Source organism: Bactrocera tryoni, unplaced genomic scaffold (assembly GCF_016617805.1).
Source record: "Bactrocera tryoni isolate S06 unplaced genomic scaffold, CSIRO_BtryS06_freeze2 scaffold_7, whole genome shotgun sequence".
In the NCBI taxonomy this organism is placed as follows: Eukaryota; Metazoa; Arthropoda; class Insecta; order Diptera; family Tephritidae; genus Bactrocera; species Bactrocera tryoni.
This window is the reverse complement of record NW_024396366.1, coordinates 994,447-1,066,535: the sequence shown is the minus strand read 5'-3', so window position 1 is coordinate 1,066,535 and position 72,089 is coordinate 994,447. Positions and strand designations below refer to the sequence as shown.

The 72,089-nt window shown below is 35.7% G+C and overlaps 2 protein-coding genes and 2 long non-coding RNA genes across 8 annotated transcripts; 2 read left to right on the top strand and 2 right to left on the bottom strand.

The window, feature by feature from the left end:
* Positions 1 to 16,703: 16,703 nt before the first annotated feature.
* Positions 16,704 to 27,775, bottom strand: LOC120781467. 3 transcript variants are annotated; one of them, XM_040113693.1, is made up of 3 exons: positions 27,413 to 27,775; positions 24,911 to 24,922; positions 16,704 to 17,465 (listed from the first exon to the last, which is right to left on the bottom strand). In XM_040113693.1, the coding sequence occupies exon 3, from the start codon at positions 17,455 to 17,457 to the stop codon at positions 16,846 to 16,848; it is 612 nt and encodes a 203-aa protein (XP_039969627.1). In that variant the 5' UTR covers positions 17,458 to 17,465; positions 24,911 to 24,922; positions 27,413 to 27,775; the 3' UTR covers positions 16,704 to 16,845. The 3 variants fall into 3 exon arrangements, 2 of the variants coding, with proteins under 2 accessions (XP_039969627.1, XP_039969626.1); XM_040113692.1 differs by lacking the exon at positions 24,911 to 24,922; XR_005706071.1 differs by lacking the exons at positions 16,704 to 17,465; positions 24,911 to 24,922 and adding an exon at positions 26,021 to 26,058.
* A 116-nt stretch (positions 27,776 to 27,891) lies between these two features.
* Positions 27,892 to 30,098, top strand: LOC120781469. 2 transcript variants are annotated; one of them, XR_005706073.1, is made up of 5 exons: positions 27,892 to 28,025; positions 28,098 to 28,316; positions 28,428 to 28,526; positions 28,604 to 29,235; positions 29,300 to 30,098. It is a non-coding gene; the product is annotated as an uncharacterized LOC120781469 (long non-coding RNA). The 2 variants fall into 2 exon arrangements; XR_005706072.1 differs by having other exon boundaries at positions 28,373 to 28,526.
* Positions 30,099 to 42,151: 12,053 nt separating this feature from the next.
* LOC120781494 lies at positions 42,152 to 43,416 on the bottom strand. The gene is made up of 3 exons (XM_040113718.1): positions 43,236 to 43,416; positions 42,663 to 43,177; positions 42,152 to 42,412 (listed from the first exon to the last, which is right to left on the bottom strand). Exons 1-3 carry the CDS (start codon positions 43,237 to 43,239, stop codon positions 42,152 to 42,154), a joined length of 780 nt encoding a protein of 259 aa, XP_039969652.1. The 5' UTR covers positions 43,240 to 43,416.
* Positions 43,417 to 60,671: 17,255 nt separating this feature from the next.
* On the top strand, positions 60,672 to 64,001 carry LOC120781470. Of its 2 annotated transcripts, none has more exons than XR_005706075.1 (4): positions 60,672 to 60,874; positions 60,928 to 61,015; positions 63,177 to 63,321; positions 63,398 to 64,001. It is a non-coding gene; the product is annotated as an uncharacterized LOC120781470 (long non-coding RNA). The 2 variants fall into 2 exon arrangements; XR_005706074.1 differs by having other exon boundaries at positions 60,928 to 61,025.
* The last annotated feature ends 8,088 nt before the right edge of the window (positions 64,002 to 72,089 follow it).

The following is a 72,089-nucleotide window of genomic DNA, read 5'->3' as shown; positions in this document are numbered from 1 at the left end:
CGCCTTGTCTGAAACCTTGTTTGGTATCGAACGGCTCGGAGAGGTCTTTCCCGATCTTGTCAAAGCTTTTGGTGTTGCTCAATGTTAGTTTACACAGCCGTATTGGTTTGGCGGGGATACCAAAGCTTTAATCTTTCACACAATGCGCTCGATAGAACCATATATGCGATGTTGAGGAGGCTTATCCCACGGTTAAATTCCAATCGTTTGACATGCTTTCGTCCAACCATATTTTACAAAGAAGCTTATGCATGATCCTTATCAGTTCTTCGTTGACGTGTTTGAATAGCTCGGCCGGCAATCCATCAGCCCCCGTCGTTTTGTTGTTCTTTGGACGGTTAATTGTTATTAGAACTTTTTCACGTTCCATCGTCATCGATTGCGGAATTGGGTTCGTCTTCTTCTGGCGTTATAATTTCACTGCAGAAATGTTCCCTTCATAGTTTTAGTATGCTCTGCGCATCGATCACTAGATTACCTCTGGCCCCTGTTGGCCAGCTTGCTACGCTCTTTATACTCACGCATTTCGGCCTCTCTCTTTTTCTGTCTGCAAATGAGTCTCGTTTCCCTCTTCAACTCTCGGTATCTATCCCATCCCGCACGTATTGTGGGCGATCGTAACGTCGCGAGGTAGGCAGTATGTTTTTTCTCCGCTGCGACACTGCACTCCTCATCGTACCAGCTGTTCTTTTTCATTTTCCGAAAACCAATGGTTTCGGTTCCTTGTGTTAGTTGGCGTGCGTTTTTTGCTGTACAGAAACGGGTGTGAATCTTGGCTGCAACAAGATAGTGGTCCGAGTCGATGTTAGGACCTCGGAGCGCACGCACATCTAATACACTGGAGACGTGTTTGCCGTCTATCACAACATGATCGATCTGGTTGATGGTTGGGGATTTGGGGGTTGTTTTATCAAGGAGGCTGCATTTACTGCCCGATAAACTAAACCCCAAAGATACCTTCTTGGCGCACTCTGACGTTGAAGTCGCCAAGCACGATTTTGATATCGTGGAGGGATCAGTTGTCATTGGTGCGCTCCAAGCGCTTTTAAAAGGAATCTTTGTTCACATCGTCCTTCTCTTCCGTCGGGGCGTGGGCACAAATCGGAGATATGTTGAAAAACTCTTTCACCACGAATCCCTCACCAAATTTGCGCTCCTTTATATGGTCACTGTAGTAAATGCCACAAGGCTCATTCCTCGTTCCGTCGTATTTCGTGTACAGCGGTGAAGTCGGCCTTCACTACAACGAGGACATCAATCAGCCTTCCCAATTAAGAGACCGGACCTTCTATGTGCATGCCCTCAAATCGTAATTCTAACACATTTGCAATGGTCGTCATCAAAGGGGGAGTTTCTCAACCGGTGCTATTTTCGTCTTTTTCTTGGTATTGTTTTTTACGTGATTTTATGTAAACCCAGCGCACAACTCTGCGGAGAATATGTTTCGCGTTCTTGGTCAAAGACCGGAGATCGTGAGCTGCTTGAGCCATATGTAAAAGAAGCGTTTCTAGCCACTATGAACTGAATGGCAATCAGAGAACTTTGTTCACTTGCGTGACCTGGCTTCGCTTTGAATCTCCAATTGGTGCCACATTGCGAAAAGAAGAAACGACTAGCTCTCTGCTGTTAACTCGGCTATAACCGTGAGAGCACCGGCCTTTTGGAAAGCATGCGTGTACCTGTCTTATAAGAGTCGTTGCCGCAGCTGCAGCAAAAGGGAATATGGAAACGGTTTTCCATTTCCTTTGCGAATGTCCAGCGTTATCACAAATCCGACACAAAATACTTGGAAGCCATCAGGCGTCAAACTTTCAATGGTTGTCCACAGAAAGCGTAGCAGATAAAAGTAGTTTAATTTCGAGCGCCAAATGGTTCAAGCGCAACGATGAAACGGAATAGCAAAAATATAAGGTCCTACGACAGTTCATGAAAATGGCGCATCACCCCTTGGTGGCAGCACTCCTATCTAACTTCCTACCTACATTTTTAAATACGTTATATATTTCGAAACGAATGTCTGAACCGAACAGATTAAAAAAGTTATAAAAAACATTTAATCTGTCTTGAATATGAAGAAATTAATTTTGATAAGGAATTATAAGCATTTATTGTTTTGTAAATACAACAGTTACACATATCCTCTCCCGACATTTATTAAAGATAATTAAATGTAATTGTATGTTCACCGGAGATAGTGCAGCTTTCCAATGGTGAGAGCATTTTTCAAATCCGTCAAGTAGTTTGGAGCCTACTCAATTCATACAATAAAATGTTTAGCATAGACAAATCGGGTATTTAGGATGATGAATGGCTATCTAAACAATCGTAACTACGATCAGAGAACGTTAAAGAACACATTTTATACTCTCGCAATTAGCAATGATTAAATACAAGAAAAGACTTTTAGCTATTCCTAAATTTTATAAATTGTTGCCTAAAAATGCAACATTTATTATTCGACGGAACTATGTATGAATGGATTAAAACCTATTCGCTATCTTCGTAACTTATTCTAAAAGGCAGTTTCATTACTTCATTCCGCTTGGTGCCTGAAATGCTTATATTCAAAGCCACCTACTTAACTTATATAAGATATAATGTGATATAAACTCATCTAAAGAGGCTAAATGTAATATATTTGGTATGGTATGGAAAACATTAACCCGAGAATCAGATATCATTACATTAGTGCTATGAGGTTTAGTCCAAAGCTCATTCATTACATTCATATTTAGTACCCACATAATTTTTTAGAACCTCTTAATTAATATATCACATATGTATATATATTGACCAGTGGCGTAGCTACCTGGGGCTAAGCGGGGCAGTGGTCCCTCAAGCTCAGGGGGCCCTCGAATCCTTACCAGAAATCTCAATCGCACTGAACTTTTGGAAATTTCTCCCATTTTCAAAATAAATATAACATCTTACAACCTCCCTTAATCATGACAACTGAGTTCAGAGAAATTTAAAAGTTATGCCTAGGGAATTCCCCTAGTTGGCAGTGTTATCAATTTGGCGGATAACGATATGTGTGTTTAATTATGTATTCGTCAATGTGTGTTTTATTGTGAATTCGAGTTAAGATTTTTTTCCAGAATTTCGGTTAAAAAAATAATGCTGTATCAGGAGTAAGTAACCTAATGTCAATAAACTTTTTTGTACTGGCCAATATAGTGGTTAAATTTTATTTGATTTTACCACTCCTATTGATGTCCTTCAAGTCAATAAATCGTGTCACCTGCCAAAGGTACATTAATTCAGGTCTGCAATAAAACTTCGTTTTTTTTTGATATTATCAAAGCGTTATCAGAAATAGTTCTAAAGAGTCCTAGTAAAGATGGGTGTAGGGAAGCACAGAGTATTAAAACCAAAATGCTAAATTTCGAGTTCATGTTGTTAATTTATGCACAAAGTATTGAACAACATCAATAATGTAGCCAAAACTTTACAAAAATGCGATCTTCAATTTAGGCAAGGCAAGTAAAGTCTTAGCAGAGACCAAAGCAAAGTTGCAAATTTATGGAAATGATTTTGAATTATTCAAGTGCAAGGCCAGTGAAACCGCAAGAAAATAATTATAATTATACATAATGGGTGTTGTAAGGAAAAAATGAACAAAATATATAACGGAAGCAATGTTTTTATTCTTTACAATTTTGTCGTTTCTGCAGCAACTGAAAGGTCATTTAACAAATAAAAAAATCAAGCCTGGATTTAAGAAGTCATTCATACATTTACGAAAACTAAAACTAGGAAGGAATTGGTAGGCCCGAACTATATATAATAAAATCTTGAATCTTCTCTATTTCGTGTTATTAGCCAAACCTACACCAAGTATTAATTGTAATGTTGTTACTGTTTAATACCTGCCCTACAGTGCACAAAGAAAAGCTTAAGTAGCTTAGAATTTTTAAAATATTTGTATATTTCATACTTTTATTTGATAAAACCTAATCAGTTTACATAGCAGTGGGCCCCTTTTTTTAATTTGCCCCAGGGCCCTTGGCTACGAAGCTACGCCACTGGTGGTCAATACGACATTTAAGGCCAAGTGGAAAGTCGTTGTCTAAAGAAAAGTCTAGATTGATTTTACTTTTGAGACAAGGAGAAACTGTTATCATTAAAAGATTCTTTTTGAATTTCAAAACTAAATAACAACATATTCGGTATCTAGGGCCTTAAAAAGTTGATCCGATTTCGATCATTTTTTAGATGGGAGACAGCAGTTTCAAAGGCACTGTTTATGTAAAATTTATCTTAGTCATATACATATATGAAATATATATAAATGAAAAACCAGACAAGTTAGCCCTCCGGAAGAATACAGTTCCCTTCAGCTACCCAAGACCATTCAGCTCCTTCAAGGGCTGTTTTAAAAATGAACTCTAGATGAACCCCTCAGGTCTTGGGGGTAGTGGCAACTAAGCAACATTTTAGGGTTCATCGCATAACAAAGCTGAGTAAAGTAGAATCGACAGAATGCACATCAATATTAGCTTTTGATAAACGAAAAATTCAGAAGAACGTTTTTAAAAATATTAAATATTTTCTGAAACCCTAAGTTAGAGTCTCCAAAATATTTGCTAGGATAAAGTTACAGAATCTGACGTTAGGGATGAAACATAGGGTTAGAAATTTTTAATAAAAACCATAACGAAGTAAAAAAAATTATATCAAACCTTTAAAAGCAAATCTTTACTTATAAAAATAAAGGTTCCTTATATTTTTAGTTTAAAATTTATTTCTAATATAATTCATTATACAAGTCAAGAAAATTTAAAGATCCAAAGTTAGGAAAAAATTACAAGCACTAGCAAAAATTTATTATTTATTCTGAAAAAATTTTAATTTAAACTGCGGTCCAAGATATGCACTATCCTGAAGATAAATCTTAATACGTATTCTTCATATTTTGGAAAAATTTTATTGTAAATGAGAACACAACTTCTGGTTTCTTTTGGAGCAAGCTATGTATGTAGTCGTAAAATAAATCCACGATTTCGGGGTGGTTGTGTAAATAGCACTGGACATTTTCTAATGTGAGTTTCTTCTTTTTTTGATAATGCATTAAAAGCAAATTATCAGCTTTCCACATCAATTCCAGTTTCGGTAAAATTCGTTCAACCGGCTTCGGAGGAGAGCGTATCGCATGTAATAAATAGTTATATCTGGGCCAAAAATGCAAAACAATTTTTCCATTGGATGTAAAGTACGTTTCCGATTTCTCCTCACCCACTTCATTAAAATATTTATAATTTTTAACAACTATAACGTTATTGAAGTTGCGATAGAATATGCGCACTTTCTTGCGTTCTTTTTCTACAATGATTATACCATGCAACACTTTTCCTGAAATTGAATTTTGAATAAATGAAATTAATTTGCTAAGTTTTATTCTGATACATTGATTTAAATATGGCATGTGTATACATATTTACACTCTCGCAGCACGTTGCTACAGTTTATTATAATTTGTTCATCTAATGGGTGGTTTTAACACCTAAAACTAATTGAATTACATATACACATGTATATGCATATGGTATATAAATGACCCCTTCGTCCGTCTATCCGAGCAAGCTTTAACTTTAAGAAAAATTGAGCTATTTTTATATAACTTTCTAGACACATATGGTATTCCATGGTAAATGTGCGTAATCAGACCTACACAAAATGCCATTAAAATACTATAACTAATTCGAAAATTAATAAACAAAACTGCAATTTGGATCATTGAGTCGCTGTTGTTTGCAACTAAAAAGTGGGTATGGCACCGCCGAAAACATGTTTTCGTGGGAAAAACTGATTTTCGCACGAAAACTTGTGTTTTCGTCCATGTAAAATCTGTCAAACGTTTTCGCTGAAAACTACTAGAAAACTTACATTCCACTCATTATAATCGGTGCCTGCACTAGTTTAATCGATTAGGGGGATTCTCTTGCTCTTGCAAAACCCTTGCACGTGCACGAATTGCAGAATTTTATTCTTAGTGCAACGGCACAACATCAAAGACACGCAGAAAATTATTTGCAATGGCTGTAAAATATGTCAGACCAAAACCCATGTTTATTTTCGTGCCGTCATATATCACGGTGCTCTCTTGGCCTTGCATATTTCGGTATAGGAGTTTTGCATTTTGTGTCATCGTGCAATCTTGCAAGAGCAAGAGAGTCCCCCTATTGATAGTTGTCAGTGAAAACTCATCAAAAACACACATTGTCGGTCCGAACGACTTAGATTCCACAACTCACAAATGTGTTTTCAAAATGGTTTCAATGTCGGTCCGAACATAGTATTAATAACTTTGATGTACATACATATCTCACTATAGCTAATATTAACCAAACTTCTTCCACACATTTAGGCTGTTCACGATAAGGTGGTTATCCGGTTATGTGGTTATGTGATTAAGTAAACAACAACAAAGTGCGGTATGACAAAATAACCAACTTTGACCAACCTAGGCCCTTGTTTACAGATTATGTGGTCGTTTGCTTATTTCCAATGTTAGAATCGGAATAAAATTTTGCATTACACGAGTACGAGTTACCCGGTACGGAATATGTGGATCCCACGACCTATGGCTGACTTACCGAAAATATTGATTAATCTGTGATTTTTGTATATTATAGAAATATGCAGAAATTCTTTTTATGATAACGGAAGGCCCTTGTGTTAAAAATCTGTAAAATCAGGTTAGCTTCTATCTAATATAAATATTTTGGAACTTCCAGATGGCTTTACACCTTAATATTTCGAAGCCAATCCATTTCTGGTAATAATGTATTCTTGTACCTATAATAAGTTATATGAAGACAATACCTTATATAGTGGTTAATCTTAATAAAACTCAGAGAGCATCTATTGCTGCTAATAATAATAAATGCCAAAACTGCATAAAATCGGTTTAAAATATTCTCAATGTACATATCTATAAGAATATATAATGAAATTTATAAGTTTCAAACTTCCGGTTGGCTTTATACAGCATATATCGATCAATATGTAAGGTATGTATCTTAACAAAAATATGTGAACGTATAACACTAGACATACCAAAGTTTAATGCCGAAATTAGGTGAAATCGAGCCACGAATTACACAGCACCCATATAACACCTAGTCTAGCAGAAATTAAGCCAAATATGTCGGTAAGGGGGAAAATTATCATCATTAAATTGCGTGAAAACATGTTCTCAGTCCTGAAATTTTCTTAACTCCAAAATCCACGATATATTGATTTCCATTAGTCCAGACCTTGGCTTAAACTTCTTACCGCTAATTATATCATATATATTTTACTTGGGTTAATTTGCTTATTAATGAAACTAAGTTAGTCTAGGACTTTCAATATATGTACATTAATTAATAAAAATTTGCTTGTTATCCACTCTGTTTCTTCGAATAATGCATGCTGAAGGCTTGTGCATCATTTTACTCGTATACTATCAACAGAGAGAGTAAACCAATCGATATACAAGGTCTGTCGCAAAAGAAACAGAACTTTTTAAATATAACTGTTTCTGATGGCGGCACCTATTGGTGGGTATATAAAATAAAAAGTTTGATCTCTTGTTGACATTTCGTAAAAATTTTAAGACAATTGGATAACTACAATCGATGTTATCGATCAAAAAGTGACAGCAAATATTAAATTTTTTTTTAAACTGGAGAAAACGTTTACTGAAACATTTTAAATGATGAAAAAAGTTTATGGTGATCAGTGCCTATCCCGTAGTAATGTGCATGAGTGGTTTAAGCGATTCCAAGAAGGTCGTGAGGACCTCTGTGACGATCAGAAGTCGGTCGTCTTCAGAAGTCAAAAATAAAGGCAATGCTGATTTGTTTTTACGTTCCGAGGGTATTGTACGCCGAGAGTCCCACCTGGCCATACGATTGATGCTGTGTTTTACCTTGGTGTTATGAAGCGTCTTTTGTTACGCATTCGTCGTGCTCGACCACAATACCGTGAGACAGGGTCCTGGCGCCTGTTGCACGATAATGCGCCGTATCATCGGTCGACGCTTGTCACTGATTTTTTGCCAAAAAACTCCATATTAACCATTAATCACTCACCCTACTCACCTGATATGGCACCCTGTGATTTTTACCTATTTGGAAAACTTCATTTGCCCATGAAAGGACATTGGTTTCAGGACATTTCTGCTATCCAAAAGGCGACGACCGATATTCTCAAGAGCATTCCGAAAAATGACCTTAAACACTCATTTGAAAAGCTAATTGACCGGGCTAAACGCTGTTTCGAAGCACAAGAAAACTACTTTGAATAAAAAAATATAACTTTTGAAAAATATTAATTTTTTGTTGTTTTTTTAACAGTTATCTTTCTTTTGCGACAGACCTTGTATATAGATATGGTGTTATGTTCATATAACTGTTTATGATGACGAGACGAGCTGAATTCGGAGTGACTCTGATTGTCCGTCGGCTCGTTCGTTCGTCCATGAAAGCGATAACTGGAGTAAAAATGAAGATAAATTAAGATTAAGATAGCAGAAACGGTCTATTGTCACGTACAAAAAGTGTAGTTAAACGAAAATGTATGAAGTGTTATAACTAAATACTAAATAATGATAGAATACTATAATTTAATACAATTTAAAAGGGACACCTGTGAGCTAAAACTTTTTTAAAACCGCTCATACACTCGGCAAAATTAGATAATATTGGGTAGTCGAAAAAGTCTTTTCGTATTTCTGATCAAACTTCAACTTAATTTTTTTTTTATATTTAAACTAAACAATAAATAAACAAACGGAAGTGAGCGAACCATTGTTGTGCTTCACGAACTGATACAGCTTAGTTACGCCACTTTATAGATTTTCAGTTAATGGTGGTCCGATTACGTCGTCCGATTACGCCCATCTACGAGCTCGTAGTTTGTTTTGTACTAAGGAACCCATAGTACCATACAAGTTTTATCAAGATATCTCAATTTTTACTAAAGTTACAGCTTGCACGGACGGACAGACAGACAGTAACCCAAATTTCAACTTTTCTCGTCATCATGATCATTTATATACACATTACCCCATTTTCATTTCGCTTACCAAAAAATAAATATAATATTTTGATTTAGTAATTAGTTTGCAAGATTTTCATCGTCAAAAATCACCGAATGAAAAAATAAAAAATTGTTTCTACAAAACTAGTAGTTTTCCAATTTATACATTTTTTTTTTGTTTTAAAATTCGTAAGAAAAGTCTTTAAATTTAATATCCGTTAGTATGTTTTAAATGGTTAGATTTACGAAAAATTGTGGATATTTTTTGAAGAGCATTAAATGTTAAATAATATCCACAAATATACATCATACAGTATGTCTCACAAATCTTATCATATGACAACATTTGACAAAGATAAAGGTTCACACTGAATTTTAAAACATATTTATTTAGGATGTTTTTATAACAATAATTTGCATTCTATTGTTTATTATTTCTGAAACGAAAACAATTACATTTTTAAAGTATATTAGCCTAAATCAAAAAACAGAAAACATCTTATACGGTACTGTCTCAAAATTTTAAGTTTTCACTTTTCATGCCTCCGTGGCATCGTTGAAATTAGTTTTTTATGTCATATTTGTATGGAATCTTCTCCCACTACAGTGCATCGAGTATTAGGGTGCTTTTGTTTGTAGAGCACCATTCTGCCACTTTTTTCAAATAAGCTCATAAGTATTCTGTAGGATTGATGTCTGGGCTTTACGCAGGAGTATCCAGCACTTTTGAGAAATTATATAGCAATCAAGTCCTACATATGTAAGACTAGTGCTTGGGATCATTGTCTTGATATAATTTGTAATCAAATTTATTGGGGCCTTTTGGATCCACTAGCCCAAATTTTTGCAAATAAATATATTTCCTTGTCACATTATCTTTAATAATTCTGATTTCACCCATTCCTTTGCTATAAATACAACCCCATACCATTACACTCAACTTTCCAAATTTTGCTGTCGGAATAATGTTCTTGTTTTGTAGGGCTATTAGCTACTTTCTCCAAACTTTTTGAGGTCCACCGTGCGTAGTTTGACTCATCACAAAACATCCCAGCATTCCATTGGATGTGAAATGGGATCTAGTGCAAAAGAAAGTCGTTTTTCAACGTTAATTTGCGATAGTAATGATTTTTTTCTTGCACTTCTTGAATAATATTTTTGTTTTAAAATAATTCTTTGCACGGTTTCATGGCCCAGTTGCACAATATTGCATTCTTTCAAATCTGCCGCTAACATTCTAAGGTTGCGCTATGGTTTATTGTCAATTTGTTTCATTATTAACTTTTCCATCCTTGATGTAAGCTTTTTTGGCCTGCCACTAGATTTTTCTTTTCTTCGTGATTTATGATATTATACACTGTCCTAATATTTAAAGAAAACATTTCAACCAATTCTTTTGATGATTTCCCTTTATGAAAATTATAATAAACAAATTGTAATATATTTTCACTTGTACGATAACTCGGTATTCTAGCTAAACCGTTTTCTAACGGATGCAGTGTCCCCAACTATCAAACAATGTACAAAAACATGGTGTACCGTGAAATGTCTGGTATTTTTTTGTGAATCTCCGAACTGTGATAACAGTTTTGAGGCAACGCAAAACCTGACCCATTATGCTTTACGTAGTTGGTTTTGCATATGTCATATTCAAATAACTGTTTGTTTTCACATAAACCAGAAGCAAGCACCAGGAACGTGTTCTGCTGCTAAAAGAAATAATTTAATTTAATGTACTCATAAAAGAACACAATACTTAAATATTGCATTGTGAGAAGAATATATATGTATGTATGTACATGCATATTTTATTCATAATTATGACCCTAGTTTGTTATAGTAATGTATATATGTACATATAATAACTTTAGAATAAAAGCCACAGATGTTTATATGTTTTGTTTGAGTCCCATATCGTTGTATAAACCTATAAGTAATCAATCCTAAATCTTTCACTAACAGATACATACGCAAAAATTTACGTTTCGTACAGGTTGCACCAAAATATTGTATTAAGAATGTCGCACTTGGTACTAAGTTTGGATTCAACCGAACATTTCATACTCTATTTGCAGGAATCAAAGCCAAGGAAATATCTTAAGGTGTAAAATGTCAACCAGAGAACTGGTTGATCTGATCTAAGCAATCTTATATATCCACACACTCTATATAACTCATACACTGACAGACATATTCGGCATAAGGTTTGTTAAACAACGAATATCATTATAAGTAGTATATGGGAGTTGGGAAAGTATAGACTCGATTTTATATATTAATTATTATCATGCCACATACTAAAAAATGTTTCCTGGATTTCATTAAGGTACCTTACATACAAACACTAATCTCATGGAGTAAAGCCAACCCGATTCAACCCATTTTTGAAACACAGAGATGCTATTGCCAGAAAAGTATTTTCTCTGAATTTTAAATGTATGTATATATGTATACATAATACAATACAATAGAGAAGGTACCATATTCTATAAGAGTGTACAGCTGCTGGGGTCTCAACTCCCGCGCCGTTAGTTCTGCTTTCTCCAGACTGGACAAGGAAGCAAAGCAAATGGGTCTGGCAGTGAACGAGGGCAAGACGAAATATCTCCTGTTATCAAACAAACAGTCGTCGCACTCGCGACTTGGCTCTCACGTCACTGTTGACAGTCATAACTTTGAAGTCGTAGATAATTTCGTCTATCTTGGAACCAGCGTAAACACCACCAACAATGTCAGCCTGGAAATCCAACGCAGGATAACTCTTGCCAACAGGTGCTACTTCGGACTGAGTAGACAATTGAGAAGCAAAGTCCTCTCTCAACGAACAAAAACCAAACTCTATGTATAAGTCACTCATACGTTGCGAGTTTCCGAGAGAAAAGTTCTGCGAAAGATTTATGGTCCTTTACGCGTTGGCCGCGGCGAATATCAGATTCGATGGAAAGAAGAGCTGTACGAGATATAAGACGACATTGACATAGTTCAGCGAATTAAAAGACAGCGGCTACGCTGGCTAGGTCATGTTGTCCGAATGGATGAAAACACTCCAGCTCTGAAAGTATTCGACGTAGTACCCGCTGGAGGAAGCAGAGGAAGAGGAAGACCTCCACTCCGTTGGAAGGACCAGGTGGAGAAAGACCTGGCTTGGCTTGTAATCTCCAATTGGCGCCACCTTGCGAAAAGAAGAAACGGCTGGCGCGCTGTTGTTAACTCGGCTATAATCGCGTAAGCAATGTCTACGCCAATTAAGAAGAAGATATGTACACATTGACTGATCAAAAGGTCAAAAGTCAACAATATATACTGGAGTCCACATTTCCGATATTTGAAGGCTTGAACATTCCTGATTGGATTTAAGAAATTTTTAGTTATAAGGTGTCATACTTTAAAAGAATTATTAGTGCAAATTTGTATCCTTTGATACTAATTACGTCTTGATTTGTACACTGGAAAGTGAAAGAATCAAATGGAATTTAAAATTGTGATATATGGGAAGTATGCGTGATTCTAATCCGATTTCGCCCATTTTCACAATGTGACATAGGAATATGAGAAGCATGCAACGTATTGTATAGCCTTTTCATACTATTTCGGAGGCAAAATTTAAAGTCTCTGGCATAATTAGTTGTTGCTTTATTTCGCGTTCAGTAGCTTTGAACAGTACCGTTGTATGGGGAGTGACTGGGTTTATCTTCCGATTTCATCTATTTTCACACTGTCGGTAGGAGGTCTTGTAATATTTGTGCTGAGCAAATTCGGTTGTTGTAGCTTTAGTAATTTATGAGATATGTACATTAAACTTATTAATTACTTGTAGTGTGTTGCCGTGTTGTGTTTTAAAATTTAAAACTTTAGGAATGTTTTTATTACATATTCAAATATTTCTCTATTAATAAAATTCCTTAAAATTAATATTATATACCAATTTTACCTCATTTTAAAATATACAAATCGAGATAAATGGGGACGTAATTGAAAGCAGCAGTGAAACAAAGTGATTTCAAATTTGTAAAGTTCTTGAAGTTTACACAAATTTTAATCACATCCGGTTGGCTGCCCATATAAGTCTGAACTTATGTATGCATCTGTCAGTCTGAATTGCCTTATAATTAGGGCTACCATATTCCCTGATTTTGACCTTCGGCACTGATTCCCTGGTTTCCTCCTGAATCGGTGATTTTTTTTAATTGTAATTTTTTTTTAGCGAGTGCGTGAAAAAAGTGGGCATCACAGCGTGTTAGTCTACTTGAGCGTTTTGTATTTGCGCGCCACGCGTAGAATGCATTTACATGAATCATATCATTCAAATCATTCAAAACATTTCGTTAGTTGCAAATTTCATCTGAGCCTGAATCAAAAATTAAATATGAACAAGTTGATGAGCCGATTCAGTTATTAGACGCGAAAAATGTTCATATTGACGACAACAAATTGATCGATCAGTTGGCAAATTTGAATGCGTTCTTGAAATCGAAAAAAGAGGACCGAGAAATATCAGACGAGTTTTTTGCGCAGTTTTTAACCAGCTGTGTCAATTCTTCCAAGCTAATAAGAACGCTGAGTCGTTTTCCGAAATCTTGATATTAGTTCAGTATTTATTTATTTGTTGTCTATCCCCACAACGCAAATTGCGAGCGTATTTTTTCCTTAATCAATACACAGTGGAGTAACGAGCGTAACCGCCTCTTAGTTGAGACCGTTAAGAATATTGTACTTGTTCAATATAACTGCAAAGAAATGAATTGTAGGGATCTCACAAGTATTTGTCCAGCGATAAAAATTTATTTTTATTAAAAAAAAGTTGGAGCATTCGAAAGATATGTGAGAAAAGATGTTAATGAATGGCAATTGTAGCAGCTTGGTGATAGTTCTCAAGTAGAGTCGGTATTACAATTACTGTTATTCAGATAGTTTGTGTTGAATATATAATATAAACTCCGGCAACACTCGTATGTTCGAATATTCTAAGTCAGTACACTCAGTCCTTTTTTTACGCGATTCTCGGTTCTGCCACTAATCGCGTAAAAAAAAAATCGCGTAAAAATGATTAGTTTTCCAATATTAACTGACGAATCGGATCCGAATATAAAAAATATCGCATATAACAAAATATACGCGCAAAAAAATATTCAAAAACAATACAATAAGTTTCAAATTTCAGACTTATGATTTATTCATTCATAACAAAATAAAAAATACAAAACCAAAACCATATATAAAAGAGAAGAAAATATAAAATAGGTAGATTTATTGAAAAAACCGTTGAATGCTGTTTAATCACTGTCATTATCCGTAGTTTAAATTATTTTTAGGCGCTTATTTTGATAGCCGGCACTAATATCACTAGAATTTGTATCAGAATCAATAGTAAGAACTATGGAAGTATGTTCTGATTGACTTAGCGTCTCCGACTGAGTTTGCACCATAAATTCAGTTAATTTTGTTTGAACGCTTCTTTTTGGACCCAATAAATTCCGATGTAGTTCTTTATATCTTAACATGCAGACACTCAATTCTTTTTGAAAAATTCGTGCACGTTCGGCATCAGCATCATTTGCTACAAAATAATTTTCCAATTCTGCTGCAAGTTTAAGACCAAGCAAAAAACGAAAAAAAGCAATCGCGTTAAAGTGAGAAATTCGCGTAAAAAAAGGAATTTGCGCTGCAAAAATAACCGCGTTAAAGTGAAATAGCGTAAAAAGAGGTCGCGTAAAAAAAGGACTGATTGTACTTTTCTATTTTAATGAATACCGAGACTCTGTCTATACAAAGAGTAGTTGCTAATAAACTGTCGTTGAATAAACATCGTCGGCTTTCAATTTTATTTCGTCAACAGTTTGGATAATGTTTGCAATAAAAAATTATTCGAAAAATGGTATTAATTTTATATACCCCTAACCAAATCGAAAGAATGATCTAAGAAAAAAGACAAAAAAAAACGATGGAGGTGGGCGGTTGGGTAAAAGTTGGTGACTAATTTCGATTAATTTGTTGAAGGTTACATATACAGCGGGAATGATTTTGATTGAGAACGATATGGTAACCCTACTTATAATTGTCAAAATGTTTATGTGTCGAAGGCAGCATTTTCGGAGATACCTTGATCTGTGTGTGTGGTTGTTAGTTGACTGAGTTAGTTCTTCCGTACTTACTGCACGTGTCAAACAAAGTTTGTCAAAAGTTGTGCCCGTAGTGACAACCTAGAAATCCGTTGCCCCCTTTTGTTCACATTTGAGCAATGGCTTTATTGCTCCATTTGAATACATATTTTACAACATCTAGCATTTATGTTTTAATTTTCACAAGAAACCGGGTTTATTTTATTTTATGTAATTTATTAATTTAACAAAATGCCGATTATCTCCGGCTGGTACTGTGTTTTTGCCGCCGGCTGAAATGCGTGTCTCTCTGTCGGCTGATTGACTTGAAGTCAGTCTCCTGTCACTGTTCAATGTCCTGGTCTCGTACGTTCATTCAGTGTTTTCGTTCAAGGTTGCTATTTATCGTATCATTCCTCTTAATTGCTCGTTGGTCTTGAACGAAGGCTCCCACTGCTTCATATATTAAGAAACGGTGGTTGTGCGTTGAGGCTTAGCCTCACGAACCTTTTCCACCTCGTATCGAACATGTGCCAAAATCCTCAAACATAGATCTTAGTCTAAGTCCTCTACCGAATATAGACGCTTAACGGCGACCAGTTCGTTTCTCTCTGAATCGCTGCAATGTTATCTTTGGTTTTTCTGCGAATCTCCTTACGTTCCGCGTCTAATTCATTGAAAGCAGTCTCTATTATTTAATTTTGTAGTAGTTTATTTAAATCCAAAAACACCTTAACCCTCACATCTACATCAGTAAATATTCTGAAAGAACTATGCGATGGGGTGTTGTTGATGACTTGCTGTACGTTGCCTACGTGTTTATAATAACTTGACGGTTCCTCGGAACATGATAAAAATGTTATGACCATTTGATACTTTCGCACAACCTGGCCATTACCGCAAGGAACATCGGTTGCTATTAATAAGTTCTCAATGCTTTCCCTTTCACAGTAGTCTTTGAAAAGGTTTGCTGTAAACGCTGCTCCCTGTCAGTTACAAACCGCCTCGGATTCTCAAAAACTGCTGTCTGTTTCGACGCACATATTGACAATGAATCCGTTAAAAAAATGCGGCATTTGAAGCACCTTTCGAAGAAAAATGTAAAGCATCGTAAAGGATTTGAAAAGCGTCATGTAAGTTGCAAATATATTATATTTTATAATTAGAATCTTTTCACAACAAAACAAGAAAAAAAATTAACTTCGGATGCACCGAAGCTAAATACCCTTTGTTTAATTAGCTACGCACTTCAGCTTTATCTTTGAGCACACTTAACACTTTCACTTTCTTATGTAAAAACACTCGGTTAGGCTATAAGGGTAATTTTGTATGGATTTAATTTATCCTTTTAATCCCTGTACAAAATCTCAACAAATTTGAGTAAGGTTATTTATTACAAATAATATGGATCGATTTTCAAATTAAAAAGAGTGTGCGGAACTATACTGATCGAGGCGCGAGGTCAAGCGGCGATACGTATGCTTCGTTCGTAGATCAAAACGAGACTGAAGAAAGACTTGTAAGTTGATCCCCTTTTCACCAGTGTGGTATGTGTTTGCGTGTGTGGATGTCCTCGCGTGTGGGTGGTGTTGATGTGTGGGTCGTGTGGAATGTAGCTTCGGTGTGTGTGGTGTATTGATGGTGGTGGTGTAGTCGTGTAGTGGCATTAGAGGGGGGCGGCTTATCTCATTTAGCCATCCCGGCCCCCCTAGGCGAATATTCAGCCTAGCAATCTTTGCAGTTGCTGGAGTGTGGCCACTACGTTGCTGAGTCCAGTAGCGGGGCGATGCTGTGGCGCTTTTGGACGACGCCTGGTTGGTGCAACGTGGTGCGAACGCCATTGATGGGGCGCAGGCCGGGCTGCAGTAGTTCGGCGTCGCACCGTCCGGTTTCCTTGCGTTGATCTACCCGTGCTTGGGGCAGCTGGCCGACCTACATCGCGTCGTGGGGTCCTGTGCAGCAGCGTATGATGTGGTCTGCCACACGTGTGGCATAGATCGGCAGAAGCACACTCCTGCGTCCCATGCGTGTGCGACAGGCAGTTGAGGCAGTGCTCATGTGCCTGTGCCACACGCTGTCGTTGTGTCGGCGTTAGCTCCTTAAAGAGCCCACAATGTTGTAGTCGATGTTTCCGGCGACATAGCGGGCATCGGATGCGACGCGGCTCGACTTGAGCGGATGGCGTTGATGGGGCTGCTCGTGAGCCACTACCAGAAGCGGCAGGCGATACAGTCGCATTGGTTGGGCGAAGTGGAGGAGTAGGCCCAGTACGTGCCCCGTTGGTTGCCGACCGAACAGCTGGTGTTGGGATTGTAGGCATGTCCACGTCCATCCTGATCTCTGTAAGAAACTGTATTTGAATATACATGGTAGTATATAAATAGAATGTGTGATTGTGCCACGTTATGTGGCATGACTGGGTCGTCGTATTGACAGACCATTTTTTTGTAATTTTTATTGTTATTGTTAACGGTTGGTTGCGGGTTGCGATTTTATTGATTTATTTTCATTTGTGTTACGGCATTATGTTCGGATTGTTTAGTATCGGATTTTCGTTATTATCCGCGGTTGGTAGAAAGCATAATTTAACCAGCGGTCTGGTGAGTATTCCGCTTTGAGTACGGAGGTCAACGACCCGGATGTGGCCGTCTGAGCCATAATGGAGCTTTTCTATACGGCCAAGTCGCCACTCGGTAGGTGGGAGACAATCGTCGTTAATAAGTACACAATATCCAAGCTTTGGTGCATTTTCCGATGTTTTCCATCGATACCTCTTGTGGAGGTCTTCTTTCCATCTGCGACTGAAATTATGATAGAGAATTTTAATTCTTTCCCATCGATTTAATAAGGATAGCGACTCTACGCCTGGCTCAGGTGTGGCCAGAATGGGTGCTCCTTTGAGAAAGTGCCCTGGTGTTAGGGCTGTGAGATCTGAGGGATCTTGCGAGAGTGTTGTTAGTGGCCGTGAATTGAGAACGGCTTCAATGCGAATTAATAGAGTTGTAAATTCTTCGTAATTAAATTTATAGTTTCCAGCTACCTTTTTAAGTGGGATTTGAAGCTTTTACAGCTGATTCCCATAAACCACCCATATGAGGAGCTCTTGGGGATGAATTGCCAATTAATGCCTTGGGGGCGTACTTTTGTACAATATCAGGGAGACTTGTTTAATAAAGTCCACAAACTGTTTTTCTGTGGCTCTTTGAGCTCCGATAAAGGTTTTTCCATTGTCGCTCATAAGTTTGGACGGAAAACCGCGTCGTCCGACGAAGCGAGCAAATGCCGCGAGAAAAGCCTCTTTTGTCAGATTAGTACATAGCTCGAGGTGCACTGCTTTTGTCGTAAAACAGACAAAGACAGCCAGGTAGCCTTTCATTAGGGTAGGAGATCTTAGCATGGACGCCTTTATCTGAAAAGGCCCAGCAAAATCAACACCTGTGATAGTGAAAGGCAGAGCGAAGTTGCAGCGCTCCGGTGGAAGTGCTGCCATAATCTGCGTCCTCATCTTCTGTTTATGCATAGTGCAGATCTTGCACATGAAAATGCACTTTTTTATTTGAGGCTTAAGCCGGGGAATATAGAACTCCTGGCGGATTATATATTGCATTAGGCGGTGTTCCGCGTGCAACATTAGTGTATGTACATACTTGAGTAGCAATGTTGCAAGTCGAGACTTCTCTGGTATTATTAGCGGATGGCGTTCGTTATATGTCAGGCTTGAGTTAGCAAGCCGACCATTAGCACGAAGCAGACCTTTCTTATCCAGAAATGGATTTAGTACTAAGAGTGAGCTCTTTTTGTTAATCGGCTTCGATTCTCTTAGTAGTGAAATCTCGCAGCTGAAGTGGCGCGACTGAGTATAAGTGATAAGAGCGACCTTTGCCTTTTCTAGGTCTAGGTGCGTCAGTGTATCGCCTTGGGGATATACTGTGCGTATTCCCTTAATTCTAAGTTTGAGTCGCTCTATGAAGTTGAGCACGTAAGCGATTACCCTGAGGGCTCGGGAGTATGATGAAAATCGCTCAAGGATGTCAGTATCATCCAATGTCGTGTGAAAGGAGTCGATTTTTCGACTTTCGGGGGCAATTATATTGCGTATGGGCGATCGTGGCCAAGAATCGGGGGATTCTATTAACCATCGAGGGCCATTCCACCAAAGAGTGGTGGTTGCAAGGTGCAGAGGCTTACACCCCCTTGTACCTAGGTCGGCAGGATTGTCAGCACTGGCCACGTGTCGCCAAGTGGCTGATCCCACTAGGTCAAGGATTTGAGACGTTCGATTGGAAATGTACGTCTTCCATGCATGTGGAGGTTTTTCTAACCAGGCTAATACAATTTCGGAATCAGACCAGAGATACAATTTATATTTGGTCATATTTAGATGCGTTTGCACCATGGATACTAGTTTGGCTAGTAGTAGCGCACCACATAGTTCCAGTCGTGGCAGACTTATTGTTTTAGCGGAGCCACCTTTGCTTTGGCTACCAGTAGGTGACTGGTGGTCGCTGTGTCAGATTGTGTGCGCACATAGATGGCGGCACAATATGCCTTTTCAGAGGCATCACAGAAGCCATGTAGTTCGACTTTGTGCTCTGGGGCATAATTTATCCATCGTGGGATTTGTATCTGTGAGATATCATTCAGATTACCCGCGAACTGGGACCACTTTTCTAAACGAAGTGGTTTCACTTGTTCATCCCAGTCAGTTCCGTCTAGCCACAACTCTTGTATTAGAATTTTTGCTTGTATCATTATTGGCGAAAGCCATCCTGCGGGGTCGAAAAGTTTTGCCACCGAGGATAAAATTTGCCTCTTTGTTATAGCTGATAGTGCGGATATTGACTCATTAGTGTATGAAAACTGGTCAGATATCGCATTCCATTGTATCCCCAAAGTTTTTGTTGTGCTTTCCTTTTCGAATTTAAGGAAATTAGTGTCTAAAAGGTTTTCTTCAGGTATGTCTTTTAAAATATTAGGGTGGTTCGCCGTTATCTTTTTCAACGGAAACCCTGCTGTATTGAGTGCTTGCGTCACTTGTGCTAGTGACTCGTATGCCTGTGGAAGATTGTGGCTTCCGGACAGAATGTCGTCTACATACGTTTGTGTCTTCAACACTTGTGCTGCCAGAGGAAACTCTGACTTTGTGTCTTCTGCCAGTTCGTGGAGTGTACGAATGGCGAGGTATGGGGCACAGTTTACGCCAAAGGTAACTGTTTTTAATTTAAAGTCGCGTAGTGGACTATTGGGAGATTTTCGGAAAATAATTCGCTGAAAATCTTGATCATCATCATGTACGACTATTTGTCGATACATTTTCTCAACATCCCCATTGAAAACGTATTTGTATATACGCCAATTTAGTATGAGGAGCATTAAATCTGGCTGAAGAGTGGGTCCCGTAAATAAAATGTCATTTAGGGAATTCCCCGAACTTGATGATTTTGATGCATTAAAGACAACTCTTACCTTTGTGGTTTTTTTGTCTGGCTTTATTACTGCATGATGTGGCAGGTAAAAGGAATTATATTTACTTTTTATAATTTTTTCGCCAGGGCTGACTTCCTCCATGTGATTTAAATGGAGGTATTCTTCTAAAACCCTATCGTATTCTGGTTTTAGCTCGCCTTTTTTAAGTAGGTTTTTTTCCATACTTAAAAACTGTTGGATAGCAGAGGTACGAGAATGACCTAAGGCGAGTGTGTGGGGAAATTCTGGCTTTAGTGGTAGTCGTACAACGTACCGGCCATTATCTAATCGAGTAGTTGTGGATTTGTAAAAATCCTCACAATATCGATCTTCTGGGGTTGTGATTGATACGGGGGGGAGTTCTTCTAACTCCCAAAATTTCTTTAGTTGTGTATTGAGGTACTCGTTTGAGATTTCCTCAATTTGAGTTGTCATTGTTGCGACTGGTTCCGCAACTAGTCCGCTTAGGACCCATCCGAAAATGGTATTTTGCGCCAGAAGTGTTTTTGTAATTTTCTCAACACCTTCGAGAATAATTTGAGGTATGAGATCGCTGCCTAATAGAATATCTATTTGAGCGGGAGTGTTGCAGTTGGGGTCTGCTAACTTGAGGTGTGAAACCTTTTGCCAATGCTTGCTATTTATATGATAGCTTGGAAGCATGTTTGTTAGTTGCGGTAAGACAATAGCTTCTGCTTGAATGCGCTTATCCGCTTGGGGGGAAATAAGGGTAATGGGACAGATTTTGTTTGAGTTTTGTACTACTCTTCCGCCCATTCCCGTAATTTCAAAATGAGCTAGTTTTGTTGGCAGTTGTAGCCTACTTTGTGCCCTTGACGCTATAAAAGATCGTTGAGATCCTTGGTCTATTAAGGCTCTAAGTTTAAACAGTTCTCCTCGGTGCTCGATGGAGACCACTGCTGTGGGTAATAATACACTGCTTTGGTTTTCGCTGTGTAGCGTCTGAGTTTTTAAAGCCTTTGAGCAGCATGGTGCTTCTTGGCAATTTTCTGAATTTTGTAAGTCGGGATTTTCTGTTGCAACAAATCCCGCAGCTCTTTTAATATTAGCGTTATTTTGAGCGAAGCTGGAAAAATTTGTAATTTGAAGCATTGAGTTATGTCGTTTATGGCAATAAACGCAGTTAAATTTGCTTTCACAATCTTTGAGCGCATGCGCATGAGACAAACAATTGGTACAAAGTTTTTTTGTTCTTACGAAATTGTTTCTTTCGTTAATGTTTAGTTTTTTAAATTTCTCGCAAGATTTCAGCCTGTGCCCTCCTTTACACAGTTCGCATGACGTATGTTTATTTTGTTCGGATGTGAACGCTTGTGTTTTGAAAAAACTACGATTTAAGTTGTTGTTGTTACTCGCTTGGGGTCTAATAAAACTTCGATTTAGGTCGTGTTGAACGTTTTTGGTTCTGACCGTTTTTTTATCTACCCTTTCCGCAATTTCATACTGGATAGTTAAGAAATCGTTCATTTGTTGCCACGTTGGGCACTTTCTTCGAGATGAGAGCGATTGCTCCCACAGAAGTAACGATTTATCTGGTAATGCGGATGTGCATATATTCACCAGAATGGGGTCCCAATTGTCTTGAACAGTGGATTGAAGTTTTATAAATTCTTCACTTGTTTCTTTCTGAATTTTTGGTAAATTCATTAATATTGTGACTTGTTTGTCTACTAATATTCTTTCGATTTCTTAACGAGCTTTTAGAGCTTCCCAAGCATAATTGAAATTTTCGTCATTCAGAGCGAACTGTTTGACTATTACGCCTGCTTGACCTTTTGTTTTGTATAGGAGGTGATACAATTTTTGTGCATTAGATAATTTAGGATGGTTTATGTAAACGGCTGTGAACATGTCCCGGAAGGACGGCCATTGTTCATAACCACCATGAAAAATTTCAGTGTCACAGGCGGGCACCTTGAGGTGGATGCCTGAACTCGCCTCTTGGCTTTGCACTTGTGGCAGCTCTACTCTCGGTTGTGGAGTAGGTGCAATTGCTTTTATTAATCTCAATTGATCGGAGATCATAGCTCTCGTTTCCTCGTACTGGTCTAAGCAGTGTTCATATTTGGAGTATGCTGAAGATTTGAAGTTTTCAGGTAAATCTGATTCGTCAGATTCTACAATTGCGTCGTACGCAGCTTGGAGACGTGTCCAGAAATTGCTTAGATTTTCTTTTTTGATTTCTAATACCGATTCAGAGTTATCTTGAATCGGTGAAGATGAAAATCGAGTGCAGTATCGAATTAGACTGTCACTCTCAGCAATAAACTTAGTATAGGAAATATCTTTCATCTTTTTTTGCTTTGTAGCACCTTGCTTCGAGCGTGTAGCATCAGCAGGTGTACATGGGCTCTTTTCTTCTGAAATCATTTTCTGTACTTTTAAATATTGTGTTGATTTAGATTCCTTAGAATCTCCGTTCATTTAGATAATATGAGAAAATTGAAAATATGAAAAAAATTTTCTCAGTGTACTTCTGATAATAATAAGTACGCGTGAAATCTTTAAGATAAAGTTTTCTTTTTTTTGTATACACAATCTATCAAATAACGAACGCGTATTTCGTTTACTTATTCCCGGTGCTTATGTATTTAGCTACTAGTTGTTCTTGTTTTGTTTTTATTTTATTTAATGTTTCGTACTCGTTAGCAAATACTTGCGTATACGAGTGATAATACAAAAAGGAGAAAAAGGTTGATGACGCTGCAGTATATAAGTTTGCACAATATGTGCGTGTTTATGTGCATACGTAAGATGCAAAAAATTTATTTTTTTTTGTTTGCAATCACTGCTTGCTTGTGCTTTAACAAGAACAAGGGGTATTGCTGGACAGGTGCCGATTTGGTCTTTGAATATAAGTATGTGTGTGTGAATACTTGAAAATGGCAATACTTATGTATTTGCTTTTTCTTTCTACCAACGCTTAAAGTTTTTGTGTTATTTTGACCGTAAATTTTTTTTTTTTTTTTTTTTAAATAGTAAAATTTAAAATTGTTAATAAATTAAAATTTCGCATTTAGCGTTTTATTTTTTCCCAATTTTGTAAAATTTGTGAAATTTTAATTTAATTTGGTACCCTATGTACGTTGTATATACCGGCATAGGCAAATTGTATGCCGTATGTATGTGCGTATATTATTTGCCGTACGGATAACGCGGGAATGGAGAATCGGTGAAGTGCAGGTATGCACTTTTGGTTAATACGTTAAATTTAATTTTTTTTTATGCTGTTTATACATACATGTGGGTGTATGTCGCATTAATTTTGTCTTTCACTTTGTTTCGGTATGTAAGGTATGTACATATAAAAGTGGTGACTATTGGCATATATGTATGTACAAAAGTTTTAAAATAATAAATGGAGTAGATACACTCACTTTGAGCCGCTTCAAGGGAGTTTGAGGGCTTTATATATGGTTTTGAATGGGGAAGTGGGGGTAGTTTGCCACTGCGTCCAATCTGCTTCCTTGTCCGTTTCCTTTCCTGTATGGTGTTCCTTGTTCCGTTGTTGGTAATTTCCCTTTGTTGGTTGGCTTTCCTTTGATGGGTTTAAGTTTTTATTATTTTTAATGTAATTTAATTATTATTATTATTTTATTTATTTTTTTTTTTTCGTGCTTTTAATGTTTTTTTTTTCACGTTTATGAATGTTTAATTTTCACCAAGACTATATTTTAGTCATTTATGTTAAGCTTCGCGCCCGTGTGGATTTTTTTGTTAAATAATATTTCGCGCCCGCGTTTTGATATTATTATTATTATTATAACATTTTTTTTTTCTTTTTGGTTTTAAACACTGTATTGTATGTACATGTATTTATATGTTGCTGTTTTTTTTTTTTTTATAACTGCACACACGGAGTTAAGTTTTGTTATTATTGTATTAATTTTTTGATTTTGTTACCCCAGCACGGAACCGCTTGGTGTCCGTTTTTCAAACTGTTTTTTTTTTTTTATATATATATGTATGTATGCATATGTATACCGCAACTTTTTTGTTTTTTGTTACATATTTTTTTTTTCGAAATTTTTTTTTTTTTTTCTTTATATGTATATATGTATCTGCCACCGCACCTTTTTGTTAGATTTATTTTTATATATATATTTTTTTTTTGTATATGTAAACGTATGTGTATATGTCACCGCACCTTTTATTATTTGTATTTTTGAATATTTCACTTTATATTTTTGCCGCTTCAATCAGTTTTTTTTTTTCTTCCAATAGTGCCTTTCTTAGCGGCTCGAAGGACCAATGTTTAATTAGCTGCGCACTTCAGCTTTATCTTTGAGCACACTTACCACTTTCACTTTCTTATGTAAAAACACTCGGTTAGGCTATAAGGGTAATTTTGTATGGATTTAATTTATCCTTTTAATCCCTGTACAAAATCTCAACAAATTTGAGTAAGGTTATTTATTACAAATAATATGGATCGATTTTCAAATTAAAAAGAGTGTGCGGAACTATACTGATCGAGGCGCGAGGTCAAGCGGCGATACGTATGCTTCGTTCGTAGATCAAAACGAGACTGAAGAAAGACTTGTAAGTTGATCCCCTTTTCACCAGTGTGGTATGTGTTTGCGTGTGTGGATGTCCTCTCGCGTGTGGGTGGTGTTGATGTGTGGGTCGTGTGGAATGTAGCTTCGGTGTGTGTGGTGTATTGATGGTGGTGGTGTAGTCGTGTAGTGGCATTAGAGGGGGGCGGCTTATCTCATTTAGCCACCCTTCACAGGTGTATTTCTTTTAGTAACTATGTGTTCAGTTTATATGGAAGCTATATGCTATAGTAATCCGATCTGAACAATTTTTTCGGAGATTATGTTATTACCTTGAGCAGTAATCCGTGTCAAACTTCGTGAAGATACCACGTCAAATGCGAAAATACAAGCCCTTGATCTTGATCGTTCGTTTTGTATGGCAGCTATATGCTATAGTGAACCGATCTGAACAATTTCTTTCGATATTATATTATTTCTATGAACAATAACTCATACCAAATTTCGTGAAGATATATCGTCAAATGATGAAGTTTCCCATGCAAGCATTTGAATCCGATCATTCAGTTTGTATGACCGCTATATGCTATAGATAACCGATCTGAACAATTTCTTCGCAGATTACATTGTTACCTAAGAAAATAATCTTTACCAAATTTCGTGAATATACATATCTTGTCAAATTCAAAAGTTTACCATACGAGAACTTGATTCCGATTGTTCAGTTTGTATGGCAGTTATATACACTCAGTCCTTTTTTTACGCGATCTCTTTTTACGCTATTTCACTTTAACGCGGTTATTTTTGCAGCGCAAATTCCTCTTTTTACGCGAATTTCTCACTTTAACGCGATTGCTTTTTTTCGTTTTTTGCTTGGTCTTAAACTTGCAGCAGGGTTGGAAAATTATTTTGTAGCAAATGATACTGATGACGAACGTGCACGAATTTTTCTAAATCGGAATTTATTGGGTCCAAAGAGAAGCAGTCAAACAAAATTAACTGAATTTATAGTGCAAACTCAGTCGGAGATGCTAAGTCAATCAGAACATCAATCCATAGTTCTTACTATTGATTCTGATACAAATTCTAGTGATATCAGTGCCGGCCATCAAAATAAGCGGCTAAGAATAATTTCCACTACGGATAATGACAGTGATTAAACAGCATTCAACGGTTTTTTTCAATAAATCTACCTATTTTCTATTTTCTTCTCTTTTATATATGGTTTTTGTTTTGTATTTTTTATGTTGTTATAAATGAATAAATCATAAGTCTGAAATTTGAAACTTATTGTTATACGCGATATTTTTTATATTCGGAACCAATTAATTAGTTAATATTGGAAAACTAACCATTTTTACGCGATTTTTTTTTTACGCGATTAGTGGCAGAACCGAAAATCGCGTAAAAAAAGGATTGAGGAAGAGTATGTTATAGTGGTCCGAATATATGTAGTTCCGACAAACAAGCAGCTTCTTGAAGAGAAAATGACTTTTGCACAGTTTCAAAAGGATATTTTAAAAACTGATGCACTAGTTCGTATATATACAGTCGGACAGACAGACAGACGGACATGGCTAAATCGACTCATCTCAACATACTGATCATTTATATATGTATGTATATACTTTATAGGGTCTCCGACGTTTCCTTCCGGGTGTCACAAACTTCGTTGCAAACTTAATATACCCCGTTCAGGGTATAAAAAAAACCATATTATTGGAAGAAGAAGTGTTAAATATATCTGATATATAGTACTATTTAAACTTTATGCATCTAAACATATACGCAATGTAAAGGTCAATGTACGAGTACCACATTGCGATCAACTCAAATCTGCCACCAATAGTAACAGATTCACAGGCTACTTCAATAAGAAAAACTTAAAGATGCAGTTAATGACGTTATTTATTAAAAAATCGTGGATCCTACGAATACCATGCAACAATTCGACATATGCTGTTAGATTTGTATGAGCCTTAGTGTGAAATACAGCTCTTGCGAATGGTTGATACGCAATTACAGCAGGCATTAGGAACCTTGGCGAAAAGGCACCGCAGAGTTTGGGTGAACCTGCTACAAAGGTATGCATAGCTGCTTAATGCCTAAAATAACTATTTATTTATTTACTTAGTGTTTTTTATATGGTTTTAGATGACACTCCTTTCCAATTTGCTGGTGTGTCGTCAAATAACGTAACTTCGTGTGTACAATATGTATACATATGTAAGAACTTGATTATTGTTTTGATCTTGTTTTTAAATATTTATTGAATTGTTCATAATTGCAGATAGAAATACTGACTTGTGTAGTTGTTTAAAATGTACGTCGCTTGGCCAATTACACTGCATTGGTAGTGCCTTTGCCAGAATACGATTCAACAACACCAAGTATAAATAAAGAACAGTTTTTACAGTCACTTCAATCCAAAAAATATATATATCACAAAAAGTTGGGTAAACATCTTGAACAACACGACGAACGGACGAGCAATTAACTACTGCAAGCGTAATGTTCCCGAAAATTGCTGAACATATTTTCAAGTGTTTGCCTTTAGTTCACCAACGCGGAGGCTTTGAGAAATTAATGGGTATGATTGGCACAAATAGTCAAGGCATTGCGACGAGTCCGTCCGCGAAAGTGGTAAAACAAAACTTGACGAATACATTGATGACATTTATAATAAAGTGGGAGAATGCAAGTTAACAACAATTACTTAATAGATAAATATCCTATTATTATTCCAGACGTATACATGTGTATTTACTAAAGTCGCAGGTGAATTTCTCAACACTGAGGGTGCTGGACTTTATCTACTTCAAAGTAAGATTAATCACAGTTGTGTACCAAACGCTCATTCGACATTTTCTTATACTACAAACGACATAGTGAGCGCCGCAGACATTCGAGACAAAAAGTAAATAAATTTGTAGAGTTAACTGTGTAATTTCCTATGCTGTAATCACAACTTTTTGGTATATCTTTGTAGAAATATTTCTTTCAGACATGTGCTGCAATTCGTTTTCGCATGAAATTTTTATAGAAAACGTGACACCATGTGCTGAATTTCACTGTTCCGTTTTCAAACCTCAATCGTATCATATTTAACATGTGACAGAAATCGAATTCGTCATATTTTTTCCGTTTTGAAATCGGTCGGCCGTGAGCACACGCAAAATATATTTGATTGTAAAAAAGTTGAAAAAATGTATGTATACTGATTATATTTTGTTGAAATGTACAAAAAAAATCGCTTAAATTTAGGGACTAACATAAAACACAAGCACATAATGAAATATTTATAAATTTCATGGAACAGCACCCGGATATAGCGAAAAATTTTGTTAAGGGCGACCGCGCGGCAATGGAGGCTTTTTGCTGGCGAAAAAGCTTAATTGCTATAAATGGCTGGAAGAAAGTAAGTATAAATATTGTAGTAATTACATCTTAATTATTTGCTTACATATAGAATTACAAAATTGTTTCTTTGAGCAGGTCTGGTCGGACTGTAAAGAAAAAATTGCACACAATAAATGCGAGACAATAGCCTCCGGTGGAGTTCAGTTTAACCAGTTCGTTTTAACATCAACGAAAGAAAAAATTGCTGAACTAGCCGGTATATTTACGAGTGCTGAAGGGATTCCCAAAATGTTTTTTTTTTTCAGTATAAATGAAAATTCTGATCCCTCGGATGAAGAAAATATTGTGCCGAGTGCGTCAGAAAGTACGTCAATACCCCAAAAACGTCTTCGGCAAGACTCGATTCAAGATTGCATAAGGTAAAATATCGTAAAGGAGGCAGGTGCGGTTGAAAAGTTGTCTGGGACATTGGGGCATCTTCTCAAAAGTTTCAGAGAAACTTCAACAATTTTAAAAGAAGCGAATCATTTCGGTATTTCGGTACAATAAAAACACTCATATTCACAAAAATATTTCACACAAAATTGTTATTGAATGTCAGTTGTTTGACTATCAGCTCTTTCGAATTTAAGTTCGAATCAGAAAAAAATCGTGTGAATTTTATCATACCTCAAATCAATTCCTACGATTTGCAATTTCGGTGTCAAAATGAAATCGCGCGATTTCCAGCACATGCCGGTTTATATTATTTATATCACCATAAAAGAGTAAATATCTCATCTAACTATTTAAGGCTACTATATGTTCAACAAACTCATTTTCTCATTTCAGCTTTTCAACGTTATTTCGTATGTTTCAAAACTAGGATGCATGCACCACCTGAGCTTGCGTGCTAAAAGTGGTGTGCACGATTTAAAAGTGGTGATTTTGACTTAATAGACTAAGAACGTCCTGGGCTGGGCGGCATTACTCGATAAATATTGCTACAAACATAAGAAACCCTCACAGAGTCTTTGGGAGTCACTCATACCCGAGCCAGACATGTGGTAACAATACCATAGTAAAGGTACCACGGTATTCTGTTTACTACGTTGATGACACACATGGCAATGTAGTAAACTCAAATACCAGCTTTCAGAAGCATTAAATATTTAATCTATTTTCATCGCAAAAAAAGTGATTTGGTTAAAGCTTCTCTAAAATCCTCACACAAAATAAGGTATTTCCTGCTTTTCCGGAAGAAAAATTGTGAAAAATGTTTTGTTTTCCATTTCATTAATTAATTTTTTAACTAATTTTGACAGAATATTTCGAAGATCTTTTGTCTAAAAGCTTTTAGCAAAGTTTGTTACCTGTTTTTTAGGTGTTTATAGAAATACCACAATGAAACATCATAGGATTGTTACCAGCAAAATACTACATTGCTCATATGGTATTTTGCTAGTATTTGGTGACACACATTGGTATTTGTAGCATATATGGTATTTTTACTATGTACATGTCTGTCTCGGGTATCAGGCAGCTTTGCCAAAACGTTTACGTATAAATGCAGTTTGAAGGCATTAGAAATAACTCAGTTTGCTTGTTTGTGACTAGTGATGAAGAATGGATCCATTATGGCAGGGGTGGGCATATTAGCCCTCAGTGGCATTTTTCCCGTTCGGGCACGAGTGCACATTTTGATGGCTAGATGAGGGGATCATCGCGGGCAAACATGAAGAGGGAAGTGAGAGCAACGTATTTTACCACTCCATATTTACAAATGAGAGCAACGTATTTTCCCACACCACGTTTACAAATGAGAGCGCGCGCATATATGGGAAGTTGCACTGTGGGTAATAACTATAAAATTGCCTAACAGTTTTAAGTTTCTTTGTAACTACTATAAATTTATAAAATGTAAGACAAATAACGAGAAGTATAATAAATATTTCTTTTTATATGTCTTTATAACAGCATTTAATTTAGTTTATTTCACATAATAATTTCTATGTTTGGTTTAATATCATTTGCTGTAGCTGCACGCATAATTGTACCAAAATTTAAATCAGATAACCTATGTATTTCTTATTTTATGTTTGTTTAATTTAATTTTTGAAAGAAATTGTTCACAAGTGTATGTGCTTCGAAACACATAAATAATTTTCGGAGCAAAAAATTTCAAACCAGGTTATTTCTTTAAGCTTCCTTATAAAAAGTAATTTCAATAATAACTTCAGGTTATGAACCACTGTTTCTTCAAACGCATATACACAAATGAATCTTATGAGAGCGCAATGTAAAGAATTACCCAACAACGCTTCTACCGCCCGCTTACCGCAGAATTTTAAACGACTTGGGGTTTTCCCCATAGAAACGACTCAGCTGATTGCTCTCTCACAACGAAGGGTGTTGTCAGGCTCGATATACTGTAGTAATTATAAAAATTGTCTTCAATATATTTGAAATTTTCTAAAACTAAAGCAAAATCAGAATCGAATGCTATTATTTATAAATATATAAACTAGTTTACTAGTTTGATTTCAGTTTTGATATTTTATATTACGAAAAATTACAATTGAAAAGTTAGATGTGTGCAAAACTACATACATATGCGTATTGAGTAATGGCAACATTGTTCGAATGAAAACGAGAACAAAACGTTTGCCGCTCGTAGCGAAGGGAGAAGCGGTATTCTATGTTTCCGCCATTAGCGTGTATCCTATTTGTGTGCTTAGCCACTCTCAATCAATAATGCCATACCGCAAAAATATATTTTTATTTGATGATTTCTTATATTTTTGAAAATATGTGTTCCCTTTCTATAGCGCGTATTATTATTTTAATACATTTCCAGAGGCAACTTAGATTTTTAAAATTTAACAGAACAATTATAGAAAACAACCTCAATTCTTTGAATATTTTGATAAAACAACCAAACTGAAAATATCACTAATATTAATATATATTTATATACACATATATATATATTTATATAAGCATTTTCATTAAATGGTCACAAGTATCTTTTTTTTTTGTGTATGCAGATATATAAAAATGCCTTGCATATGTATGTATAAAAGCCCACAATTTGAGAAAAGTTTTCCCAATTGTAGCTAAAATGAGTTTTTACAACTGGCATCACCACCATTACTGTTCTATCGCATGTACAGTGGTGTGAACAAAATAGGTATTGTGAAGTTTTAAAATGTGCTGTTTTCTTATTAAATAAAATTGTTTTTAGATACAAGTATAACTCATATAATTTTTTCTACCAGTGATTAGAGTTTCCCACCATGCAAAGGTAAATAAAAACAAATATTAATGCGAAACTCTAAAACCAGGAATAATGGGATGCCCAACTTATTTCAGTGAGAGAGCGCCTCAAAACAAGCGTTTTTATAACATTTTCCATTCTGGCCAGATCGAACAAAATAAGAATTTTTGGGCATTTTAAATTAAAACACCCAACATTTATTACGATTTCAAATTAATATATATTGTACTTTTGATATACGGCGGAACCATTTAAATCCATTTTTATGATTTTATGGTATATTAAAACAACTAACTTTTGATCTTTCAATACTTAATAAGGTAAATTAAGCCTGTTAGTTGTCAATTAATAAATGTTTTAATCATTTGTAATTGAAAATTAATTCTATTTTGCATCAAATTACAAAACGTTTCAAGAAATATATTTAAATTTCGCATTTTCTTTGATTTTCATTGTTTTAAATTTTTATTAGCGATCTTGAACGGAGGCAACGAATTCCTCCGTTCACATATATAATATTTGTGGCATAATTTCAATCTGGCCGTTCCAGTCATTCCAATTGCAAAACGTCAAAACCTACCCAATCCAGTCAGCTGTCAAAGTTCGGTAGGTGAGCGGTTCTCACATTTCCAGTGACAGGGGAGTTATGGATCTCGTTATCTCTTCAGATTTTTTCGTAATATTTTATGCCCTTCCCTCCGTAAACTGATATTCCCCTCACCTAGCCCTAGTGCGCACTTTGCTAGCTTTGCGGGCTAAAAGTGTGCCCATCCCTGCATTATGGCAACCATAACCGCACAAATCATAGGTGAAATTTGACCAATCAGCCAAAGCCAAATTTTCATGATGTACTTAAGTGAATTACTCAATACTAACAGTTCTAAATTAATTAAAAAAGAAATATTGTTAAATTACTACTCGTATTATCAGTAAAAAATGCTCAAAATCAATGAGGGGGAGCGAGTAAGCTAATCACACCGACGTGTAGTGATAGAGGAGAAATTGTTACTTTTTCCCAGAGGCTAGAACAAAAATAACCTAATGGATAATGAGACATTAATTACTGATAACCTATCGGTTATCAGTTACTTAACTATTACCAGTCTTGTTGAGTTGTTTCTCAGTTTACTTCGACACTTTTGCCAACTGAACACAATTAGGCTGTTCACGGTAAGGTGATTATCGGGTTATGTGCTTATTAGATTAAAAATAACCTCTATGCTCCGTGAGCACCCTATGTTGTATGGTTATTTGCTTATGTTTACACAAACTGCTGTTCATTGTTTACAATTTTAGTTCAATTTCGGCTTCCGTCCATTTTTTCACCTCCTTTTCTCGCCGGCGCTTTCGTGTTTCTGTAGACACTAAAATTAGAGTATAAATAAATGACAAATTGTACTTTGTGATTCTTATTTACTTTTGATAATTATTGATGCTTTTCCTTGCTTTTTATTTCGGTTTTAATTTGCTGATTGTAAACAAAAACCAGTTGTTAATAGCAGATTTTCCAATAAGAAAATCTAAATGGAAATGCCATTCGCTTAGTTTTATTTATTTTTTGTGCTGCCATTTAGTAAAATTCCAACGACTTTCTAACACTGGAAATAAGCAAATAACCACATAATCTGTAAACAAGGGCCTAGGTTGGTCAACTTTGGTTATTTTGTCATACCGCATTTTGTTGTTGTTCACTTAATCACATAACCACATAACCCGATAACCACCTTATCGTGAACAGCCTAAATGTTGATTGCTTATGCTTTGCTATCCAGCAACGACACACACTTTAGTTATCTCTGCTACTGTTGAATTCTCGATGCATAGCCTTCACCAGGAATAATGGGATGCCCAACTTATTCCAGTGTGAGAGCGCCTCAAAATAAGCGTTTTTATAACATTTTCTATTATGGCCAGATCGAACAAAATAAGAATGTTTGGGCATTTTAAATTAAAACACTCAACATTTAGTACGAAAAAAAATTGCTATATAGTGGTCATTTATTATATGGAGAAACTACCTAAATCTTTTTAAAGAATATTATAACAACTGACTTTTGCCTTTTCAATACCCAATAATAGGATTTAAGCTTGTTAGCTCTCAATCATTAAATGTTTTCAATAATTTTCCATTGAAAATAAAATTATGATGCTTCAAATTACAAAACGTTTCATCAAATATCTTTAAATTTCACACATTTATTTAATTTTCATTGTTTTACATTTTTTATAAGTGGTCTTGAACGATGCAACAAATCCCTCCGTTTACATTTTTTGGTAAGATTTCAATCTGGCCATCGCTCGTTTCCAATTGCTAAACGTCAAAACCTCCCCAATCCAGTCAACTGTCAAAGTTTAGGTGGTTTTGACGTTTAGCAATTGTTCTCTCACTTCCAGTGAGAGAGGGGTTTGGCATCCCATTATTGCATGCACACGAGTTAATGCCTACATTACGAACTTTGCACATAAAGCAGCACCGCATAGCAACAAGCAGAGATAAAGAGATGTTTAACTCCTCTCTCACTGGAAGTGAGAGAGCAATTGCTAAACGTCAAAACCACCTAAACTTTGACAGTTGATCGAGTTCAGGAGGTTTTGACGTTTAGCAATTGGAAACGAGCGATGGCCAGATTGAAATCTTACCAAAAAAATATGTAAACGGAGGGATTAGTTGCATCGTTCAAGACCACTTATAAAAAATGTAAAACAATGAAAATTAAATAAATTTGTGAAATTTAAAGGTATTTGATGAAACGTTTTGTAATTTGGAGCATCATAGTTTTATTTTCAATGGAAAATGATTAAAAACGTTTAATGATTGAGAGCTAACAAGCTTAAATCCAATTATTGGGCATTGAAAGGACAAAAGTCAGTTGATAATAAAATTTTCTACGATTGCATACCCAATAGAGACAGTAAAACGTATAATGAAACCTAATAGAATGACAGCATTTCATTCAGACATGCGAACTGGGCATGACATACGTTCACATACATAAGTATGTATAAAAACAATTTTTGAGACGTACCCAAAAGGTTTTACACAACACAAATTAAAAGTTATAATTGAAACTGAAGATAGAGAGAATATACTACAATTTATAATACTTAGAACAGAGCGCATAGAAATGCAAAAAAACAACTATAAGGATATAACAGAAACCTGTTATTAGCCGACATTAAGAAAAGACGCAAAAAAAACTAGTAAAAAATTGTACCAACTGTACTGAAAATAAATGTGACAGAATGCCAATAAAGCAAATAATAGGAAAAACACCAATACCATACTTAGCAGGCACATCAATACAAATGAATATTTTTCAAATAAAAAATACAAGGCATATCTCAAGTAACATTTTTAGTACTTTACAGGAGAAGCAAAAAACGTTATAGATTAAAGACTACTTAACTACTAGCTAAATATCCAAATTGTAGATTTAAGCTTAGAAAACAAAGACGGATTTGTTTCTGAAAACCAAATTAATGGGAAAAAAGCAGTTTTTAAGAAATGTTAGTTACGGCCTTTTGCACTCTATTTTTCTGAAACCAAAAAGCCGTAACTACTTGAAAAAATTGTGTATAAAATGAAAGCAATTGTTAAAATAAGAAAATGTGCTTTTAGGCTGTAACTAAAAAAGTTTTTAACAAGTTATGTCTTTTTGTATCTATTTATTGTAAGTATTTTAACACAAAAGAAATTATTTAATTAATACATTTAATTCGAGAAAATAAAATTAAATTAAACTGGTTAAGAAAAACAAAATAATTCATTTGAAAACAACAAAACCTGCAATACAAATAGCAAATTAGAATAGGTTTAATATACCCTATTATCATAAAAGCTGTGGCAGTCAGCCGGAAGTAAAAGTTTAAGTTCCTGCAGGTGTTCCCATTTCTTTTTGGATATTGATATTCTTTCGGTATGTAACTGTGAAGGTTCGATGTCCCTAAATTTTTGTTGTGTACGTTGTGACAAAACGTTATAATCGTCGTTGATATTTGTTTTATAATAAATTATTCAGATGGATCATATTCCAAGGCATGGATCATATTAACAGTTGGCTCTCCGGATTTTTTGCCTGTATTGAAGATACTGAGTTTTTTATTCATAATTTATACATGTGTGTTTAATTTTACCTGGTCGAATAGATACGTAGCGCTTAGGAATACTTTCGTAGTGAAGGAAATACTTGTAATCAACATGGTGCACTTTTAGAGGAAATGGGTTCTTTCGAGACCCTCTAATCAAACCAGACAGCGCAGACGGTAAATTTATTCGTCTCTTGTTGATTTTTCTTTGAATGAGGGAGTGGGTCGAATCACACTCCATTTGTGTATGTCCCACTATTAAATATTTATGTTCTACCGTTATGTTTTCTTGAACACATAAAGATAATATTGCATTAGAGAGAATTACATTTCGGTTCTGGTAGAAACAACCATCGGAATATATAATTAAGTGATGAATATTTAGTGACCTTTTAATGGAATTTTTTATGTATTTTATTATACATGTATCAAAGGTAGAAGCAACAAGGGTACCATCTGTTTCGTCCCAGACAAAATTGTCAGATTCATGTGAAATAACGTTATAAATTGTGAAATTGTGCACTTGTAATTTCATTTTATAGTACGTGGCATTTGCATTTGTCTGTGGAATCAATTTCACTGCCTGCATGTCAATGCATAACAACAAGTGTAATCCTGATTTGGGGTTTTCTATGTCAAGTAACTTTTCATTTCTCATGTCTTGTATATCCTTTCTATGAATGTCGTACTGATCTTGGGTTAAGTTCTTCGATTCGTATAATGTGCAGGTGTCGCACATATCATTTTTTTGGTTAAATATACAACAGTTTTGTTTTTTTAATAGTGCCATAAATGTTGGAAAAGATACATGAACTACTTCATTAGTCTCGCAGTCTTTAGAATAAACTTCATAGACATGTTTGTAGCTTTTAAAATCGGACTGCAAGTACAGTTTCTTCGTATACTGTCTTCGGTAGTGTGATTCAAGCTTAGAAATGTCATCATTTTTCGAGAAAATTTAAACGTTTTTGAAATAAGATTCCTTCATTAGTAAATGCTTTACGTTCTGATGTTGTTTTGTTTTGTTCTTCTGGCGAAATATTGGTGCCATGGGAGTCATTGAAATTTACCCAATTCCTCACCATTTTCGCATTTAATCCAAGCGTAGATAAAAACATATGAAAGCACACTTGAACACGTTTAGAATGATGTTTTAAATAGTAACGTTTTGTAATTGATCTTCTAGAGTTCTCAACACCAATTCGCTTTACGGTTGCGCGTTCAACAAGATTAACGACATACATTTTTTTTGATCCCATGACATTTTCCAGAACCCATTAAATATTTCCTTACGATTTTCTTCGGAAAATGTAGAACAATTCCGTACAGCACTTTTCTCACAGAATTTTGAAGTACATCCAGCTTTAAGTTCTCTTGGAGCTTTTCCACTAATAATGCCTTCCGATATTTATTATATTTCCAGACCTTTTTATTATTTTTTTTAAGTTTTTCATTACAACCATATTCACAATTAGTACTCATTTTATTAATTTTGTTTTATTCCGGGAATAAAGGCAGCAACACAATCACACAATTTGATAAAGAATGAAAGATAATGAAAACAACTGTAATTACGGATAACACAATGTGTCATCATTGAAATTGAATCAAAGAGAATGAAAAAAAGGGTAGTTACGGCTTTTGGTTTATGAAATTGTTGAAGTTGTAGTTGCGGCCTTCTGATTCTCGCCTATAAAGTCGTTATTTTTGGACGTATGCATGTAAAATTTGCTGTGTACACGTGTTTCGGTTAAGTACTTCATAATCAATCAAAAAGTCAATTTTGAATTTTTTGTTATTAAGGCCTTTTGCATTTTAGATGACGATATGTCGATTCTCAAAATACGCATATTTACGCAAACAGACATTTGCATTAAATATTAGATGAAGTCATCACACAAATATTCCCACACTAACGAACTCATGTCAGGCACGACTGCTAAAAACTACAAATACGACTTATAGCATTGACAGACGGCAGCGTTAAACCAGATTAATTTCATTTTTCGGGATTAATTCAGGAGTTACCACAGCTAACTCCGTTGCTGAATCCAAAAATAACTCTCAAAATTTTAGGGAGTTTGTGAGATTTTCGTTGGCAACAATGTTAAAAATGGCCAATTTTCATCTATTGTGAATGAAATATAAGCAACCCTGACAGCTGTTTATCAAATTCTCAATATAATATCAATAAAACTTCTATGTTATGATGCAGTTTTAAAAATAATGTGTTGATATGCTTTTGTAATAAAAAATGGTTTGGTAAAAATTGGTCGACTAACAACCGTAATGTTTATCTTCTATCAATTTTCATTGAAAATGTTAAATAATTAAATATTATAAAAAGGACAATGAGCTGTTTATGAGAGTTTCAAACTCGCATAGCTGCCGTCAGTCACCTACAAATTTGGATCTGATTAAGTGCGCAGTTAATCCGGATTAACGCTGCCGTCTGTCAAGGCTATTACTCGAACAGCAGTCCATCATTCGACAACAAACGCGCAGATCGAACGGTTGCATTCTACACTATTAGATATGGCTCGTACTATAGCAGCAGACATGGAGAGTTCACTAGAGGAAGAAATATTTCAGGCAGTCAAAGAATACAACAGGAGGATTCATTCAGTTAGTTCAGAAAAACCTATTAATATATTTTTTAACCGTGTAAAGTATCCTGGAATTGCGGATATAATAAAAAATAAGCAAAGTAATATTCTAGAATATCACAATAGAAACAGGATAAATCCAGATTTTACGCCAGAACAAAATATATTCGAAAAAACTGATAGAAGAGACCATATCAGTAAAAAATACGTCAAACACGTAGTAAAGGAAACCGTGAGGACCCAGTCATTACAACTAAGGGGAGAGTCGTCCATAAAGACAACATTAGAAATGTTCAAAGTAATAATACTGATACAAATATACCTTCAAGTACAAGGACTTACAGTGACCAATTTAGGAGGAAAGCAATTCGTCTCGATCTTTCATACACATACAAGGAAGAAGATTACATATTTATTCCAAATGGTTAACTTAACAATGATATTGGAACACTACGAAACTAAAGCAGAATGCATGCAAGATTATACAGTCGCTGACACAGAATTCTTATATGGCATAGCATTAATTAATAGGATTCAAGTCCTCAAGGATGTCCAACAAGTGTCGACCATGACGATATGGTTGAGATAAAACAAAAGATTGACGATATAGTGATAAATGACAACAAACAAAATGTAATCAACTCACATTTCGGAAAATTATTACAAAACAAGAATTTTAAATAGTTAAAACAAAATATGATACTACAAGAAGTCAGGGGCGAACGAAGGGGGTGTTAAACCCCCAAAATTAATTGAATTTTTAAATAATAGAATTTAATTCTACATAGTCATTTGAAAAATTGTAATTTGTTGTTCTCAAAGCAATCTTTCTGCCGACGATGTATGAATATGTAAAATAAATGAATACATTAGTCACTAACAGCGTTGCTGTTTTGATACAATTGTATCTTTTTGATACTTTTTTTTCTAAATTTTGTGATTTGATACTTTTTTGTTCACAAACGGCCTATTTTGATACTTTTCTGCTGATAGAATTTAATTTTTTGAAACTATGAAAATGATAAACTAAAAACAAACCTATTGTATCTGGATAGTATTAAAAAGTTGTGGGAATGTAGGCCAATTAAAAAACCCAGAAAAATATAAACTGGACAGAGACATTTTTTTAATTTGCTTCAAAGTAATGAGCTTGCCTTATAACTCTGTGGCTGCTGAACTGGATTTTTTTAGATTTAAGGGGAGTTGTGAGTCGAAAATGGACTTCTTTTCAAAATTAGTTCTGAACTGAAAAGTCACCAATAACGTTTCTATTATTTTTTAGAGTTTATTGTTAATCATAATAAAGGAAAAATAAAAACTCATTTATTATGACTTTCAGTTTTCGTTCCATGAGCAAACTGTTGTGAAATAAATTTAAATTAAAAAAAATTATGCTATTTGCAAAAAAATACTTGAGTGTCTTAACTAAAATGTCTATATTTTTAATAAAAACAACCAGAAAAAACTGGTCTGAATTAGATACACAACTTTACTTATTATTTGTTTTTCATTTGCTGAATTTAGAATGTGGAAAAGGTTAAAAATCTTTTCTTCAGATTATATTTTCTAACTAAAATTTTGAATATATTTTCAGGAACTGGTTAAATCAAACAAAGAGATCCAAAACTTTTTTAGTGCATCGTTTTTTAAAGATTGGAGCAACAATCCCTATATCTGTCGCTTCGCAGGCTTAAAACACATTTAAGAAATAAAACTGGAGAAGCACGCCTGAACGGAATGGCTCTCTTGAATATCCATAGAGATATAGACGTGACGGAGGAAGAAATTTTAAATGTTATGGCCCAAAATAAAAGAAGATTAGACTTCAATTTGTGAATAAAATAATGAACATTGTCTTTTTACCTACATTTGGTACGATTAACAATTATTATATAAAGGTCGTTTAATATATGAAGAAACTATTTAAATCTTGTTATGGGTTGTTGAAACAACTGGCTTTTGACCTTTCAATACCCAATAAAAGGATTTAAGCTTGTTAGCTCTCAATCAATAAATGTTTTTAATCATTTTCCATTGAAAATTAATGCTATGATGCTTTCCACTACAAAACGTTTCATCAAATACATTTAAATTTTACAAATTGATTTAATTTTCATTGTTTTACATTCTTTATAAGTGGTCTTGACCGATGCAACAAATCCCTTTGTTTACATATTTTTTTTGTAAGATTTCAATCTGGCCATCCCTCAATTCCACTTGCTAAACGTCAAAACCTCCTGAACTCGAGAAGCTGTCAAGGTTCAGGAGGTTTTGACGTTTAGCAATTGCTGTCTCACATCCAATGAGAGATGAGTTGGACATCTCTTTATCATGCATAAATAGAGGCCGCACGCATGCTTGCTTCGTCTTTAGTTATTGGTATTTAGATTGTTTAAGTCGTAAACGTGTATGAATAAAGAACGTTCCGCCAGAGATAAAGAGATCCCCAACTCTCCTGTCACTGAAAATGTGAGAACCGCTCACCTACCGAACTTTGACAGTTGACTGGATTGGGTAGGTTTTGACGTTTTGTAATTGGAATGACTGGAACGGCCAGATTGAAATTATACCAAAATATATATTGAACGGAGGAATTTGTTACCGCTGTTCAAGATCGCTAATAAAAATTTAAAACAATGAAAATCAAAGAAAATGCGAAATTTAAATATATTTCATAAAACGTTTTGTAATTTGATGCATAATAGAATACATTTTCAATTACAAATGATTAAAAACATTTAATAATTGAGAACTAACAGGCTTAATTCACCTTATTAAGTATTGAAAGATCAAAAGTCAGTTGTTTTAATTTACCATAAAATCATAAAAAAGGATTTAAGTAGTTTCGTCATATATTAAAAGTCCAATATATAATAATTTGCAATCGTAATAAGTGTTGGGTGTTTTAATTTAAAATGCCCAAAAACTTTTATTTTGTTCGATCTGGCCATAATGGAAAATGTTAACGCTTATTTTAAGGCGCTCTCACACTGGAATAAGTTGGGCATCCCATTATCCCTGGTTCCGCTTTTGTGGAACTAAAAATATATTTTTTATATTTCATTGACCCAGAAATATTAATTCACGTGAAGGAATTCGATTCCAATTCTCACACCACTTGTGGGGTTTATGTTTAAATTATCACAAAAAATACATTTTATTTTAATTTATTAATTTTCCGTCGGCTGAAGTGCCTGTCTCCCCGTCGGCTGATTGATTTGAAGTCCGTCTACTGCTGTTTTAACGAACGATTTTTTGCATTGCATTTTTACGAATGCATTATCGCACTTCTTTTTTCTATAAATTCATACATAGTAAAAACCGAAAAAATCACTTTTAGAGCCTCACAAAACGACGCGTATCTCAAATACTAATGAATATTTTGAGGTGAAATTTAGCATGGATGTCACTAACAATACTACTAACTTACAGAAAAAATATTTACCGATTCGAAAAACACGCGAAGTATAAATTAAAAATGCACCTTTCAATTTGATAGTAGTATGGATACGTTGCCATATTGTGGGAAATAATATGAAGGTTTTTGATTCAAAAAGAAATTTTTTAAATAAATTTTATGAATTAAGCACACAATTTGTGGTACATAAGCGAGTGATGCTTCAAAGAATAATTTCCATTTATTTTATAATAAGGCGTGAGATGCAACCAGACACCAGTCAGATAAAAGGTATTGGCACTAACGCGGCGTTTTACGAAACCAGGATTGACTTTATTTTATTCTATGATATTTGCTATCATTAACAAAGTAAAATTAAACTCACCGTATAAATTTAATGTATAGTATTCAAATTTGCCAATGAAATTATTGATTATCAAATAGCGCATTAGCAGTTGTATACCACCGTCCATGATAAATACTGGTTCCCTGTTTTTGACATTAATTTCAGCTTTGAACTTTTGAGAATCTGCATTAATTTTTGTTTCACGAATAACTAACAAAATATTTTCATTGATTCGGGCTTCCATATTTTTCTCCTATTTGAAATATAAACATTGTAGTATTCCTTTTGTGGCATGTCGATTTTGGTAAATTATCTTAATTTTATAAGTATATGAAATATAAATGATTTACAATATGTCTCATAGAGAATGTTCAGCACCAGCTTTTGAAGTTGGTAGAATTTACCAAGCGTAATTGTCTTTCGAGTCTAAGCGAAATATGGTGAACCTTCTCTTTGTAATTAATTATAATAATCAAAGGGAAAAAAATAAATTTTGCACATACAATTCTGCCCGTGTCTATGTAATCGAATTCACTTCGTTTCTCCACGATTAATAAAAATTTGTCATTATATTTTCCCCTCAAGCAATGCCCACACACGCTTCTGCTTCTACCCTTCGCCATTTGACTGCGACTGAATACCACATAACCATCATAGCTTTCCTCTATGCTAAGTTTCATGTAACCAATTTCATTGAGTTCACTTTCTAGAAAGATTTTGTTTTCCTCATTTAGTTTGCAAGGTCCTGTTTGAATCCGTGATATATAGAGTTTTTCTTCGAAGAGTAAAGACTGCTTTTCATTATGCATTTCTTTAGCGGTAACATCCCATTGACATTCTCTGTACTGCTCTTCAGTGGGTTCGATTTTTGAGAGCAACGCAGAAATGATGCTGTCTACACTTATTTCATCTTCCGGTCGCATAAGAAACTTTTTCTGACAAGGTTTAAATTCCCATGCATCCTCTGGGCGCCGTTCAGGAATATCTTCTAGTCTGCAGGGTTCAAATAAGCCAAAATCTTCAATAACAGAAAAAAAGTTTGAGACTATTCACCAATACTAAAAGGAAAGTCTGACCCATTATTAAGTAGCTTATAAATGTACTTATATATTTAGAAATGAGTATTTAAAATTGATCTAATTGCCTCAATGAATACTACATTGAAAATGTGATTGGTAATGCTTATAAAATTAAACTTTTTTATAATATCAAGTCAAAACTTTTTGAAAACAATCATGAATACTATTTGTTTTTTAACCGTAAAAATAGTACAGTGGTTCTTATATGACTTTGGACAATGGCTTGGGGTACATAACATTCATTTCACATCGTTATATAACCTTACAATATACCCTGTAAGAGGGGTATCTGTTAGCAAATGCGTTAACGACTTCTTATTGTTTACTTTTGTAACACATCGCCATTTGTTGTTCAGCGGTTTTCTCGCTTTATCCAATTGCAGTTATTGCATGCTCTTTCATTATAAGTTAATATAGTTCTAAATAAAAATCAAGAACCGTGAAACTGCTTTAAGTATGTACCTTCATAAGGCGTTTAAACTATCCACTAAACCAAATATTTTTCACTTTAACAGTTACACAGATCAAATGGCTGTCTCCGGATCGAAAAGCCACCAACCAGATCGATTATGTTGTGATAGACGGAAGACAAGTCTCCGGTGTTTTAGACGTGCGTACGTTCCGAGGTCCTAACGTTAGCTTGACCCACTATCTTGTTGCAGCCAAGATACGCACCTGCCTCTGTATAGCCAAAAACGTACGTCAACAAACACAAACACAAAACTAATACGGCTGTGTAAACTGACGTTGAGCAACACCGAAAACTCCGTCAGGATCGGGAAGCAACTCTCCGAGCCGTTCGATACCAATCGAGGTTTCAGACAAGGCGACCCTTCCTTGTGACTTCTTCAACCTACTTCTGGAGAAAATAATTCGAGGCACATAACTAAACAGAGAAAGTACCATCTTCTATAAGAGTGTACAGCTGCTGGCGTATGCTGATGATATTGATATCATTGGCTTTTACAAGCGCGCCGTTAGTTCTGCTTTCTCCTGACAACTGAGTAGGCAATTGAGAAGTAAAGTCCACACTTCGGCTCTGAAAGTATTCGACACAGTACCCGCCGTATGAAGCGAAGGAAGAGGAAGACCTCCTTTCCGTTGGAGAGATACGGTGGAGAAGGACCTGGCTGCACTTGGTGTCTCAAATTGGCGCCAAATTGTTAAGAGAGGAAACGATTAGCGCGCTGTTGTTAAGTCGGCTACATATAACCGCGTAAACGGTGTCTACGCCATTAAGAAGAAGGAGTGTTGAATCATCGCAGGAAGGTAGATTCTTCATATTTATTTCAATAATATTAAGATCAACTGAATTAAACTATGCAACTAACGAGAAAACTGTTGGTTATACTGTGGGCTATAAAAGCAATACATAATTATATAAGTTAAAAACCGTTTCGTTATTTTTTACTAAAAAAAATGTCTTCTGGGAGCTATGCTCCTTTATTGAATTCCACTTAAGAACTAAAATTAACAATTAATTATACTTAACTCTAGACCTATGTTTGCCGCTGCAACGGGTACGGAGTTTGCTGACGCTGCGCTTCCCACAGGTTGGCACTTCGCTGACGCAGCGCTTCCCACAGGTTGCCCCTACACGTGTCGCACTCTCAGCGATTTAGTGGTGTCATATTATATTACTTTGTATCATATGATATTAGTGCATCATATGATACTTTTTGAATGTATGGGGTGCTAACTAGTCCCCCCTTGAAATTCAAACGTCCTCGTTTGAACCTTTAGGTGTATTAAAAATTTGGTTGAGTCCTTCTATTGCGGTTTGTGACAGTTTATTGGGTTCCTCTTCTTTTTTTTTTCATCAGAAGATTCTTCCCGAAAATTAAGGCGATGATTATTAAAATTACGATTAGAGTGATGCTGGTTCCGAATTTAACTCTGTTTGCTGCTTCTAACAGACTTACTTCCTTTGTATTGTTGAAGTTAAGCTGTTTCAGCATTTCCAGCGAGAGGAATTCCTCTATCTTGAGTGGTGCGGACGACGGCTGTAGGATGGCTGGTAGTGGTTTACTTGCTGTTCTTTCTTCGCTATAGAACTTTTTCCCGTTGATAGCAAAGGTTACGTTGGTATACAAAATGATGAAAGTCCCGTTTAGAAATGTAGATTCGTTGTTTATTAAAATTTCTCCGTTGTATTTATTTAAAAGTAAAATTCCAGGTCCCATTTCCTCTATAGTTGGGATATGCTGGTTGTTGACCTCCGTGCAGTTTGGCAAACGACTTTTTAAAAGATTAATTATACAAGTATCGTTACTTAAATCTACTACATTATTACTTAAGCATATTTGTAGGGAATTGTATTTCTTACAATAATTTTCTATTCCATAAATTCCCTTTTCGCAGTTTAAAATTGTATTAAAATTTATCTTATTGATCCTCCCGTTATTTTTTACTGCCCTAATATCTAATGTTTTACAATTTTGGTTATCTACGGTTGGGAGGCTAACAATATAAATTATAATTTTGCCATTAGTTGCAATTTTTATTTCGGAAAATTCGAGTGCTTCGTCTAAATTTACATATGGAATATTGTCATTGTCTATTACTTCTTTTCACAATATTTATTTCTTCATTTGATAAAATAAAAGAGTTTATTATGTTGGCTTTTGCCCAATGTATTGCGTATGCAATATTTAAAATTTCTTCTTTAATTATTTCTAATTTATATTTTAGCTGTAAAAATGCTTCAATTTCTAAACTTTTTCATTTTGCATGGTTTTAATTATATTATTTGTAATATTGGTTATCTCGCTAATTTTGCCAATTGTAAGTTTGTTAATTAATACCTGATTATTGTTATTTTGTAAGACATTATTTATTTTATTTGAAATTATTTCGTAGTCTTCATGGTCAGGACTTCCTGCGATCCATTTCCATGCGCTACCCAGGAAATTTAACGATCTTTTTATTTTTGTTCTACTTTGAGATTGTTAAGTTGGGCTCTTATCTGTGTTATCAAGTGGGATATGAAGGGCTAATTAGGGTTTTTGCGGATAGTTTCAGTTTTGATAGTCGCTTCTATGTGGTCAAGTGTGTCCGTATATTTTTCTATGTCAATTTCATGTATTATCCTAAATGTTCCTGTTTGCAGTCTAGCTGTTCCCTTTTCTATTGTTATTAATTGGGAGTTTGAGTAGTCGAGGATCTGTACTTCCGCCAGGCATAGCGGTAGTAGTATTCTGAAAAAAAAATATCATACGTATTTAGTTACGTATTCTACCTTTGTGAATTATTTGTCCTTTTTCTGTTAACACAGTACTATTTCTATCTTCCTTAACTATTTCCTTACTGTAGGGTTTACTTAACTTAGTTCCTAATCTTCTATTTTTCTTAACGAATATTATTTGTCCTGGTAGATATGATTTTATTTCCTTCTTATTCTTATTATGGTATTCGATATCCTTTCTTTGTTTCTCGGCTAATTTTTCTAAATTGCTTTGTCTAGTTCTTTCTATGTCCTCGGGGTAAATGTAACATTTCTATGAAAAATAGGTCTACTGGTCTTTTAAATGTTGCGGAATGAACTGAATGATTATACTCAGATACTGCTCTTTCTAAAAGTTCTTCAAAATTTCTGTGTCCACCGTTTTCTTTTATGCAACGCATTATTTCGATTAATGTAGAGTGGAACCTTTCCACTTGTCCGTTAGCTTGGCTTTTGTATCGAGGAGTAGTGTAAACTTCTATTCCTAATTCGTCTTTCATCATAAATTTTAAAGAAGCTGAGTTTAAAGATGGCTCATTGTCGATAACTATTAATTTTGGTACTCCGAAGAAAAATATAATATCTCTTAAAGGTTTTCTGACGTCTTCTATTGCTCTGCTATTTAGGCTTTTTGTTATTGCGTATTTTGTAAATTTATCCAAAGCTGTCATAACTATTTTTCCCTCTGTTAAAAATATATCGATATGGACTGTGTGTCCTGGATATGTTGGTAATGGAGTTTCGGCAATTTTCGGTTGATTGGGATGTCTTTCGTACTTATTTTCTTTACAAACGGTGCAGTTGGCTATTATTCGTTTTATTTTATTTAACATACCTGGAAAATATTTTGTTTCGAGAATTTGTGTTTTGTTTTCAGTGGCATTCCTATGCGCTCGTAAATGTTCTTTTAATATGACGTTCTCCTGTTCTTGTTCGTTACTAATATCTTCAACTAATTTTTGGGTAAATCGGCTTTTAATGTTACTAAAATGAAAAGGATAGATATTTTGCATCATACCCATTATCCTTTCTTCTGTATGAATTCCATTTATAACAGATGGGTTAAGGTATCGTTTCATGTAAGAAATCAATAGCTGTTCGTTGTACTCTGGTTCTGTAATTATATGTCTATGAACTGTTGGAAAAATTATTTTAAATTGATATGAAGATATTTCATCGATCTTGAAAAAAAATTGGTTTTTGAAAACATTAATTGGAACTTCTGTACAAGGGATTAAATTGTGACTTGAGCTTTCATCGCTATGAATCGTAGGAGTGAGTGAATTTATTTGAATTGGTGTCCCTGCTCGGGCGCCAGTTAAAAAACGTTTCGTTATTTTTACTAAAAAAATGTTTTCTGGGAGCTATGCACCTTTATTGAATTCCACTTAAGAACTAAAATTAACAATTAATTATACTTAACTCTAGACCTATGTTTGCCGCTGCAACGGGTACGGAGTTTGCTGACGCTGCGCTTCCCACAGGTTGGCACTTCGCTGACGCAGCGCTTCCCACAGTTGCCACTACACGTGTCGCACTCTCAGCGATTTAGTGGTGTCATATTATATTACTTTGTATCATATGATATTAGTGCATCATATGATACTTTTTGAATGTATGGGGTGCTAACTTATATACGGTGTTAGTGACTTGGAAATACATACCACCTTTATCTTTTGCCATTTCTGGAGACTATTTATTAAAGAATTTTCTCCAAAAGAATGTAGTTGAATATATCGATTTACGAATTTATCATTTGAATCATATTTGAAAATATTATTTAAAATTAGTTATTTAACGATTAATTTAAAACAATTTCGGAATTAATCCAAATTATAAAACAACTACAAGGCTGCTCCAATAAAATTACTTTTTCTTCGTAATTGGCGTAGACACCGCTTACGCGATTATAGCCGAGTTAACAACAGCGCTCCAGTCGTTTCTTCTTTTCGCTACGTGGCGCCAATTGGATATTCCAAGCGAAGCCAGTTCCTTCTCCACTTGGTCCTTCCAACGGAGTGGAGGTCTTCCTCTTCCTCTGCTTCCCCCGGCGGGTACTGCGTCGGATACTTTCAGAGCTGGATACTTTGTCCATCCGGACAACATGACCTAGCCAGCGTAGCCGCTGTCTTTTAATTCGCTGAACTATGTCAATGTCGTCGTATATCTCGTACAGCTCATCGTTCCATACAATGCGATATTCGCCGTGGCCAACGCAAAAAGCACCATAAATCTTTCGCAGAACTTTTCTCTCGAAAACTCGCATAGTCGACTCATCCGTTGTTGACATCTTCCAAGACCATATGGCAGGACGGGAATTATGAGTGTCTTGTAGAGTTTGGTTTTTGTTTGTCGAGAGAGGACTTTGTTTCTCAAATGCCTACTCAGTTCCAAGATAGACGAAATTATCTACAACTTCAAAGTTATGACTGTCAACAGTGACGTGAGAGCCAAGTCGCGAGTGCGACGACTGTTTGTTTGATGACAGGAGATATTTCGTCTTGCCCTCGTTCACTGCCAGACCGATTTATTTTGCTTCCTTGTCCAGCTTGGAGAAAGCAGAACTAACGGCGCGGGTGTTGAGGCCGATGATATCAATATCATCAGCATACGCCAGGAGTTGTAACTCTTGTAGAAGATGGTACCTTTTCTATTTAGTTCTGCGGCTCGAACTATTTTCTCCAGAAGCAGGTTGAAAAATTCGCACAATAGGGAATCGCCCTGTCTGAAACCTCGTTTGGTATCGAACGGCTCGGGAGGTCCTTCCGATTCTAACGGAGCTTTTGGTGTTGCTCAACGCCAGCTTACACAGCCGTATTAGTTTTTCGGGGATACCAAATTCAGACATCGCGGCATAAAGGCAGCTCATTTTCGTGCTGTCGAAAGCAGTTTTGAAATCGACGAAGAGGTGGTGTGTGTCGATTATCCTTTCACGGGTCTTTTCCAAGATTTGGCGCATGATGAATATCTGGTCGGTTGTTGATTTGCCAGATCTAAGGCCACACTGATAAGGTACAATCAGTTTGTTGATAGTGGGCTTTAATCTTTCACACAATATGCTCGATAGAAGCTTATATGCGATGTTGAGGAGGCTAATCCCACGGTAGTTGGCGCAGATTGTGGGGTCTCCTTTTTTATGAATTGGGCATAGCACACTTAAATTCCAATCGTTGGGCATGCTTTCGTCCGACCATATTTTACAAAGAAGCTGATGCATGCTCCTTATCAGTTCTTCGCCGCCATGTTTGAATAGCTCGGCCGGCAATTAATCGGCCCCCGCCGCTTTGTTGTTTTTCAGGCGGGTAATTGCTATTCGAACTTCTTCGTGCGCTCCAAGCACTCATAAAAGGCATCTTTGGTCACATTGTCCTTCTCTTCCGTCGGGGCGTAGGCGCAAATCAGCGATATGTTGAAGAACATCGCTTTGATTCGGATTGTGGCTAGACGTTCATTCACCGCAGTGAATGATAGTACTCGGCGACGGAGTCTCTCTCCCACCACGAATCCTACACCAAACTTGCGCTCCTTTATTTATCTGATGTTTCGCCTTCTCACTTTAGCTCGCCTTCAAACGGATGTTCTTAGGCTACCCAGAGGATACATGGTCAAAGACCGGAAGTAGTGAGCTGCTTGAGTCATATGTAAAAGAATCGTTTCTGGCCACTCCCAAGTGAATGGCGATCAGAGAACTTTCCTCACTTGCGTGAACTTCTACCTATTACTCCATCCTCCAAATTACTATTATACTATATATCAATAACCAGTGAACTTAACCTAAAGTACTGAACCGATTTTAGAAAAATGTTTCACGCTGTCCAGTTTGAACCAACTTGAAAGGTAGGATTGTTAATAAAAACAATTGTAAGTGTCGATTAAATATATTGAAAAAAATCACGAATATAAAAATATACAAGAACTATAAAGAAATTGAAATACGTAGCGACACTCGCTTATGCCTTCTACCAACTCTCCTATTTGCTGTCTGCCTTGCAACACGGCATATCAGCAGCTGGGTTGCCATCAGCTCGGCCACTCCTGATAGATCGTCTCTCCGGGACGATTCTCCATTAGCGATGTAGTCGATGCTTTTAGGTGAACATTTGGTGTCGTATTCGTCATCCGTCATACGTAAAGCGCGCCATGGCTTCATATTGTCGTTCAAAAATAATCCTGCGTAGCGCTTCCGCCGATTCGGTATATCTGGTATATTTTCAACCACGTAGCGATCGTTGGGTAATACCTTCGTTACCAAATATGGATCTTTGTATGCCGAATCAAGCTTTGAGATGTCCACTTTGGAGGAGGCACGTAGTTTATTACAACTGAATCTCACTCGTTATACTGTCTCGGTTTACGATGTTTGTTTGTTGTCGTTGTTTCCATTTGGTCCTTTCTATGTTTATTCGTTCAGCTGCTGATTTTAGTCGGACATCTTCATGTTGAATTTTCCCCTCGTCGTCTGTGTGATTCTTGGATTAAAGGGGTATTCTGGTTTAGAAGCTCGAAATTTAGGTTTTTTTTGACGCTATAAAAAAATCAAAAATTATTTTGACAATCCATTTTTTTTACATGCTTTTTATTGATATTCTAAGATAACAAAACATAATTAATATAAGAAAAAAGTTAACTTTTAACAAACTGCAGGTCGGAGGAGTAGAGACTGATGAAACAATGGATTGTCCTGGTGTGCAGGATATAAATATTTCCGTAACCTAAAATGAAAATTTATGCGAAATCCGTGAAGAGTAAAAGTGTAGTTATCGCACTACGAAACGTTTTTGAATTTTTTTTTTTTTACAAAATGGTGGAGGTTTGAAAAAAAGTTTCGTATTTTCCCTGTTTTTTGTGGTTCGGAATTTTGAGAACTAGACGCGCACAGTCGGAGTCGGAGTCACAAAATGAGCTGTAACTCGGAAAATAATTTGAATTTCGAAAAATCCGCTTAGGAACATTTTCTTGAAGGGTTATACTATAAAAATATGCAAAAAAAAATCGATTTTTTCAAATTTCTAAACCAGAATACCCCCTTAATCGATTTGTTGTGACGTCGCGTAGTTTATAGTTGTAAACTAAGCGGTTAGGGCTTTGTATCGTCGTTGCGGTGCTTTGGAAGTTTATGCTCCATTGAAGTTGTGGTAGAGCTTCGTCCCGTTCTTTATCGGCTTTGATGCTGCATTTGAGCGATGCTCAAATTGTCTTATTAACACGTTCGGCATGACCTCGTCGTGACATGCTCTTACTAAGTGACATGACTCTCGGAACCACTAGTCTCTTGTTGTCCTCTAATTTGCGATATAGTCGCTGACCTTGCCATATATAGTCATCTTTCAGTTGACGTGCGTTGAATGCTTGTTTGCTGTTTAGAACTTCGATGATTTCGTTTAATGTGCCGTCTTGTCTTTGCATCGCCGATACCCAATCGTTGTCAATTTGTACTACTGGATAAATTGATTCTGCATTCGTTTTAGGTTCTACTGGTGGGAGTGTTTGACATCTGCTTAACCCATCAGCTAACGTTTTATTTGCACCTCTACGGTGAAACAATGTTGTTGTCGCTTTAGTGATCGCCAATCAAATACATTCGGTAACGTTGCAATGTTTGAACTATAGCCAGAACTTTTAGTTCGTGGCTGGTGTATTTGCGTTCTGCGTCATTGCACTGCCTCCTAAAAAAAAACCAGGCTTCTACTCGGACCCTCGTTGTTCTGCATTAGCACTTCGAATAACCCTGAGGAACTGGCGTCCGTGTGCACCTTGTGTGCTTTTGTTGCGTCATATATCGTTACTATTGACTTGATTGTTATTAGACTTTAAAACCTTTCAAATGTGTGGATTTGTTGCTCATTCCAAACAAACTCTGCGTTCCTCTTCAGCAGCAACGTCAATAGTCGTGCCAAAATACTGTAGCCTTTAATAAATTTCCGGAAATAACCAGTTATGACCAGAAATTGTCGTACAGCTTTTGTTGTTGTTGGCTGCAGAAACTCTTTAATTACTTTGGTTTTGAGTTCCTCTGGTCGTATGCCTTTACCGTTTATATCATGCCCCAGAAAACGTACTTGCTGCACTAAGGATGTGCATTTGAATGGTCTAATCGTAAGACCTGATGCAGTTACGGAGGATGGAGTCATGTGTAGAAGTTCACGCAAGTGAGGAAAGTTCTCTGATTGCCATTCACTTGGGAGTGGCCAGAAACGATTCTTTTACATATGACTCAAGCAGCTCACGACTTCCGGTCTTTGACCAAGTATCCTCTGGGTAGCCTAAGAACATTCGTTTGAAGGCGAGCTAAAGTGAGAAATCAAATATCCCCTACACAGGGTTATGCGCTGTGTTTGGGACCCGCCACGTAAAACAAACACCCCCAATGAAATGAAGCAACAAGCCTCGGATGAGAGACCACCCTTTTGATGACGACCATGGCAAACGAAATAAGTACTACGAGTTGAGGGCATGCATCTGGAATGTCCGGTCCCTTAATTGGGAAGGTGCCGCTGCCCAGCTGGTTGATGTCCTCGTGAAAATAAAGGCTGACATCACCGCCGTCCAAGAAATGCGACGGACGGGACAAGGACAGAGACGAGTAGGTCCATGTGGCATTTACTACAGTGGCCATATAAAGGAGCGCAAGTTTGGTGTGGGATTCGTGGTGTGAGAGAGACTCCGTCGCCGAGTACTATCATTCACACCGGTGAATGAACGTCTAGCCGCAATCCACATCAAAGCGAGGTTCTTCAACATATCGCTGATTTGCGCCCACGTCCCGAGGGAAGAGAAGGACTATGTGACCAAAGATGCCATTTATGAGTGCTTGGAGCGCACTTATGAGAACTGCCCCCGCCACGATGTCAAAATCGTGCTTGGCGACTTTAACGCCAGGGTGGGCAAAGAAGGTATTTTTGGCACTACGGCCGTTAAATTCAGCCTCCACGACGAAACATCCCCAAATGGGTTGAGGCTGATCGACTTCGCCGAGGCCGAGGTTAGCTGTAGTACTAGATTCCAGCATAAGAAGATTCATCAAGCTACCTGGCTGTCTCCGGATCGAAAAACTACCAACCAGATCGATCATGTTGTGATGGACAGAAGATACGTCTCCAGTGTTTTAATGTGCGTGCGCTCCGAGGTCCTAACATCGATCACTATCTTGTTGCAGCCAAGATTCGCACCCGCCTCTGTGCAGCAACAGCGCACGTCAACAAACACAAGGAAGGTTCGACGTCGAGAAGCTGCAATCACAACAGACAGCCGAACGATTTTCTACTCGGCTTGTCCTAGCTTCGCTTGGAATATCCAATTGGCGCCACGTGGCGAAAAGAAGAAACGACTGGAGCGCTGTTTTTAACTCGGCTATAATCGCGTAAGCGGTGTCTACGCCAATTAAGAAGAAAAATATGAAGTTACGGCTCCAAGGAATTGTTTATGTACCTCGATGCCTTTGTCGACTGTCCTTGTGGCTATAATGGCCACTTTGTCTCGAGGCTTCTGTGTGTTGATTAGATTGACGATAATTTCCTGGAAAGCCATGGGACCGTCTACCAGACCAAAAGGCATCACGTTAGACTCAAACAATCCCTCAGGTGTTAAAAATTCAGTGAATTTCTTTGATTCTTCCTTCATTGGTACTGGTAGCCGGATGTCATGTCCAATGTTGAAAATATCTTAATTCCCGATAGCCGTTAAAGCTGCTCTTCGACTATCGGCATTAAGTGCCCTGGAGACGATCAAATAATTGCATCAAACACTTTAAGTGTTTTGGTATCGTCGGCTGCACGTACGCTACACCGACTTGTTGTCGGCTCTGTTTAATGAAAATCAAAAATTTTTGATATTTCTATTTGACAGACGATAATTTGATCGTCTCCACTCATGTTTGACAAGCATGAGCTCATTTGCAATGAAGATTTCAAGTTGAGAGGACACAGAAAAATTAATTGAATTGAAATAAGTCTAAAATTTTAAAATAAATAAAATCAAATAAATAAAATAAAATAAATAAAGTAAATTCAAATAAAATATAATAAAATAAAATCAAATAAATCAAATAAAATAAATAAATAAAATAACAAAAACACATGCCAATAACATATGTATAATCATCCGACGCTGACATGATGACCGTTCGCTACGACCTTAAAACTAAACTGATGTTTGACGTGTTAATTTGAACGTTTGCGGGCAAAACACGATTGAACATCACTAACCCATATGCACTGTTTGACGCAATTATTTGATCGTCTCCAGGGCACTTTACGTGTAGTAGTTCTTCTTAACCGTGACCTCTTTGGGCGCTCGGTAGTCGATACACGAACGACTTTCCCCGTTAGACTTCTTTAGTAGGAGGACTGACGCTGCGTGTGGTGAATCGCTGGGCCGGATTATGTCATTGTCTAGCAGTTCATTTAAAACTTTTGGCAATGTTGGTCGCTGTGAGAACGGCACGAAGGGCTGCCGTTTTCCGTATCAACGAGCATACGCTGCCCGAATCGATGAACACTTCGAGTTTATTCCCATTCAGATTCAGAGGTGCCTCGTCGTATTCTAAAGCAACTGATGCTTTTTTACTGCACGTTTCAGCTTCGTGGCCCATTTTTGAACATATCGTGCACATTAATTTACGTTTTGGTAGCGGACACTTGGCTGCAATGTGTCCCAACTCGTTGCAGTTGAAGAACTTTATTTGTGTGCCTCCCGTGGAATTTAGTTTCGGTCTTCGTTGCATGTGGGTTTGGTGGTATTGATGTTACCGATGTACTATTAATTGCTGATAGATTCATTAATGCCACTAATAGTTCACTCCACGTTGTTAAATTCATCGTTTCTAATGGCTTCGTTATTGCAAAATTATAGAGGCCGCTGATGATATGCATATCCACCCTACCTTTGAGTAAAAGTACTCTATGTAATCTTCGCCGTTTTTACGTTTACGATTCATAAGTAGCTTATGCGTTGTGCTCTAAATGCATATACAAATTGTGACCATGTTTGGAAAAGTGGTTGTGCATTTAACCAACGTTTGGCCATGCCTTTCATTTTGTGTTGAACTGCGATTAAAACTCTTTTCTCCTTCCAGCCGTAGCATTGTAGCAACTCTTCAGTACGCGATATGAACTGTGTTGCTGACGTTGAACCTTTTAGTGGGTTGAATTCAGTCATAATTCCGATAATATCTGAATCGACATTTCTCGCTGTATTGATCTTTTTAGATCTTGGGCTGATTCCCACGTCGATACTTTGCTCGTTGATTTGCGTGAGTCATCAGCCGCGCAACGGCAAAAGAACAGGAATTTCTTGTACGCAATGTTTATACAGCAGATTCTCAGAAGTACAGCGTGGAGCTGCTAACCAGACATTGAAAAATCGTTATTTTTTCCATTGACATTTATTTGTATGAACATATTAAAAATTAAACCTCAAGTACAAACCCTTATATACCAAATAATAAGCGAGGAAAGAATTAATGTAGCAATATCATATAATAATAATATACATACATACTTGTATATTAATATCCAAAAGTACCAAAAACCTATAAACTATTTAAAGCAATATCAGTAGCACAAAATAAATTGCTAATTGAAGAAGAAATAATAAAAGCGAAAGCAAATTTTATTCATCAGTCCAGTTTGTTAAAATAGAGTTGAATAATGCATTTTGTATGATAAAAAGAAATAATACTTAATAACATAAGAGATAAGTTAAATAATAAATACGCTAACTGTATAAAAATAAAAGAAGCCAATAAATCAATAAATATTGTAAAAGTATCCGGAATACATAATTAGGAGACTTACAAGTTGTCATAACTCATCGTAATATCATAAAATCATAAATTTGTATTCTAGTTTAAAAAATTTGAGGTTGGATTGCATACAAAAACAAGTAAGGAAGAGCTAAGTTCAGGTGTCACCGAACATTTTATACTCTCGCATGATAAAGTGATAATCGAGATTTCATTATACGTCATTTACATATTTTTCAAATACCGTATTTGTGTAAAGTTTTATTCCGCTATCATCATTGGTTCCTAAATATAGGATAGTCATAATCATCATTGGTTCCACTCATATTATACAGAGAAGGCATCAGATGGAATTCAAAATAGCGTTATATTGGAAGAAGGCGTGGTTGTGAACCGATTTCACCCACATTTCGTACATGTCATCAGGGTGTTAAGAAAATATTATATACCGAATTTCATTGAAATCGGTCTAGTAGTTCCTGAGATATGGTTTTTGGTCCATAAGTGGGCGACGCCACGTCCATTTTCAATTTTTAAAAAAAGCCTGGGTGCAACTTCCTTTTGCCATTTCTTCCGTAAAATTTAATGTTTCTGACGTTTTTTGTTAGTCGGTTAACGCACTTTTAGTGATTTTCAACATAACCTTTGTATCGGAGGTGGGCGTGGTTATTATCCGATTTCTTCCATTTTTGAACTGTATATGGAAATGCCTGAAGGAAACGACTTTATAGAGTTTGGTTGACATAGCTATAATAGTTTCCGAGACATGTACAAAAAACTTAGTAGGGGCGGGGCCACGCCCACTTTTCCAAAAAATTACTGTGTGTCAAATTTCACTTTAATATCTTTATTTATGGCTTAGTTATGACACTTTATACGTTTTCGGTTTTCGCCATTTTGTGGGCGTGGCAGTGGGCCGATTTTGCCCATCTTCGAACTTAACCTTCTTATGTACCAAGTTTCATCAGGATATCTCAATTTTTACTCAAGTTACAGCTTGCACGGACGGGCGGACAGACGGACGGACATCCGGATTTCATCTCTAGGCACGATTCCGATTACTTTGGCGGAGGGGTAAAAAAACCGAATTTCCGTATAAATGGGGTATATGCGGATAGGGGAGCTTCTCCAGAGAAGAAATATCCAAAAATAATATAAAAATAACTTTTATTTTTTAAAATATTCACGATTTAAAGTTCAAAAATTTGCACTAATAACACATGGTACATCTCTATGTTTCACTAAATTTTTTCACGTTTTTCACTCTGTATGTTTAAATATACACTTTAAACATTGAAATAAGTTCACATTTCACTTTTATTTTGGAATATTTTACCTCAATTTATTAATTTAAAAATCACTTAGCACACTCATCGTTGAAAAGGTCAGATTGTTTACAATTATGAGGAAAACAAGCCTTGCCACATCTTAAACAGCAAATATGTAGGATGTTTAACACTTTTTCTTTGTTTGCTTTTCGCGTGATTCTTTTTTCTATATTAACTACAAAAAAATTCTTTCTACATACATATGTATATGTGTAATATGTGATTTATGTGACTGAAGTACTTTCGCGTAGTACTCCTTTCTGCGTTAAAATAAAAAAAATATATTGAGTTTCGTTATAAAGTGGTTATATTTTTTGGTTATCTTGCACTGATATTAAAACAAAATTTGAGTTTTTGTTATAAAATGGTTAAATTTTGGTTATTATATCTGTCAGCGCTTTCCATTTATTTTTGATAATACGTTTTTTTGTATATTAGGTGAGAATATATATGTATAATATTATTATATAATCTTAATATATAAAAATCCAGTGTCCGTGTGTATGTTTTGAGTAAACTCAAAAACGAGTCAACTGATATTCATGTAAGTTGGCATATACATGTAATTTGGTCCAACTTAGATGATAGGATAGCTTACATCTCAATTTATACTCGCAATATTATATTATTGCAAATTATTTGTATTATTTGTTAGTTCAAAAAGATTCTAACAGATGTCGCTAATTATTGATTGGATTGAGTAAGTATTCAACAGGTATGATAAAAATACAAACGTTTTATATAAACTACAATTTTATCGTCTCCACAATTAATAATTAACATTTTATTTTACTTCTAACTTACAGTTACATAAATACAGCCAATTATATAATCTACAAAGTCAGAGAACAGTGAAATTCATTCACATTAAATTAAATTAAATTAAAAGTTTATAATTTTTAGCTGTCGCAAAAACAACACTGACAATACCGACAACACTGAACACTTACCAAAATTAAATGCCAACAGCGCAGTGTTGTATGCGGCAGGTAGTTTACTACAATACCCTATGTGGATGCCATTCGATGACCACCGGTGGTGTGTATGCAGGAATAACTATTTCTATTTAGGAGATGCATGTATGCATTTATTTATATCATATTATACATAAAGAGAAGGGTTACCAGCACAAATAAGTTTAATTAAATTACAAATTATGAATGTAAACTTAAATTAAACGCAAAACAATGTAATACCATGTTCAGACCGAAAATTTAAAAGATTAGATTACATTTAAGCATTTCATAACCCAACAGTGTTCTCACTGCCGTTAAAAAGATTAAAAAACAGCTGTTATAGTCATTAAAGAATTAACATCGCTTAATATTTATCAAAAGAAAAGATTGTAATATAGTATTTTGAAATAAAAATACGGCTTTTTTAAATATTTTCCATTTAATAGAAATAGTGGATGCATTTTTTCATTTGTTAAGTCGATTTTCAGATGAAATTAGATTCATTGCTTTAAAAAAATTTGTTTGTTTACATTTTTTCCCCTTTGTAGTGTCTAAATCAGCTGTGATAATGTAACAGATTTCCAGAGCTGACAAGTAGATTGCGGAAAATCAGAGTCGCACAGAGAGATTTAGCGTGGATCAGTTTCAAATCATTTCAATGAAGTGATTTGGAACTGTCATCTTTGTATGGCGAAATCTTGATAAATTTTTAAGATTAGTGGGATAATCCATTCAACAGCCGAAATCGTGTGATTAAGTGTCGGTCTGAACATGGTATAAGTTAAAAAAGCAATATATTTTAGCTGATTTATAAAAATACTGGTTTTGACTGTACTATTTTACAATTATTTTTTTATTGCTCACTTATCATTGAAAAAACAAACAAAAAACAATAAAGACTTTGCAACCCTATGCGAACAGTTGGGTATTACTTCTCCAATTGGAAAACAACCCACAACAAAAGCACCAATTACAACAATCTGAGACCTTTTCGTTTAACTGAAATTCTACAGCTGGTTTATTTGCTCAGGTGCTGGAACACATAGGTGGAAATTCTCAATTAAATTTAATTTTTATTGAAATTTGTGTATTTATATTAAAAAATAGATTGTGTAAAAACGGTGCAAATACAATGGAAATCTATTAAATTATCACAGCTGATTTAGACACTACAAAAAGGAAAAAATGTAAACAAACAAATGTTTATTAGAGCAATGAATCTAATTTCTGCTGAAAATCGACTTCCCAAATGAAAAACACAAATTCCGATGATACCATCCGATTCTACTATTTAAAAGACTACAGTTTTCCATTCGTTTAGCTTTCGCGATGACTATAAATAAATCCCAAGGCCAAACAATGTCTATTTGCGGATTAGACTTGGAAAATCCATGTTTCTCCCATGGGCAATTATACGTAGCGTGTTCACGAGTAGGAAGACCATCAAGTTTATTTGTATTAACAAAGGACCGATTGATCAAAAATATTGAACATCGATTGGCGCTTAATGTTCAATAACTGTGATTTATTACGATTAAAGACATTTAGAGTATATATATCAAATAAAAATATTTAAAGTATTTATTAAATATGTTATAAAAATGTTATGTTAATTTGTGTTAAATTTTGTCTTTAAAATCCCTCTTGAATCACTCAGCCACAGCAACACGTAGCCGGAAAGAAGGCATTTCAGCGAATTTCCTTATTATCACAAGGCAGCGCTCCATATCATCGTAATTTTTAGCACACACATGATGTTCACTACGAGTGTAAAATATAATTTTTAAAATAAAGATTTCTTCGGTAAAAAGACTGTTAAAAGTGTAAAATGTGGATTTATTTAAAAGTTTATAGTTTAGTTTAATTAATTTGAAATGAAAAATGTGAGTAAAGTGTGTTTAATGTGGTAAAATAGCTGGTTGAAATGTTCGAATTTTGGGAATTTTTGAACTTTAAGGTCGAATATCTCGTAAACTAAGCGTTTGCGGTACCGTTACCCCCATATATTTTTTAATCAGGAGGACTTCTTCTTTCCAACGGTACCTTCAAATCGCGGCGCCAAAGAAATCAGAATTGTGCCCAACTCTACTCGTCACCCTGATCACTTTGGTATATATAACCCTATATCTGACTCTTTTAGTTTTAGGACTTACAAACAACCGTTATGTGAACAAAAGTATAAAACTCTCCTTAGCAACTTTGTTCCGAGAGTATAATAAAATACAAATAGAACTCTGAACGCTATGTATTTGGTTTGTTATAACTAATCAGCTGATTCCTGTTTACTTCTATTTGCTTTTGGTTAGATTTGTGTTTGAATTTGAATTTCTTTCAATTTGCTATTTTCGACGGTTTCTGGATTAATGGAGTAGTATAATATTATACAGGTAATATGAAAATGCATAATAAATACAATTTTTCTAATTAAATGTGCTTTTAGGCATAAGCAAAGTGGGTGCGTTCCAACCCAACAAAAAAGTGGCTGTTGAGAAATGAGAAATCATTGGTTAAATTTTGAGACAAAACAAGTATTTTGAAGTATTATGAAGTAGTATAAAAAGGATATGGTCGGATAGAGGAGATTATCCTGATCAAGGATATATGTATATAGTTATAGCCGCAGGAAGCTTATAGTTTTCGAGATATTCGCGTTTAAAGTTGAAAATTTGCAATATTTTAATTACATATTTTCGATATATAAAATTAATTTTTCACTTTTATATCCACTAACACTTCACTAATTCATTTGTACACATTTATTTTATATGATTTAGTGCAAAAATAGCTTTTAATATACATTTAAACTATTGTTGTATTGTGATTATTTAAGAATAACAAATGAATTACAAACTGTCAAATAATCAATGTTACCTTATCGACATCATTTGTAATAATGTGAACAGATTATACCCCAAATACGAGAATTAACAACCTATAAAAAAATAACCCTGGTCGGTCCAACACCGGGGTCTATCAAATTTTTTTCGCGTAGAACTCCTATTTGCGTGGGCGGCCGCGCTTCAAAAAAAATAACCCTGGTCGGTCCAACACCGGGGTGTATCAAATTTTTTTCGCATAGTACTCCTTTTTGCGTGGGCGGCCGCGCTTCAAAAAAATAACTCTGGTCGGTCCAACACCGGGGTCTATCAAATTTTTTTCGCGTAGAACTCCTTTTTGCGTGGGCGGCCTTCGGCCGCGCTTCAAAAAAAAAATAACCCTGGTCGGTCCAACACCGGGGTGTATCAAATTTTTTTCGCGTAGAACTCCTTTTTGCGTGGGCGGCCTTCGGCCGCGCTTCAAAAAAAATAACCCTGGTCGGTCCAACACCGGGGTGTATCAAATTTTTTTCGCGTAGAACTCCTTTTTGCGTGGGCGGCCTTCGGCCGCGCTTCAAAAAAAAATAACCCTGGTCGGTCCAACACCGGGGTGTATCAAATTTTTTTCGCGTAGAACTCCTTTTTGCGTGGGCGGCCTTCGGCCGCGCTTCAAAAAAAATAACCCTGGTTGGTCCAACACCGGGGTGTATCAATTTTTTTCGCGTAGAACTCCTTTTTGCGTGGGCGGCCTTTGGCCGCGTTTCAGAAAAAATTATCCTGGTCGGTCCAACACCGGGGTGTATCAAATTTTTTTCGCGTAGAACTTCTTTTTGCGTGGGCGGCCTTCGGCCGCGCTTCAAAAAAAATAACCCTGGTCGGTCCAACACCGGGGTGTATCAAATTTTTTTCGCGTAGAACTCCTTTTTGCGTGGGCGGCCTTCGGCCGCGCTTCAAAAAAATAACCCTGGTCGGTCCAACACCGGGGTGTATCAAATTTTTTTCGCGTAGAACTCCTTTTTGCGTGGGCGGCCTTCGGCCGCGCTTCCAAAAAAATAACCCTGGTCGGTCCAACACCGGGGTGTATCAAATTTTTTTCGCTTAGAACTCCTTTTTGCGTGGGAGGCCTTCGGCCGCGCTTCAAAAAAAATAACCCTGGTCGGTCAAACACCGGGGTGTATCAAATTTTTTTCGCGTAGAACTCCTTTTTGCGTGGACGGCCTTCGGCCGCACTTCAAAAAAAAAAAAGGTCCAACACAGGGGTGTATTAAATTTTTTTCGCGTAGAACTTCTTTTTGCGAAAAAGATCTGATACACCTCGGCGTTTGACCGATCAGGGTTATTTTTTTGATAGGTTGTTGATTCTCATATTTGGGGTATAATCTGTTCAGTTTATTTCATTTAGTTATTTTAAAAGTGATGTCGGTAAGGTAACACTGATTATTTGTCAGTTTGTAATTCATTTGTTATTCTTAAATAATTATAATTCAACAATAATTTAAATGTATATTAAAAGCTATTTTTGCACTATATTATATAAAATAAATGTGTACAAATGAATTAGTGATGTGTTAGTGTATATAAAATTGAAAAATATAAATGCAAAATTAATTTTATATATCGAAAATATGTAATTAAAATATTGCAAATTTTCAACTTTAAACGCGAATATCTCGAAAACAATAAGCTTCCTGCCGCTATAACCATATATATTCGTGATCTGGAGAGTCTCCTCTATCCGACATTACCCATTTTATTCCCGAAATCCTGGGACGGTATACTAAAGCCGACCCATATATCTATTAATTGAAATACAATTTAGAAGTAATCTATTATAATTTAAATTATAGAAGCCAATGTCTCGAATTTATTATAGACGATTTGCAAAAGAGAACAACGTTGCGGTGGACTGGAAGGTGACTGTTTCTGCATGCGAATGGAAGTAAAGCAAATAGAAAGTATTGAGGACAATTACGATTTTGTGCAAATGGTTCGGACCATAAAATGGAGTGGAATGACTTGTAAATTGAGAATTTTTATTTAAATGTCATTAATTTTTCTGCTGTTACTTAGAATAACTACATATTTTTATTTCAGTCACTTTACTTAAAATGTGTACGTTTTTTATGAAATGGATGGAATTTTCGGCGGAAGACTGGTTGAGTCGGTAGTGTCATCGAGATTTTGTTAACTGAAACTATTCAGATGACGAAAGCGAATGTGGAAAAAGGACGATCCGTAAAGGAATCTATTTCACAACTACGCCATCAGATATCCTACAATTTTATTCTGAAATTATCCAGCTGGAAAAACAGACAATTGAGCAAGAAATGATTTTTAGAGAGAATGACTTGTAATTTTGAGAAAGAGAATTGGTGATTAAAGAAAAACAAATGGAGTTAAGAGAAAAGCAACAATTAGTACTAAAAGTAAAAAATGGAAATAAAACTGAAAGAACCGCAAAATCAAGAAAAATGAAAAATAATGGAATTACAAATGGAAGAAAGATTGGCAGTGGATGTTTTGAAGCACAAATATAGACAAGTGCATGTTAATATAGTGATTCAAGTGAACTTTAAATTGTTTAGAGTACCTGAAGTTTCTTTTCAATAATTACTTTTTCTATTAATTTTTAAATTAAAAAACATTTTTATTTTTGTGAGAATTTATAAATAGCGAATATACATGTTTGAATAATATATACTGTTGAATATTAAGTTGTTATATGATTTTGTATGTAGTCAAGGAGACTACTTCCTGGTTGTAAGATATATTGAGGGTCAATTTCAATGCGCTGTTTTTAAATTGGAAATTGATTAGCATATTATGAATAACGCAGCCATAATCCACTCTATACATTGTTTTTTTTATACAAAGAATAATATAATTACAATTTATATATATAGCACTAGCGGTTAAGCCATCAGCTTTAACATTGTTTTTTATTTTGCTCATTTTGTTTTCTAATTTTTAATTCCTTCAAGCTATCGAATTTTTCTAACCGTTCATTTTTATTTGGTCAAAGCAGAAACTTCTCCTTTAACCTCAATGTTGCTTTAAATATGCATCTAGTTATATTTTGGATCGCTCGCGCTAAACAGTGAAGTCAGCTTTTGTGTGGATAATCCATCCCCGGAAGATTCCAACCTAAATATAGTTGTAAGTCTATAGGAAGCTGTGCTGCTCTACCATTTGTGTTAAAAACACTTTTATACAATCTAACATGTGCAAAATTCTTCTAGACGAACACGAGCCTTTTTGTTTAAACGGCTGTCATAAATGTTATCAAGTACGTTATGACGCAATTGATGACATTGGTATTACGAGATGGACACTTTTACGAGTGGAACATAATTTTTACGTAAAGGAATAATTAAAATAAACCTTAAAGTGAGATTTGCTTATAATAGTAAAACTCAATTATTTGCTTATAATGGTAAACTTAAGGACTGATTCTTGCACAGCGCATCCATTATCTTGGCAATTTTACTGCCCAATACTTATTATTGCAAATATTGGTATTTGTGTTATTTCAATCAGCTCATTAAAAATTGATTTGCCATTACAAATTTATATCGTGGTGTTCACAAGCATTGTATTTTTTTATGACTTATATATTTATGAGACTATAGGAATCCCCTAAATGACATAATATTACATTGGTTATCAAATCTGTTTACAGTCTGTTAAAGGTAATAAATACATTTGTTAAAGAATATATTACCTACATATGTGTTAAACAAAACAAAATTATTTCTTACCCAAATTTCTGTTAGTACATATTATTGTTTTGGAAAGGAGTTTTCTACTTTTAATATTTATGCCCCTATTGCGGTTTTCAACCCGACTTGGTCGAATTGAAGTTAAGGGAATTCAACTTCAGATCAACCAAACTCTTTTTCGGTATGGCGAACTTCAACTAAGTTCAGTCGAAGTATGATTGGCGTTGCCAACCTAAGATAGGGAATTTTGACAGATTGTGAAACAGCTAAAATTTTGTAAACGACATATTTAAACAATTGAATTCAGTTGTCGCTCGCGAAAAAGTGAATAAACATTAAAATAAATAAAAAATGGATATAAGTTTTGATTTATATTACAACGACGAAAATATTAGGGACAAAATTGATGTGCTACGTATACGAAAAAGCCTTCGTGATCACTCAAATCCATTGGAGCTTCCAAATGCAAAGTAAGCCATAGTTTTTTCACAATTGAGTGGCTTTTTAATAATATTTGTTGCAGATTCATAAGTTATTTTCGATTAAATAACGTGTGCGAGGAACGGTCATATCTCCTATATTAAAATTATGCGCAACTCTGCGTTTCCTTGCTGACGGTGGTTATCAAAAATGCAGTGGAAATGATTTTAACATTGGGTTGGCGCAACCTACGATATCTTTAATAATTAAAGAGGTTCTAAATATAATTGAACAACGTACATATTTGTGCTCAATGGATTAAAATTCAAATGACTGAGAAGGAGCAAAACGCTTCAAAAGTTTCATTTTATTCAAAAAGTGCTTTCCCGGGAGTAGTTGGTTGCATCGACGGGACTCATGTTCGCATAATTTCACCAAGAAAAGAAGTGCAACATCTTTATCTTAACAGAAAGGGCTACTACAGTTTAAACGTGATGATAGTATGTATAAAATCTGAATTATATTAGAAACAAAATGGTATAATTTCTTAAATTTTTTGCTTTGTGATTATAAAATGTCTATTCGGTATGTGGATGGTAGGCATGAAGGCGCAAATCATGACTCTTTTGTTTTCAATGTTAGCGATTTGAAAGTGCATTTACAGAACAACATCAGAATAACACTTGGATCTTGGGTAAGACTTTATCGTATTTATTGCTAAATAAGTGGAGTAATGTAATTTCTTAGGCGACGCTGGGTTTTATTTAAATAAATTCATTAAATAACAATATCACTTCATTTTTTAAAGTAAACTTAAACAATGGTACAAAAATATAAAATATCACTTCATTCCAGAATAATTAAAAATGAAATACAAAAAAATATTACTTCATGTGTTAAATAACCAAAAAAAAAAAAATTAAAATCTTTGCGAAGATTCTTCTAAAGCTTCTTTTTGGAGAGTATAAGATTTATGTTCAGTTTTCTCCCACTATCCAATTTTTTTTTTAATTTGCTGTTGCGTTTCAGCCAGGGTTGAAAGGAGTTGCAGCCTTTCCGACTCTATGCAATTGTTCGCCCTCCTTAACTGAACTCTCCTGGAAGGATTCGGGCGTCCTGCACAACTGGAGTGGACAATGGCGAACGTTCAAGGGGCACATCGGCGACAGTAGGTGGTATATTCTCCACACCAAATGCTGGCCCACTTGGTGCAACTGCTTCCTTTAATTAAATAAGCTGGGCCACGCTCTCTTCCACTGGGCTCAGCGACTGCTCTTGCGACGGACCACCACCAGTCGCAAGGTAGTTATTCCTGCTGTTGGCAAGTTTTTTCTTTAGATTTGCCTTATAGTGAATCCACACCTAATAAAAAAATTTTATTTTTAATTAATATTTTTAATGTCATAACCATAACTTACTCGACCCCATTCGTATGCAGTTCTGCTTGGTGGCCCTAAACAATTTAACTGCAGTGCCACACTCTCCCACAATTCTTTGTTATTTTGAATTTATTGCTTCCGAATTGTGGCTTTCCTCTTCCTACTTCTGGAAACTTCTCCATTAACTCCACCAGTTTTTCGAATTGCTTTTTTGTTGTAACTTTATTTTTTAAAAAAATTTATAAAAAATATTAATTAAAATTTATTTAACATTAATTAAAATAGTTATTTTACCCGTTCTCCACTTTTCTTTAATATTTTTTTGTATTTCACTGCACGAATGTTGAACTTCAACTGCTATTAAGCAGTTGAAGTTTATTTATATACTAGTCAACTCGACTTGTACAGAGTTGAAAACCGCAATACCAAAAAAAAGTTGAAGTTCCATCATACTTCAACTGCAATTTTGTTTGACAGATTGAGTTGATGTCGGCAATACCGAATTTTTAAACTTCGACTAAAATGCAGTTGGGTTGAAAACCGCAATAGGGCCATTAAACATGTCAACGTATTTGTTAGCTGTAACAAGTATATTTGCTACTTCGATTTTCCTTGGTATGTTATTTTATTTGTTACCCATTTGTTACTTTTAAGAAATTCATAGGTTAGCGTTATGGTTACCATAACCAGTTCCTAAAAATCTAATTTAAATAAATTTATTTGCTAATTTTTTTATATATTTTTTTTAACACATTTGAGCTAAATATTAAATTTGATTAACAATTTAAAAACTAAGCTTAAATTAAATTACCATAGAATTATATCCTTATACAGCAAATGTTCTTTGATTTTTACTTGTAGATTATAAGTTTGCGCAATTGATAGATTTCTTGGTCATACATTTTTTCAGGTAATTACGGCCCTAGTCATAATTTCGACTACAGCTTTTTTTTTCTGGTGCGTCTAAGCTTTTTGCAGAATTTCTTTTCAGTATATTTAACAAAGGCTCTAAAGCTTATCATAATTAGCATAGATTTTATTAGGAAATAAGTTGTTATCATTCAAATGCAAGTTGTTGTGAAGCCATCCTAAACGGTTGAGCGACATAAGCGAAGATACATATTGGTCATGGAAATCAAGGGCAGAAGACCAGTAGTCTTCATAACTCGCCAGTTTCTTTATGCTCTTCATCAAATACAGAGCAAGAAATGTGCATATTCCTTCAAGCGTAATAGCTGTGTGGGCGTGACATTATCTCAACGTAATTTATCTAGCAGTACCTCAGCCCCCAGTATAATTGCTCGGCTTTTCCATCCTGAAGTTTTTCTTGGTAAATTTTAGAATGACATCACCCGATTTCGGGGTTAAAATGAGTATGTACGGATAGAGGGACCTCCTCCTATATACATAAATTATTTATATGGAGCATGGATGGAGGAGGTCCCTCTGTCTATATATATATATATTATTAGCTCAGCACTATGTGCTTATTTAAAAAGAATGTGTTTTCAATTATTAGTTCAGCACTATGTGTTTATTTAAAAAGTCTCTGTTTTCAGCTCTATGTGTGGAGGGAGTGCTTGTGCTTAATAAAATCCAAGTCAGAATTTAAAAATAGAAGCCCTACATGATTTCCCTACTCTTTGCACAATTTTGGCGTTACTTCTGCTACTGCACCTGATGTTGTTGTTGCTACAGCGTAACCTAATCCAATTGTGCGGTTGTTGTTGTTGTTTATTGTCTCCGAATTTTAATGACATTTTCACTTATATTTTTGGCTTTTGTATGCACTAACACTTCACTAATTCGTTTCTATCCATTTATTTTATATTAAATACTTCAAAAATAGCTTTTATTCATTATTTAACTTTTGTTCACACCATAACAAAAGGGTTGCATTCTGTTACCTTATCTACTTTTTTGCATAAATTCCTTTCTGCATCGGCGGCCTTCGGTCGCGCTTCAAAAAGAATTGTCCCGGTCGGTTCAACATAGGGATGTTTTCGGTTATTTCGCATAGAATTCCCTTTCGCGTTGGAGGCTTCAAAAAACCAACCTACTCGGTCCACCACCAGGACGTCTTTTGCGTTGGCAAATAAAAAGAAAAATAACCCTGACTAGTTGAAGACAGGGATTTATCAAGATAAAAGAAATTATGAAATATTTTATGTTACTTATCACTCGATAATGAATTTTGTATTGACTTAATTTCTTTTTAATTTATTTTTATTCGTTTACAAAAATGGTAATACTTATTTTTGCTTGCTTGCGACCATTTCCTTATTGTAGGAATAAATTGATTTCAATGAATGTTAAATATGGAACTAAAGTTTTTTTACACTATTTAATAAAAAGACAAATGTGTAGAACCAAATTAGTGAAGAGTTAGTGGATATAAAAATTAGTAGCGCTTAACACATACATTAGTATTTTAATAAAGTTATACAAAAGAAGCTTAATCAAATTATGAAATTGCTTGTTTTTTAAGTTTACAGCTGCTTGATGGTTATACCTTTAATCAAACCACTACCTTTGAAACTACGATGGACCAGTAAGTAACGCTAGAAACATCTGTGTTTGTCATCAATTGTTATCAACTAATTTTACTAATTAATTTTTTTTTCTTTACTACAGTTACCCGATTGTTGTGTGATAAAGGTTTTGAGGCGCTATTCCATCCGCATTTATTAAACGTTGAAGCACAAGGCATCTCTGGGTTGATGTTTAACACCAGGGTTCTCATTTACTACTCCGTAGCAGCAAAATTTCTAAAATTATTGCCAGGAATAATGGGATGCCCAACTCCTCTCTCACTGGAAGTGAGAGAACAATTGCTAAACGTCAAAACCACCTAAACTTTGACAGTTGACTGGATTGGGGAGGTTTTGACGTTTAGCAATTGGAAACGAGCGATGGCCAGATTGAAATCTTACCAAAAAAAGATGTAAACGGAGGAATTTGTTGCCGCTGTTCAAGATCGCTATTAAAAATTTAAAACAATGAAAATCAAAGAAAATGCGAAATTTAAATATATTTCATGAAACGTTTTGTAATTTGATGCATAATAGAAATCATTTTCTATTACAAATGATTAAAAACATTCATTAATTGAAAACTAACAGGCTTAATTCACCTTATTAAGTATTGAAAGATCGAAAGTCAGTTGTTTTAATATATCATAAAATCATAAAAAAGGATTTAAGTGGTTTCGCCATATATTAAAAGTCCAATATATAATAATTTGCAATCGTAATAAACGTTGCGCGTTTTAATTTAAATGCCCAAAAATTCTTATTTTGTTCGATGTGGCCACAATGGAAAATGTTATAAAAAACACTTATTTTGAGGCGCTCTCACGCTGGAATAAGTTGGGCATCCCATTATCCCTGATTATTGCTATGCTTTCTACCGCTCTCACTTTGTCGTGAGCCACAGCATAGCCTTAGCATAACAATGTAAAGTATGTGCTCTATACGATAAAAGTATTTTAATACAAAACTTGCCAAAAATTTTAGCAACATTTGCCGTCTCAAAATTCTGCAGCAAAAAATTTATGCATGTGAGTTACGGCTTTGTTGCAAGGGGCACTTTTGTAGAGTGAACAATTTTGAGAAATATGCGTCTAAAGCCAAAGCGATGCCATAAAATACCTCTGATCTGTAAGAATTTAAAGATAAAAAATCAGGATTGTGGTGTATTTTCTATGGACAATTTTTACATGCCTCGGTCCAGTTCTTAATGTTAATATTTAGGGCTAAAATTTTCAGGGAATTTGTTTTTGGGGTATTTCCAAGGAAATTTCGTGACGGGACTGAAAAAAATTAATAGTTCAAAAAAAAAACCCCTAATGTATATAAAATATGGAGGATGGAGTCATGTGTAGAAGTTCACGCAAGTGAGGAAAGTTCTCTGATCGCCATTCACTTGGGAGTGGCCAGAAACGATTCTTTTACACATGGCTCAAGCAGCTCACAACTTCCGGTCTTTGACCAAGTATCCTCTGGGTAGCCTAAGAACATCCGTTCGAAGGCGAGCTAATGTGAGAAGGCGAAACATCCCCTGCTTAGGGTTGTGCGCTGGGTTTGGGACCCGCCACGTAAAAAACACCCCCAATGAAAAGAAAGCGACAGCCTCGGAAGAGAAACCCCCCTTTTGATGACGACCATGGCAAACGAAATAAGGACTACGAGATAAGGGCATGCACCTGGAATGTCCGGACCCTTAATTGGGAAGGTGCCGCTGCCCAGCTGGTTGATGTCCTCGCGAAAATAAAGGCTGACATCACCGCCGTCCAAGAAATGCGATGGACGGGACAAGGACAGAGAAGAGTAGGTCCTTGTGACATTTACTACAGTGGCATATAAAGGAGCGCAAGTTTGGTGTTGGATTCGTGGTGGGAGAGAGACTCCGTCGCCGAGTACTATCATTCACTCCGGTGAATGAACGTCTAGCCACAATCCGCATCAAAGCGAGATCCTTCAACATATCGCTGATTTGCGCCCACGCCCCGACGGAAGAGAAGGACGATGTGACCAAAGATGCCTTCTATGAGCGCTTGGGCGCGCTTATGAGAGCTGCCCCCGCCACGATGTCAAAATCGTGCTTGGCGACTTTAACGCCAGGGTTGGGCAAAAGAAGGTATATTTGGCACTACGGTCGGTAAATTCAGCCTCCACGACGAAACATCCCCAAATGGGCTGAGGCTGATCGACTTCGCCGGGGCCCGAAATATGGTTATCTGTGGTACTAGATTCCAGCACAAGAAGATACATCAAGCTACCTGGCAGTCTCCGGATCGAAAAACTACCAACCAGATCGATCATGTTGTGATAGATGGAAGACACGTCTCCAGTGTTTTAGATGTGCGTGCGCTCCGAGGTCCTAACATCGACTCGGATCACTATCTTGTTGCAGCCAAGATACGCACCGCCTCTGTGCAGCAAAAAACGCACGTCAACAAACACAAGGAAGGTTCGACGTCGAGAAGCTGCAATCACAACAGACAGCCGAACGATTTTCTACTCGGCTTGCACTCCTGCTCTCTGAGAGCACTCGTCAACAACTCGGTATAAGGGAACTGTGGGACGGCATTTGAAATTCCTTAGGTACAGCTGCAACCGAAACCATTTTTTTTCGGAAAGAGCAAAAGAACAGCTGGTACGACGAGGAGTGCCGTGTCGCAGCGGAGAGAAAACAGGCTGCCTACACTTGCGGGATGGGATAGATACCGAGAGTTGAAGAGGGAAGCGAGACACATTTGCAGACAGA

Excerpts from the sequence above, each read along its gene's own strand:
- LOC120781494 (XM_040113718.1), bottom strand. Across the intron at positions 42,413-42,662 it reads ACATAGACACGGGCAGAATT|GAGAAAAATATGGAAGCCCG; the intron begins GTATGTGCAAAA and ends TATTTCAAATAG.
- LOC120781467 (XM_040113693.1), bottom strand. The coding sequence starts at position 17,457 with ATGGACGTGGACATGCCTACAATCCCAACACCAGCTGTTCGGTCGGCA.